Source organism: Micromys minutus, assembly GCF_963924665.1.
Source record: "Micromys minutus genome assembly, chromosome: 23".
NCBI lineage: Eukaryota > Metazoa > Chordata > Mammalia > Rodentia > Muridae > Micromys > Micromys minutus.
In genome coordinates this window covers 9,743,071-9,815,159 of record NC_137958.1, presented here as the reverse complement: position 1 = coordinate 9,815,159, position 72,089 = coordinate 9,743,071, and the positions used below count along the sequence as shown (strand labels likewise).

Below are 72,089 nucleotides of genomic sequence, written 5' to 3'. Positions count from 1 at the left end.
CATCATTTCCAATGACCAAGCTGGGCTGGGAGAAGACAGAACAGGTGGATGTTTGCAGCACAAGCCTGGCAACCCAAGTTTAGATCCCTAGACCCATAGAAATGCTTACTATGATGGTGTGCATTTGTGCTCCCAGGATCCCACTCTAAAATGGGAGGTAGAGTCAGGAGAATTGTGTGGACGCTCTGAGGCCAGCAAGCTTGCACACAGCACAGTGACAAACAAGAGAAACTACTTCAGATAAAGCTGAAAGAGGAATGGCTTCCGAGGCTACCCTCTGACCTCCTGCGTGTCACAGAAAGCTTATGACCTCATATAACACGTACACAGATGCATCATAAACATGCACACAAGTACAAGCCATTCTTTTTAGACTTATCTGTGTGTGTAAGTGGTTTTGTGTGTTTTCAATAGGAAAGAGCAGGACACAGTACCCCACTACCACAAATTATGCAGCTGGGCTTGCTGCATTTGGTGGGGGGAGTCACAGGAACAGCACAGGCAGAGTGCACAGAGTGGTTTGGTTTATGAAAACCTTCGAGATCGTAGTGTTTTCTCACCAGGTTACACGTGTGTGAGTGCCTGCATTTATCTATGTGCACCATGTGCCTGGTGTCATGGAGGCCAGAAGAGGAAGGCAGGTCCCCTGGGTCTGGAGTTACAGACGACTGTGTCACTATATAGTTGCTAAGGGCTGAACCCAGAGTCTGAGCAAGAGCAACTGGTCTTAAATATACATACATACACATTTCAGACACACCAGAAGAGGGCATTGGATCCCATTGCAGATGGTTGCGAGCCACCGTGTGGTTATTGGGAATTGAACTCAGGACCTCTGGAAGAGCAGTCAGTGCTCCTAACCACTGAGCCATCTCTCCAGCCCCTCAACTGGTGCTCTTAATCATAGAAAGTAATCACACATTTAATCCCAGCACTCTGAGGGCAGAGGCAGGCAGAACTCTGTGAATTCAAGGCCAGTTTGGTCTACATAGGGAGTTCCAAGACAGTCAGGCCTATATAGAGAAAACCTGCCTCAGAACAAATACACACCCCCAAATACAAAATGAGAAGTACATTGGAGAAAATGAATACTAGATGGAGATTATGCTGTGGATGTTCAGGGATATGAAATGTCCTGTGTGACGCACACCTGCCTGCATTACTGTTGGTTCTGCTGTACATGTCCTCCAACAGCCTGCTGGAGGCTGCTACCCAACCACCCTATCAGCCACCCCTGAATCTTCCCTAAGCGTTGCAGGTGCCAAGGCTCCTGTCTGGAGAGCCTTCCGTGAGGCAGGCTGGCTCCCGCCCAATGCCACTTCCACTAATGGGGTCTGACACAGGCCATGTCTTCTCGCTCAGTTGTCAGTGCCACCGTTCTGGGGTGATGGGGCCTTTGGTAAATCGGTTCAGGTGATGTGGATCCCTGAGGATCAACGCACCGTTTAAGGAGAGACAGGATGATTTCAGGCTGAGTCAAATGAAAATATAGATAGAAATAGCAGCCTAGGCTTCGAATGTGTGAGACAATATTTTAAAAAGCAAGCACCCCCACATGTGAAAGGTATAGTCCATCAGAAGGGGGAGGTTTGCATTTACCAGAGGGTGGAGTGGGTATTAGTGTTTAAGTATTTACTTTCTGTGCACAAGCATCTGATACTTGAATCTGGAATTATAGGTGCTTACAAGCCTCTGGATGTGGATGCTGGGAACCAAGCTCTGGTCTCTGCAGTCTTCTTAACCACTGAGCCATCTCTCCAGCTCCAACCCCTATCGCACATATACATACCTTTAGACATTTATTTATTTGAGACAAGTTCTCATGTCACCATGGCTGGTCTCCAGCTCACTGGGTGGCTGCCTCCACCTCCGGAGCGTGATAAGGATTTCTAAGTCAGGTGGAACAATGAACACTTGCAGCCCCAGCACTGGAGAAGCAGAGGCAGGGCTTCCATGGTTTACAGTCTTGGCTAGAGTTTAGGCTCTATCTTTAAACAACAACAACAATGTGAATGTCTTAGGACTGGAAACCTCAGTGTGATGTGCTCTTGTAGCCATTAATCAACTAAGCCATGGAGTGTATCTGACATAGAACCTGCTGAAAATATGCTGAGACTTGGGGAATACTGTGAGTCTGTGAATTTGAGGCCTTACAGTCAATCGGGGGACAAGCGTTCAGTTCTGACCACTCCTCATCCAGTGGCTCACAGCTGCCTATAACTCTCTGGCCTCTGCTCTGAGGGCACTGCATTCAAGGGCACAGGCACTGTTTTAGTCACTGTTCTATTGCTGTGAATATACGCTGTGGCCAAGGCAACTCTTATAAAAAGAAAGCTTTTAATTGGTACTGGCTTACAGTTTCAGAGATTCAGTCCATTATCATCATGGCATGGTGTGGGAGAAGGATCTACACCCTGATCTGTAGGCAGAGAGAGAGAGAGAGAGAGAGAGAGAGAGAGAGAGAGAGAGAGAGAGAGAGAGAGAGAGAGAGAGAGAGAGAGATTGGGCCTGGCAGGGACTTTTGAAACCTCAAAGCCCACCCACAGTGACAGTCTTCTACCAACAAGACTACACATCCTCCAACAAGGCCACACCTCCTGATCCTTCTAATCATTTTAAACAATCCCACTTTCTAATGACTACATGTTAATGAGTCTGTGGGGCCCATTCTTATTCAAAGCACCACTGGTATAGACATATACATACATATAGGCATAGACATATACATACATACACATACATGAACTAGTTAGCTTGGAACTCCTGATCTTGCCACATCTCCTATCTGAAACTGTAGCTATGTGTTGGGGAGTTGTATGTATAAGCATGTGTAGAGGCCAACAGTTAACCTAGGCACTGCCTACCTTGTTGTTTTGAGACAGGGACTCTCATTGACCTGTGGCTCAATGATTAGTTAGACTAGCTGAGCAACAAACCCCAGGCTTCTGTCTGCCTCTGCTGTCCTGGGCTAGGGTTACAATACATGCCACCTGCCTGGCTTTTTCACATGGTTCTGGGGTTAATCTCAGGACCTTTAAACTTACACAGTAAGCAGTTTACCAACTGAGCTTCTCCTTGGTAGCTGAGGCCTACTTAATTTTATTCTTACTTGTTTTAGACAGCAGCTCACAGTGTAGCAGGACTGCCTGTGCATTTGAAACTATGTCCCTGACTTAACTTCCCCACTTTTGAGATTAAAATGTTTGGCTTTTGATTTTTTTCAGAGACAATTAATTTTATTTATTATTAGTAGTGTGTGGGCACATGTGTCACCCATATGCTAAGGCACTTGGGTAGAGGTGGATGGGATGACAACGGTTAGTGGTTTCCACTGTGGCCACCAGGCTTTCATGGCAAGCACTTTTACCATTTGCCAGTCCATGCTGGGCTTTTGAGCTTTGGATTTTATTCTTTGTTGGTCTGTGTGGTGGCTTGACTATGCCTTCCCCAGGGAGTAGCATAATTAGGAGGTAAGTGGTCTTGTTGGAATAGGTGTGGCCTTACTGAGGAAGTGCCAATGTAGGGGTGGGCTCTGAGAGCTTCCTCCTAGCTGCCTGAGGAAGTCAGTCTTCTAGCAGTCCTCATATCAAGATGCTGAGCTCTCAGATCCTCCTGCACCAGGCCTGCCTGGTTACTGCCATGCTCTCGCTTTGATGATAATGGACTGAACCTCTGAACCTGGAAGCCAGCCCCAATTCAATGTTGTCCTTATAAGAGTTGCCTTATCATGGTATCTGTTCACAGCAGTAAAACCCTAACAAAGACAGTCTAGAAGACATTGGTCTACATTAAGAGAAACTATGACAAATTTCAGCTTACACTGCATGCCACAGTTTGAATAAAAATGTCCTCCACAGGCTCCTGTACTGAAGCAGGACACCGTCTGCTGGGCTGTTCAGCTGTGGATCTTGCTGGCTCTGATTTCATGAATGGGCTAATACACTACTGATGGACTCGTGGCCTTATTGGTTGGGGGAAGTCGGTCAGTGGAGTGTGCCTTTGGTGGACTTGCCCTGTCCTTGCCCCATGTCACACAGTCCCCTCCACAGTGTCCTTCCTTCACTGTGGACTGACGCCCTCCACCCACAAGCCCAAATCTGTCCTTCCTTTAAGTTGTTTTTGACAAGTACTTTGTCACAGGAATGTGACAGAGGAAATTCTGAAGAAGCAGCTTTAAAAGGAGCTTTGCAAAATAGAGGGCAAAGGCCACAAGGGAGGCCAGACTGAAGCATGAATCCTGCTGAGACCTGGGATGCGAACTCTGGTTACTTCTACCCTTTGACCCAACCCCTCTGGAGAAACTGACAAAGATATTGTGTCCAGAGGCTCAAGACACATGTCACAAGGTCACTGGACTCCTCTGCTTTATGGACATCTGTTTGTCATGTAGTCACGTCTTATAAACCCTGCTCCTCCTCAGCTTCCAGCCCACGTCACTTCCTCTGCCCTGCCTGCCTCAGAGCCATGGAATCCTCTCTCCATACTGCAACTCCCAAGACTCGAGTTAGGTCCTCGTACTTTGGCAGGTTCTGACTTGTGAGGAATGAGGACTCAGGAACCATCGTGACGGCCTTTACAAGGGCTGCGTGGCTGGAGGGAGATGGAGAAAAGCTGATTGACCTGGAATAAACAAGTCTTAAGAATTGTCCTGACAGGATCTGAAGATGGTCTGAAATTAGGGAGGAGTGGAGAATCATGGGTAACTCTGGTAAGAACAGGTTGTCAGGGAGGTGGGAAGTACTGACAAATCTGGAGCATCAGGGAGGGACCAGGCAGAGATGTGGCTGTACAGAGGATGCAGGAGCTATCTGGCGGTAGAAGCAGATTGAGGATGTGACCTCCTGAGGGAGTGGGCTACTGTAGGAGCAAATTATGATGGCTTTCACATCTGAAAAGACGGAAGGAGAGCTGAGGCTTTGGTGTAATCCCAGCACTAGGAGGTGAAGGCTGGAGAATCAGGTTCAAGACCATTCTTAGCATCATAGTACCTTAGGGTCTCTTATAGTGGTGTCTTATGGTGTTCTTGCTGTGAAGAAACACATGACCAAGGCAACTTTTAAAAAATATTTATTTTGTATATGAGCACACTGTCGTTGTCCTCAGACACACCAGAAGAGGGCATCAGATCCCATTACAGATGATTGTGAGCCATCATGTGGTTGCTAGGAATTGAACTCAGGACCTCTAGAAGAGCAGTCAATGCTCTTAACCATTGAACCATCTCTTCAGCCTGACTGAGTCAATTCTTATAAAGGAAAATATTTAGTTGGGGCTGGCTCACAGTTTCAGAGGTTCAGTCCATTATCATCATGGTGGGAAGCATGGCAGTGTGCAGGCAGACACGGTGCTGGAGGAGCCAAGCGTTCTACATCTTGATCCTTAGGCAGCCAGCTAAAGCCACACTGGGTATAGCTTTAGCATAGGAGACCTCAAAGCCCCATCTCTACAGTGACACACTTCCTCCAACAAGACCACACCGTGCTCCTCTCTATAGATCAGCATGCAAACACACGAGCCAGTGGGGGCCAAACCTATTTAAACCATCACACCTGTTAGTATCTCTCATTTGATACAAGCCAGATTTCCTGGAGAAAAGGGAACCCCACCTGAGAAAAATGTCTTTACCAGCTAAGCCTGTAGGCAATCCTATAGGGAATTCAAAAATTCTTAATTAGTGATTGATGTGGGAGAGCCCAGCACATTCTGGGCAGCGCCACCCTTGGGTAGGTGGTCCCGGGTGGTATAAGCAAACCAGTGAGCGGTGTCCCTCCACTACCTCTGCCTCACTTCCTCCAGAACCTGGCCTCCAGGTTCCTGCCTCCAAGTTCCTGCTTGAACTCTTACCCTGACTTCCTGAATGATGGAATAACAGGAGAAGTCAGCAACGTGTGAGATAAAATAAACCCTTTCCTCCCTAGCTACACTTGGTCATGTTGTTTGATCACAGCAACGGAAACTCTGATGATGATGGGCTTGAGCCCAGTCTGGGCTATATGATATTCTATGTCAAAAGAAAGCTGAAGTCGGGGGAGGGGTGCTGGAGAAGGTCAGTGGTCAGACGCACCACTCTAGGTGTGGTTGTGCACACCTTTAATCTCAGCACTTTGGAGGCAGAGGCAGGCAGATCTCTATGAGTTCCTGACCAGCCTGTAAGGCATAGAGAATACCAAGACAGCTAGAGTTACATAGAGACCTCATTGTCAAAACAAACAACAACAACACCCCTCAAACAGCATTGGCTGCACTTTCAGAGAATGTAGGTGTGGGTCCCAGCACCCACATGGGGGCTTACAAACTGTTGCTCTAGTCAGGGGATCTGATGCCCTCTTCTGCTTTCTCAGGTACCAGGAATGTATGTGTTGCATTTACATACATGCAGGAAAACTTATTCATAGGGAGAAAATAAAAATAAGTGAAACAAAAAAGAAAACAAGGAAAGAAAGGAAGGAAGAAAGAGAGAGAGAAAGAAGGGGGGTCCGTGGGGAGATGGCTTAGTCAGCAGAGGGCTTGCTGTGCAGGGAAGAGGCACATGTCTTTTGCTTAAAGGCTGGGTTTGGCACTGAGTAACTATAATTCCAGTGCTGGGGAGGTAGAGACGGGGGAATCTCTGGAGCTTGGTGGACAAATGAGAGAACTCAAGCGTGAGTGAAAGGACCCTGTCTCAGAAAATAAGGTGGGTGGTGGGTGAGACGGCTCAGCAGGCCCAGGCTCCACCACCAAGCCCCCTCTACACATGCCCTGGACTCCTGTGTGGAAAACTGACTTCTGCAGCTTCCTTTGTGGAGGCATCAGGGCACATGCACATTCCTTTGCTATACCACACACAGAATAAGGAAATACATTTAATAAAGTTATAATTGTTATTTAATCCACGAATCATTAATACAATTGTGTGTCAGAATACAGTCTGAGAATGGAGCCATGCTAGGGGGATCCTGAGAGCTTGTGAGAAAATCAAAAAACCAGGAGTCTTGTGACCCCAGTTTCTTCAAGAACACAGGATGGTTCTTAGAATGTGCTCTTGTGGCCCTCCCAGGTGTAGTGGAGGAGGCAGCTCCCTTCGGATTACTATTGTTATTTGTTATATGTTTCTATGGAAACCATGTTTCTGCCACCTGCAGCTTGTCCTTGAGCTGGTACCCTTTACTCTTCTTAACCCTCAGAGTATAAATTGTCTGATGAGTGAAGTTAGCTGTTGTAAGAGACTTTATTTGGGCTCTTCCCGGTTCAGCTAGAGCAGTGAACACTCGTTACCTTAAAACAAAATTTAGAAAACTAAGATGGAGAAGCAATTAAGGGGGGGGGCAGCACTGACTCTTGCTTCCACACGCACGTGGGCAGACATGTTTATGAGTGGATAAATAGAGTAAGATATGTAGAAAATATAGAGTTTTGTATTACTTTTTTGAGTCAGGGTCTCACTTTGTGCCCTGGGCTGGCCTGGAACTTATAGAGATTTAATAAGCTATAGGTTTTGAAGAGCGCACAGGTATAGCTGGCTGAGAAGGGGAAGAGGGGGCACGTGGTCCTCCTTCCCAAGAAGAGACATAACTCTTCTACTCACCTGTGTCTTCCGGATCCATTCCTCTGCCTCTGCCCAAAGCACCCCAGCAGCCTCTCTCGTGGGCGCTGTTGTTCCTGTATATCTCACAGGCCTGTAAACATTTAACTTCTTTTATTGTCTTAGTTTCTTTTATGTGCTGGTAAAATGCTCTGACAAGAGCAACTTAAGGGAAGAAAGTCTTTAGCTTTCAGTTGTGGTGACTGTTCTCCATGGCAGAGGCCTCACAGCGGCAGGAGCCTGAGCTTGGTCCTGCCCTGCCTGCAGTCAGAAGAGAACAAACCTCCTGCTTCGCTCTCTGTTTCCCATGCTCACACAGCCCAGGGTCCCCCCAGGGGGCAGAGCCACCCAGCACGAGGGGCTTCTGGCTCAGTGTAATAGCAATAAAACCTCACAGACTCCAGAGGCCTTTCTCAAGTGATGTCAGGTGGCTTATGGAGCCAACAGGTCACAGCTTAAAGTGATGGGTTTGAATGTGAAGTTGACAAGGGGTAGAGATGCAATGGTTGTTGTTAACTGTCAACTTGAAAAGCACCTCTCTCTCTCTCTCTCTGTGTGTGTGTGTGTGTGTGTGTGTGTGTGTGTTGCAGTCAGACCTCCAGTTCACACAGATCCAGCTACCTCTGCCTCCCATTCACTGGGATTAGAAGTGTGTACCACCATGCCTGGCTTGAAAATATTTCTGACGTGAAGTATTTTTGTCCTCAATCTTCCGTTCGTTGCTGGGAGTAAATGGCAGATATTCTTGGCTCTCCCAAGGCTAAGAGCGTTGTGATTTACAGCTCTCCTCTGCAAGAATGAATTCAGGGCATTCTCTAATGAGAGAAAGAAGCCAATCTTGGAAGATTAATTGTTCCAGAGAATGAATGTGTGCTAAGAAATTAGCAAGAGTGTCCCCTCCTCCCTGCCCAATAACTAATACTTGTGAACTATTTTGAGGCTTTAAAACTGGACCCTGGTTGGGTGTGCTGATTTGTGCCTATAATCCTTGCACTTGGAGACTGAGGCAGGAGGTAACAGAGTTGCCAGCCTGTGTTATACAGCAAGAGAACATACACCACACTGGGGTCAGGGAGATGGTTCAGAGGGTAAAGGTGCTTTGTTGCCAAATCTCATGCCCTAAATTCAAACCCTAATACACCCACATAACAGAGAAAATTAGCTACCATAACTGTCCTCTGACCTGCTACACATACACATGCACACGAAATAATAGTAACGATAATAATAATAAATGTAAAAACATATGTTTAAAAAGTCTCCAGCAGCCACCAATATGGTAACAGCAGCAAACTCCAAAGCCAAAGGTACAACCTGCAAGCCCAGGAGAACCAAAGTACAACAACCATTCCCTTACTCAGGCCCAGCTTTCTGTCCCTTGCTCTGCAGACCTGGTCCCCAAGTGCAGCACAGACCACCAAAACGAGTCCTTCCTAACTGCCTACTGCAGAGTGAACAAATCTGCCAATGCACAGCCTTCCAGAATGCCAGCTTTTCCACAGAGCCACACTTGCCCGCTCTGGGAGGCCATTGGGGCTGTGGTGGCCCTGGCTGGGTTAGGGGCAGCAGGAGGATTCTGTTTCCTGCCAATTCTAGAGGCAAGTTTGGCTTGTGCTTCTTCCCAGGGCTTCTGGGAAGTGAGCCTCTCTGTCTGGCAACTCTGCCCTTTGTCTGAGGCCAAGAACTCTCTGAACAAAGTGTCTGCTGCTCACAGAGTGAGGAGGAGGAGGAGGAGGAGAAGGAGGAGGAGGAGGAGGAGGAGGAGGAGGAAGAAGAGGAGGAGGAGGAAGACAGCCTCCTGTCTGGGGAGCACACTTCCTGTCTGTTTCTTGCCAGGTATGACTTTCTTTATGCTTATTCCAGATCAGGTCCAGAGACTTAACAAAGCAAGCAGCCCAACCCCTTGTTAAGCCTGAAGAGAAGTCACAGATCACAAGGCTCCAGGACAGAATGTCCTCGCTTCGTGGGGATAACACTAGAAGCCTAAACCTTCAGTGAGCACTAAGAAGGTGGCAACTACTTCACCACACCTTGTGTTTCAAAGCACAGGGCAAACAGGAAGCCATCAAAGCAGGAAGCCATGCCTGACTTTCTACTGCTGAGGGTGGAGCAAGGCCAACTGGAGGGCAAGCTCCACCTCCTGTCTCCTTGAAGACAGCCGTGTGTGTGTGTGTGTGTGTGTGTGTGTGTGTGTGTGTGTGTGTGTGTGTGTGTGTGTGTAGAATCTTAAATCTGCCTACTGATTTTTAAGATAACTTGGATTTCCTGAAAAATTCAAAACCAAGCTGCTGGCTGGGCTACACGTTCATGGTTGGTACAAATGGCCAGGACACTTTCCCTTGTAGAAAGGGGTCATTGCAATTCCATCTTTAAGGTTCATCTACTTCTGTTTGTTTTAGATGGGTCTCATGTAGCCCAGGCTGACCCTGAAGTCTAGATCCTCCTGCTTCTACATCCCAGGTGCTGGGCTTACAGGGGTGTGCTACCACGCCTGGTTTATGTGACGCTGGATTTTACCCATGACTCTGGAAGCTGGGCGTGTACTTTAGCTCAGTTACAAGGCTTCTCGTCTTGCTGTGCTTTGGCTGTGGTAAGGTCCCCGTCCCCACTGCCACTCCTGTGTTTAGAGGTGAACACAGTCCACTAACTTGGCTTTCACATGCTGCTGACCCTCTTAGTTTCTAAGGCCACCAGCTGATCAACAGGTATTTCTCCAGGGCCACTGTGTGCCAAACAGTGTTAGGCGATGAACAAAGCAGAGGTGATCACAGTCCGACCCTCGCCCCCAAGGCACTCATACCATGCTGGGGGAGACAGGCAAGAAGCACGTGAACAGTGCAGGAATAGAATAATTCCAGGTGTGGACAAAGCTGGGAGATACCCGAGAGACAAGAACAGCCACCTTGGAGATTCAAGCTAAGAACAATTTATGACCGGAGAAACAGCAAACCCCCCAAGTCCTGAGGCTTGGCAGGACTCGCCATGTCTGAGGAATGCAAAGATTACAATGGCTGGAGCTTGGTACATATTGGGGTAAACCAAGTCAGGAAGGCTGTGAGGGTGGGTCACACAGGTCTTTGGATTTTGTTTTTTAAGTACTTTTATCCAAGCCCAACAGAAGGCATGAATAACCTGTGAGGTACTGCAGGGACAAAGGACATGAGCAAAGTCATGTGTGTGAGCTTCTCAATGACTTAATGTGTTTTACATGGGTCCTCGTTAAGTAGACCAGGCTGGCCTGGAACTCAGAGATCTGCCTGCCTCTCGTCCTGAGTGGTGCGATTAAAGAGGTGCACCACCACTGCTCGGTGTCGGACATTTTAAACATATGTTTTAAGTGTGGGCCTTTAAAAGAAAGAGATAAGCTCAAGGGAGGACTAAAACGTACTGGGCATCAGAGAGGGCTGGGAAGGGGCTGAGACTAAGAGCGTCAGCCTTGTACACTACCCTGCTGGTTCTCAGGGTAAAGCTTGAACCCCCCCCCCCCTTAAAAGCTTTGTTTTCCTTATGTGTCTGTGTTCATGTCACATGTATGCAGACGTACAGAGGCCAGAAGAGGCCATTAGATCCCCTGGAGCTGGAGGCACATGTTCTGAGGTACCACGTGGGTGCTGAGAACGGAATCCTTCCTGTCTCAAGCCCAAGAGCAAGAGCAGCAAGAACTCTTTAACTGCGGAGCCATCTCTCCAGCCCCATATATGAGACTATAAGGCGCTCTGAAGGTAGCTTGCATGGGATCACAATTGTAATGATGAAGAAAAACCAAGTTTTACTAGGGTTACACAAGGTTAGGACAAAACTCTAGATTCTTAACGGTAAAGGGGGTTTCTGGGGAGATTTCTAGCAAATAAAAGTTCTGGAGCAGGAGCAGAAAAAAGGCCTTGAGCAAGTGTTAACTATGTTGAAATACTCTACTTTTAAGAGGATTGACTTAGTTTGACCTTGTGTTTGTGTGTTTGCCTGCAATGTATGTATGTGTACATGCATGCCTGGTACCCAGGGAAGCCAGAAGAGGGCAGCAGATCACCTGGCCCCGGAGTAACAGGTGGTTGTAAACTGCCCTGTAGGTGCTGGGAACAGAGCCCAGGTCCTCTGTAAGAGCAGCAAGTGCTCAACTGCTGAGCCATCTCCCCAGCCCAGTCGGAGTTCTTGGTTCTCAGTGGCAAGAGGCTTTATCCAGACTCCAGGGTCAGGATCTCCTTCCCTCTTCTGTCTGTAATTTCATGTCCTTGTATCTTGCCTCGGTTTTAAGGAGAGTGAGGTGGCCTTAATTATAATGTGTAAAAGGTGCTTTTCCTCTCCATTCAGAAATGGGCTGCAATTACTAAGAAAACATTTGTTTGGAGCTGAGGAAGGAGTTCAGTGTGCCTGCGTGTGTGTGTGTGTGTGTGTGTGTGTGTGTGTGTGTGTGTGTGTGTGTGTGTGTGTGTGTGAGATTCCCCAGTATAAGCTCCTACTAGGGAGAGGCCAGTGGTGATCTGCACTAGAAGGGTTTGCCTTTGGGCCACTGAGAACTTTCAAAGAACCCCCTGGGGTTGTTTTCCAAGTCTGCTGTGTTCTGTAGCCAAAGAATTTAAGATGTACTTCAGTGCCTTCTCCCTTTGCCTTTTTCTTCTCAAGCTACTACAGCTCAGAGGGAGGAAATGGGTGCCTTGTGAGGGCCTTTTAACTTCAGGTTCTTCTCACTTGCTGATGTCCTCCTCCCTGGCCACCTCCCCAGCTCTGCCCTTCCCTCTGTACCAGGTGGGGGAGTGTGGGTAGGGTTTGCTTTCCTTTGCTTCCCTTTAGGAGCCCATGCAAAGCTTCTCCAAGGCCATGCTTGGACCCCTGTGCCCTCCCCCTGTACCTCTCCTTACAGAAATGAAGGTACTCAAAGGTACTTGTACCCCTCCATTTAGCTACTGGGCTCTTGAAACAATGGACTCCAAAGAGCTGGAATTTCCTCAGGAACCTCGTGTTGGGGAAGAAAAGACTTGGAGCCTGGTGTCAGCTAGAGGGCTAGAGTGAGGCCTACTTCACAGAGCAAATAAAGAAGTGGGGGCTGTGAATGAAGACCCTGAAAGATTAAAATCATGTGAGTTCTGTGAATCACAGTCCCCAAGGATGAGTGAGACACAGCCTCCTCACCCCTGACTGTCCCCACACATTTGCCCTGACAGATCTCAGAGCAGGCTTTTTTTTGGCATCAGGGTCTCACCTGCTGAATGCCAGGGTGTCTTGAGACAACTGGGCAAACTTATCTCTCCTCCTTGGGCAAGCCTCCTTTGCAACCTCAAAGAACCCATCAATGTTTAATTCTGCCAGCAGTGATCACAAACAGACTTCCCAGCAGCTCCGGTACCGTTCCCACTCTGACACAGGAGCAGACAAAGTAGAGAAAAAAGACACGGGCTTATGTTCTGCTGGCATTTACTCGGCAGAGTGGTTAATCAATTAATTATTCCATTGCTGTGCCAGTCAAGAGCATTTGAGTGTTTACCATATGACTCCTTTTATTGTTGGATGGCTGAGCAGGCAGGGTAGGAGCCCTGTAAGGAAACAGGATCTGGGGAGCTGACAGAGACACACTACCAAATGGGCCCGGTGCCAGCCTTGGGCCTGAGGACCCAGCTGAGCATCCCACCTTCTGCCCTCCAATAGCCTTAAATCTTTACTCTTCAGGCTGGCTGTCCCTGCCCTTTACATTTTCCTCCCAGGCTGTCTTAGTTACAAGAGTTTTCTACCCAGCCAATGCAATGATTATTTCAAATGTTTCAGAGAGAACTAGACCATGTATGCTGGGTTGGCCTTGGACTTATTACATCCTCATGTTGACCCCTGACCCTCCCCCTTCCACCTCCAAAATGCCACCTTGCCAAGCTTCTTCCTTGTGCTTCTTGCTCTTGGGTTAAGAGTATAGCCAATGGGGGCTTACCTGCTGTGCCCTCTGCAGATGAGGAGGAATGTCTCGGCAGAAATGCTGCTCCTTCTGTTCCTGATGGGATAGCTCTGTTGTATTTTTTCCAGGTTGTTGCTGTGACATCCCAGTTCACAATGCTACAGGGATCCTGGCCTGACCTTGAATATGAAGTCTGTTTGCCATGGGAACTACTGCCTCATTCCTCCAAGCTGTTCCTGGAGGGAGTTGTTGAGAAATGGTAGGCTGTCTGCCTTCATCGGCAGCCTTCTCTCCTGTGAAAAGTCTCGGAGACTCCCATTGTTCTGACATATCCACCAGAGGAGACCACTTGGATGCAGGGTCAAGGCAATAGAAACTCTGTATTAGCAGGCCGGTGACTACATTGGGTGTTTGGGACCCAAGTACAGTCCTGAGTGTTTCCCAAGGTGAGCTTAAAAAAAAAAAGTTAAAGATTTAATATATATGAGTGTTCTATCTGCATGTACACCTGAGTGCCAGGAGAGGACATTACAGATGGTTGTGAGCCACCATGCGGCTGCTGGGATTTGAACTCAGGACCCCTGGAAGAGCAGCCAGTGCTCTCAACCACTGAGTCATCTCTCCAGCCCCCAGGGTGAGTTTTTAAGCACAAAAATCACATCCTGGATTGACACACCTCATTTAACAAGAACAGTTAGCCAGAAGCAGAACTGCTGGAGCCAAAAGCACAAGGCGGGCACATCCAGGCCTTCCCCAGAGCTATGGACTTTGATGGGTGAGGTCTTTGTTCTTGCTTTGGCAGGTGCTGCTGTCTACACACTGGGTCCCAGGGCCTGAATGGCACCTCCACCATGGTGTCAGTCATGATGAGGTCTGGGACCCATCACACCATAGCTCACTTTAGGCGCCTCCTTCACAGCTGAATTCCATTGCCTGGTCCTCAAGTCCCAAGCCCAAGTACAATGTCTTCTCTTCCCGCCTGTACTCCATGTTGGATATTAAGCCTATGTAGCCCAGGCTGGCCTTGAACTCATGGCAGTCCCCCTGCCTCCTGAGAGCTGGCATTACGGGTTCCCTCCATCGGGCTTTGGTATCCTCCCACGTCTGTGAAACCAGCCTGGGCACTGGTGAGATGGGCCAGCGGAGGAGGAACTTGGCACCAAACCTAATGAGCCCAGTTCAATCCCTAGAACCCACAGAGTGGGGAGAAGACTGCACAGTTCTCCCCCAACTCTGAGTAAATAAATAAATATCACAAACATTTAAACTCCAACCTCACCTCTGTATTTCTGTTGTACATCTCTTATGTTCATGAATATTACAAACGGCTGTCCTCTGACTGGGGTCAGGGAGGGCAATAATTCTACTGTGGGGACAGATCTGTGTACACTCACATGATCCTGACCTTTGCATTGGGAGGGAAAGGGTCACAGCAGACAGGGTAGAAAGCAAGTTCTAAAACAATCAATCGGTCTGAGAGGCCTGTGTCAAAGGAAGCAGGAGAATACTAGTACTATGAGCTAATTTTATGTGGAGGAGACTTCAGTCAAAAAGGCAAGATTAGGACTTGTGCTTAGTAGGTAGAGTATTTGCCTAGTATGCATAAGTCCTGGGTTTGATGCCCAGTACTTCTCTAACCATGTGCTTATAACCTCCGTACTTAGGAGGCAAGAAGAAGTTCCAGGATGTTTGAGGGCAGCCTGGGATACTTGAGACCCTGTTTCTTTTCCTTTCTCTTCTCTTCTTTCTTTCTTTTAGATTTATTTATTTATTTTATGTATGTGAGCACTGTACCTGTCTTCAGACACACCAGAAGAGGGCATCAGATCCCATTACAGAAGGTTGTGAGCCACCATGTAGTTGCTGGGAATGGAATGCATGACTCTGGAAGAGCAGTCAGTGCTCTAACCACTGATCCATCTCTCCAGCCCAAGACCCTGTTTTAAAAACAAAGCAAAACAACATGAACAAGACTCAGTCGATCCACTTCTCCCTTGCTAATGCAAACCGTCAACGCCTTCCCAGCGTGGCCCCTGGACCTCATCCTGCATCTCCAGTTAGCCACAAGCCTCTAACAATCTCCTGTGACAGTTCTAACTGTGGCCTCCAAGAACTTGTTCAAACAAAGTTGTACAGACTCTTAACCCACATCCTCTGTTTATAAGGGAGATGGTTCTCTGTGGATTTGTGGGGCTAGAAAGATGGCTCAGTGGTTAAGAGTACTTGTTGCTCTTGCAGAGGGCCAGAGTTTGGTCCTTGGCACCTGAGATGATTTGCATATGCTTGGCCCAGGGAGTGGTGGGATTAGAAGTTGTAGCCCTGTTGGAGTGTGTCAATGTGGGTGCGGATTATAAGTCTCTCTCATTCTAACTGCCTGGAAGTCAGTCTTCCACCAGTAACCTTCAGATGAAGATACAGAACTCTCAGCAACTCCTGCACCATGCCTGCCTGGATGCTGTCATGCTCCTGCTCTGATGATTATGGACTGAACCTCTGAACCTGTAAGCCAGCCTCAATTAAATGATGTCCTTATAAGAGTTGCCTTGGTCATGGTGTCTGTTCACAGCAGTAAAACCCTAACTAAGACAGCACCTATGTCAGGTGGCTCACAGCTCCTTGTAACTCTAGGTCTAGGGGATTCAATGCCCTTTTCGAGTCTCCAGAGGCACCCACACATACCAGCACATACATTTCTCTCACACACATATACAAATTAAAAATTCTTTTCAAAAGAAATTAACTCACTCATTCCCTAAGTTCCTTCATAACTTTTTTCTTGTTTATTTTTTATTTTTAAAATTATATTTACATATTTGTGTGCGGTGACAATTTTGGAGTTTTGGCTTCTTTGAAAAACACAGAAATATTATGGAAATATGTTTTTGTTTTAATCCCAGGTGTGGGGAAATGCCCACAGCAGCTATGATTTGCCTCGTCCTCTAGCAGGGGTGTGATTTTTGCCAACTGCAGATAGCTATTGTGATTGTGTGACATTTGGAATTATGGGGACTTTCAGAAGGTCTATAAATGCTAGGGCCCAAAGAGGTGTGTGGGCTGTCGGTTGGTTGCTGTTGGTCGAAGTTTGTTAAGTAATCATGTGCAAAGAAGAAATTAGATGGAACTTGATGGCCTTAATCAGAAGGAAGCAGTCTAATGATAATGTTGCCTCCTTTGCCCTTTGTCCCTCTTCCTCTCTTGTCTAGGTGCAAAAGGATTGAGAAGGTGGGAGAAAGAAAACCCCCACAAAGTAGCTAATGACAGCTGTGTGTATGTGTGTATACACACACACACACATATATACACACACATGTGCATGTGTGCATGCGCCTATATGTTTATGTGCTATAGTGTCTTAGTTTGGGTTTCATTGCTTTGAAGAGACAACATGACCACAGCAATTCTCATAAGGAAAAATATTTCACTGGGATGGCTTGCAGTTTCAAGGCTTTAGTCCATGATCTTTGTGCCTGGAAGCATGGTGGCACTCGGGCAGGAATGATGCTGGAGGAACTGAGAGTTCTTCATCCTGATCCTCAGTTCCTTCAACTAGGCCACGCCTCCTAATGGTACCGCTTCTTACGGGCCAAGCATTCAAACATGAGTCTAGGGGCCATATTTATTCAAACCACCACACATGGTACATATGAGCAGCTCAGAGGACAACTTGTAAGAGTTGTCTCTACTTCTGCCATGTGGGTTCTGGGGCTGTCGGGAGCATCTCTACCCACTGAGCCACTTCAGCAGCCTGTGGATTTTATTCTACCTGTTTTGATGAGGCAGCTCTGCTTCACTGCACATCTATAACAAAGCTTGAGGTGAGGCTATAGAACTAATCCAGTGTCTCTGAGTTGGGTTCAGCCTCCCTAATTGGCTAATTGGGTTTTCCCTCCTTTGTCTCTACAGAATGTGACATAGTTACAGCCTACATCCTGTGCTGTAGTTAGCACACCTACAGTTGTCTTAATGTCTCGTCTTAATGTTACTTGACTTTTTCAAGTCCCTGATTCCAAATCAATATTTCATACATCCTGGTAACATCCAGTCGCCCTTTCTGCCTTTCCACAGAAGCCACCCTGTTCTATGTGCATGGAGTTTTTCTTTTCCCTGGACCTTTACTTCTTCACCTCTCGCTCAGGCTTTACTGCCCTGGCTGGAACACGGTGTGCCCTGCTGAGTGCTAGCATCAATAGCACGCCCTTGCTTCGATCCTGATCTCAGCAGAAGGAATTTCTCAGTTATGTCTGACGTTAACTTGTGTGCAACACATGTTTGAGATGTTTTGTGTACCCTTGGCTGGCCCTGAGTTCCTGATCCTTCTGCATCTGTGTTTTAGGGCTGTGTGCCCCAACACCTCACTTCCATAGGCTTATTGCCTGTGGCTCACACAAAGCAAAAATAACAAGATACCACACCTCTCTTCTCTCGCTTGGGCTAATAGTCCAGTGTAAATATTGTGTCGTTTTCTGGTAAAACTGAATGGGCTGGTTAGAATGTAAACTCCCCTCCCCCACAGACAAAGAGAGAATCAGCATCTTAAATTAAGATTACAGGCTTTAAGTGAAAACGAGATGCTATGTTCTGTACAGGGTCTGTGAAATAGATCGAGTGCCTTTGGACCGCTGGAGACAGGTGCGTGGACAGCCCCAAGCAAGGACCATGTCATGTTCTCTGTGCTACTTGGAGAGCATTTCAGAGTGCTTCTGAAAGTCACGGGTGAGGAGACCCCTCTGCTGTTGGTAGAGGACAGTAGCACACCTGTGCTCCATCACTCAGGAGATGAGGACGGGATGTGAAGTTGAAGGTCATTTTCGGCTACATAGGGCATTTGGGGTCAGCCTGAGCTAGAGAAGCTGTCCCCACAGTCTGTGGCTCACATTTACCTGCAGTCATTCTGTCCCAGGCCAGGGGACTCTGCACAGTCTTCCATCTACAGGCTTATACTACCTGGGCCCTCACAGATCTCACGCAAGCACACGCACCAGGGTAGCCCTCAGCTTCTAGTGCATTCCATAGTATGGCGAGTTGTTGTTCAGTGGACCAGCGGGAGTGTGTGGTTAGATGTCCATAGACATCCCTTTTTCTACTGAAATCAAAGACTGAATTCATGGTATAGTTTCTGGGTTTTTCTTTTAATTATATTTATCTGTGTGGGGAGGGAGCATGTGCCTCAGAGCATGTGGGGAGGTCAGGGGACAATCTTTGTGTGTGCTCCGGGGACTAAACACAGTCTGTTCAGTCTGAGGTCACATATACATTCTCTTAATCTTCATGAGCTGGTTCTTTAGATTTCAAGTTAAAGTCTTTTAATTCACTGTTTAAAAAATACTGTACTGTGGAAGAAGGTTATTGCTATATGATGCTTTTCACATTGTCTATGAATCAATCAACCAAAGCAGCCATCGGTGTATATGAATTTTCTGTGTGGCATAAGCTAAGCAAATTACTGAAATGATGTCTAAGATGCAGGCATGTCCCTAAGGGTGTTATGGCAGTACTTCTGCTAGGGTAGGGGGGTTGAGGGAAAACACTTTGAATAGTCTTTGTTAGTCACTGCTGGAAGAACTGCTAATCAATCAATTAATTAAATAGCAATGAGCAAATGGCATCCAATGGGGAAGTGTAGCTTAGTTTCCAAATGCTAATTATTGGTCCCTTTATGGAGCCGAGACATGTAGGGTAGACTGTGGCAGGATCCCAGATGAGCTGGCACCCAGACACGGAGAGAAGGCTGTGGTTCTCATTTGTACCAGCACGAATGCCAGCTTTTATCTAGTGAGATTAATTAGAACTTTGAGAAGTACAAGTTCAGGCCATAAAATATTAACATTCAAGTCGCTGGTAATGCGTAAGTGGCCTGAAATAGCTCAGGCCATTCTAGGGTACGGCTGCTTTCACTGGTAGAAAAAGTTTTTTGTTTTTTTTTTTTTTCTGCACTTTCAAGAGAAAGTTCAAGGTCTCCTGAGGCCTGCTCAGTGACTCTGGAGACTCACCAGTTGCTGCTGCCTTTCACTGGCTTGTGCCCTTCTGTGATGGTGGAAGTACAGCCATGACTGTGCAGAGGCCTCTGGCGAGATGCTGATGGTTGATCCTCCCTTCCCATCACCGAAGCTGCAAGCTGAGTGCTTCCTGGGCTGGTTCACTGCCTCGTGATTCTCTGCCTGTGCTTTTCCCAGGCATCCCTATCTAGTAACATCCCTGAACACAAGCTGCAAAAGGGATCCATGGGCTCTTTGGTTAAGAGTGCTTGTTCTGCAGCCATGAGGACCAGGGTTTGGATTCCAACATCAGTGTTGTCTTAGTTAGGGTTTTATTGCTATGAATAGATGCCATGATCAATGCAAGTCTTATAAATAACAACATTTAATTGGGGCCGGCTTACAGGTTCAGAGGTTCAGTCCAGTATCATCAAGGTGAGAGCAGGGCAGCATCCAGGCAGGCATGGTGCAAGAGGAGCTGAGAGTTCTACACCTTCATTCAAAGGAAGCCAGGAACAGACTGAGCATCCTCAGGCAGCTAGGAGGAGTGTCTCCAAGCCCACCCCCAGAGTGACACACTTCCTCCAAGGCCACACCTTCTAATAGTGCCATTCCATAGGCCAATCATATGCAAACCATCACAAGTATCAACCATCTTGCAAATGGTGTTGACCCTAGCTCTATGTGTGGCAGAAAAGGAAGGCTACTGGGGATGTGGCTGTCTAGCTTAGCCGAGAAAACCCATGTCCTCAAAGGGATAGGCCGAGTGCTAGAGGAGGCCACCTCGTGCCTGCTTCTAGCTTCCACACAAGCATGCACACACATACCGAGAAAATGGGGCTGGTGACATGGTTGAGACTCTAAGAGTTCTTATCCAACCTGATGATCTGAGCTCAACATCTGCATTCCACACACACACACACACACACACACACACACACACAGAGAGAGAGAGAGAGAGAGAGAGAGAGAGAGAGAGAGAGAGAGAGAGAGACAGAGACAGAGACAGAGACAGAGAGACAGAGAGAGAGACAGAGAGAGAGAGAGAGTTTGGGGTTTTTTTGGTTTTTTTGTTTGTGGGGGATAGTTGTTTGTTTTTGAGACAGAGTTTCAGGTTGACCACAAACTCAGAGATCTGTCTGCCCCCCCAGTCTCTGTCTCTGTCTCTCTCTCCATAGGATTTTCTGTAACATGAACATTTTATATCATCAAGGCTAGTTTTGGACTCATGATCTTCTTGCCTCCACCTCTAAAGTTCTGGGATCTCAGGCGTGGGTCATTATAGGCTGTACTGTCTAATCTAAGTGTGACTGAGAGTCCAGTTCACAGTGGCAGGTCTCTGAAGCCTTAACTCCTGGCCATCCACTGCCAGAATCTGACATAGAGACAAGAATCTCATGACCTGGAAAGAGGTCACATGGGGAGATCTGAATGGCTTGAGGGTTGCTGAATTCCTCCAACCTTCTGAGCACCCCAGCTCTGCCTGATATACCTTGAAAACCCTGTAACAGATTCACAAGAGTTGGCCACATGCAGAAGGAAGCTAATTGTCCTTAGGTTGAAGGGCATTCCTCTTCTGGCTTCCCTGATGATGTGGCCATAACACAAAGACCTCGCACATCATCCCCTTTCCCATAAGTTTCCTGTTTTGGATTAGTGGTGTAGAACCCACTGTGACAAGAAGTAAATCAGTCAACGGGACAGAAACGGCTGTGAGGCTCATCTATAGTTTGTGCCCAAATATCACCGTGGACATTCATGTCTATTATCCTTTTCATCCTTAGCTAGACATGCGAACTCTGTGTCCCAGGTAGGATTTGTTGGCTGCCTCCCTCCTGTGTCAAGACTGCCCAGAAATACCCCAGAGGGACCTCTTGTGTCCCTGAACTATTTCTGCATTTGTTTGTGGGGACATTGAGGGAGGCAGACACAAATATTTCCTTGTCCATTAGAAGTACTGAGAGTTGTGATAATGAGTATGAGGAACTGTGTAGGTCCTGTGGCTACCAACTGCTCCTGATGCTGTCTCTCAAGGGGTTCCTTGGACTATGCTGTGCAAACCCACATCCTCACAAATTCCTGAGATGTTTAAAAGGAGAACAACCTAGAAACAACCTAACTGTCTCTGGCAGGGGAAGCTGCACTTACGGTATAAACACACCCAGAGAAGGTGATTTAAGTATTGGACAAATGTCAGAACTTGAGATCCATAAAAGGCAAAATGGCCCAAAGGTGTCATTTCAATGACCTGCTTTTTGATTATATGAATGTATAGAAACAAATAATTCTGTAGGATTATTTTGGTATATGTGTGTTATATGCATCTAGGTATGAATATGGGTTTACATGGGTGTGTATGTGCACATATCCAGATGCTAGAAAGTGACACTGGGTGTCTTCCTCACTTGCTCTCCACTGTATTTAGGGGTCTCTGGCTGAGCCCAGAGCTCTCCAACTCCAGCTAGTCTGAAGGCCCACTACCTGTCTCCGCCTTAAAGTGTTTGGATCACAGGCAGCCACCACCTCTACCTGTTTTATTTTTTAATTTGGTGTATTTATGTATGTGTGTGTATGTGTGTGTGTGTGTGTACACGTGAGTTCATGTGTGTGTGTGTGTGGTGTATGTGTATCTATGTGTCTATTTTACTCTGGTTGACCATTTTAAAATGATTTCTTAAGCCATCTGCATACTTCCTGGTAATTTCCCTTTTATATTTTTATTTCTTATTCCTTACTGTGTGTGTATGATGTGAACATAGGAGAAGGCACACATGAGCCAGTCTGTGATTTTCTCTTTCTACCATGGGTTCTGGAGCTCAACCTCGGGTCTTGAGGCTCGTGTGGTTGCACAGTTACCTGCTGAGCCCTTTCACTATTCCTTGGTCTCTGATTTTATTTTTTTCCTGTTGACGCCTGGCTGTCCTGGAACTTGCTATTAGACCAGGCTGGTCTCAAACACACAGAAATCTGCTTCTGCATTCCAAGTCCTGAGACTACAATGCCCACTTTCCTGCTATCCCTCCATCCATCCCTCCCTCCCTCCCTCTTTCATTGTATAGTGCTGGCTGTTCTGGAAACTCACTCTGTAGAACATTCTAGCCTCAAACTCAGAAATCTGCCTGCTTCTGCGTCCTGAGTGCTGGAATAAAAGGTATGCACGGCCACACCTGGCTTTTGTCATGTATGTGAACATGGGTATAGGTGCCCTCGGAAGTCATTTCTCATGTGTGTAATCATGTGTGCAAGTGCCCTTGGAAGTCATTTCTCATGTATGTAATCATGTGTGCAGGTGCCCTTGGAAGTCAAAAGAGGGCATCAGCTGTCCTGAAGTTACAGATATGAATGCTGAGAAGTTAGCTTGGGTTCTCTGCAAGAGCAGCAACTGCTCTTAACTGTTAGGTATTTCTTTAAACTGTGTGTGTGTATGTGTATGTATGCATGTGCGTGTGTTTTGAGATATGTTCTGGCAATCCTCCTGCCTCAGCCTCCTAAGCTGTGATTATAGTTGTGAGCCACTATATACAGTTGTGCTTTCCTTGGGTACTTGCATGACTTCCTTTTCTGTACACTGTGCTTCATATTAGTTTCCCAGAGTTCCCTGCCCCACTGTCCCACCTGCCCCACTGTCCCACCTGCCCCACTGTCCCACCTCCCCCACTGTCCCACCTCCCCCACTGTCCCACCTGCCCACTGTCCCACCTGCCCACTGTCCCACCTGCCCCGCTGTCATGCCTCCCATAGCAGCTCCACCCTCGCCTCTCACCTCCCTATCGGCATTTGCCACTTCTGGCATTATATAACTATCTAATTACATGTTTTACTTGTGTGCACTGCTGAATGCTGCTTTACTGAACACAGCACCTGGCTTATTAACGTGCCCCTGAGGTCAGTGCTAGCTGAGTTTCAGGGCTATTTTTATGCTGTCATTGTTTAAAGTCAGAGTGAGTACACCTGTCCCGTGCTAAGCTGGAGAAGATGCTCTCCTGTGAGCTCCCATTGTGGAATGCTGTGCAGTGAACCGGAAGACCGGTGAGGCGGCAGAGGGATGGGCGAGATCGGGGTGGGAAGCATTAGCATCGTAACTGAGCCTTTGAGTTCTCATCGAGATGATGCTGCAGAAATGCAGGCAGCCTTCAGGAACAGTGGCTCCCACCTTGGTCTCCTATTTAACTGATACAATGTCTTTCTGTGTAACTCCCCAAATCAGGCCCCAATCAATGCAGCTGGTAGACAGAATGAGGGGAACTGTCAAACTGGAGGGTACAGGCATGAAGAAAATGACCGCAGGGCAGTGAAGGACAGATGTAGAGATGAAGATGGTGAAAGCCAGACCAGTTCCTGTTGTAAGGGTCTGTGATTCGAGGAAGGATGACACCCAGACTCACATAGTATGCAAATGCAGTGTTTTATTCTGCAGAAGTCCAGCATGCTGGGGTCTTCCATTGCCAACATAAAGAGACCCCAAAGTGAGCTTGCACATTAGGGGAATCCCAGGGTTGGTAGGCTTTGTCTTACTCTGTCTCTAAGGACATTCCATCACTGGAGTGTGAAGCAGGCTGGAAAGTGCTGACCCATGTTCTTGTTTCAGGCCGTGTGTGGGACAGTTTCTGACTAGCTGCCTGAAGCCTGGGTTTTCAGGTCTAGTCTTCTTAACTGTTAAATTGAAGCCTGTCATGGATTAAGCCTGGTCTTCTCATTGTGTTTTCTGCAGATGCAGGGGGCAGCCCAGTCCAGTTGGGTCAGGTTAGCAGAGGATGGAAAGGCAGACACTCACAACTGCTCATGAGAGCAAATGATCTCATAAGAGTGTGTCAAATGTTTATGCTAAACAGTTTTTATTTGTTTATTTCAGATGGGGTTTCACACAAACCAGGATGGCTTCAAATTTGCTACTTATCCCCAAATTAGCTGGCAGGCTGAACCTTCTCTATCTCCTGAGTTCTGGGCATAGAGGCAGATCAGCATTTTACACAGATTATCTTCCAACGGTTGATTATGAAATGGAGAGCTTGGGATAACTCCACTAGCCCAAAAGGGCTGCTATTAGTTCTGAGCAGTAATTGGGCTGCTTAACACTGGGGTCCCTGGGTCCAGCCCTTCTCATGAGCCAACCCAGCTAACAGGAGTCTGTGTGGGGTCTGAACCTGTGGGGCCTGGACCTTCTTTTAGGACTAAGGATGTCTGAGGATGTGAATATCAAGTTTCCCGTGTGCCGCCCACGCTTCTGAGCATGCACAGAGATCCTATATGTAAATAAAATAAACAAAACCAACCAACCAACCAAACAAACAAAATAAAACAGTGTTATAGTCTCAGAGATAGCACAAGGGAATCGCAGTAAGGAAAAGTGAGCATGCCCAGGGAACCTAAGTGCAAACAAAGACCAACCTGTGCTATGGTCTCAGAGATAAGAGGCTGGAACACTGAGGAAAAGTGCCAAAGCTTTGCTCAGTCCCGGAATGAGGCTCAGCATGGTCAGATCTATCCTGGGATGATCTCTCTCCGCAAATGGGTTCCCTTTCTTCTTGCACAAATCTGGATGGGCTGCCTGACCCTTAACTCTGAGTGTCCTATTGATGGTCAGAGAATGTTCTCACACTAACGAATGAGAGAGGATGGATGCAGTACCACAGATGAAGCCTGGGCCTGGAACTCTGAGGACAGCCAGTCACTCTGCAGTCCCATTGTTAAGACAGCCGGGATACACACTGCCTGCTCATGTGGGCCGCTTCTCAGCTGCCTGAGCTGGACGCTGCCTTCCTTCCTTAGCTCCTTCCAGGAGATCACATACCTGAGAAGGAGCAGCTCAGTGGAGGGAGGACTTATTTTGGCTCCGGGTCAGAGGATATAGGACAAAGGGACAAGTGGCCTCCAGCTGCTGCCCCAGAGTGAGGCAGCTGGTCACATCAGTAGGAGGAGAAGGGGGGCTACTTAAGTTGGAGGTGGGCCTTCTATAGTCACTCTGAATGCACTCTCCCAGAAGCGTGCCTCCTGCATGATTCCAAACCAAGTCAGGTTGACAGCGAAGGTGAGCCATCACCACCATCTTTCTTGTTCTCACCGAAGGAATCCTTCAGGCATTAAAAAAGATGGGAAATAAATGGACCACCCTCCTGGAAATGTGAAGGACTGGGGGAAACATTTTCCTAGTTGCTTGGCTCCCTGCAAGCTCCATGGGTGGGTGTGGGGCCGTTGAGTGTATGTAAGAGGCTCCTTCTCCCTCCCACAGCTGCTGCAGAGCTATATTGAAGTGGCTTGGGTCCTTGAGGCAAAGGCTTCTCCTCGGCATGGCTTCCTTAGAACAGAGTCAATTACTGGCCTTTATTCCATTTTGCCTTTATACATTCGCTGTGGGATGATGCGTTTCTGGGGTGGGAGAAAGAGTCCCCTGTGAGGAGACTGAGAGAGAGCAGGAACCATATGCCAACACCTAGTTATGGCCGACATAGAAACTTGAAGTCTTACTGCAGGTGGGGCAGCCTGGAGGATTCAGGTGCACGCTTCTAACCCCACAATTTGGGCTGTGGAGGCAGGAAGATTAAGGGCATCCTTCACTACACAGTGAACTTGAAGCCAGCCTGAGTTACACGAGACCTTGTCACAAAGATAAACAACCACGAGGCTAAGGCGTGGCTCAGTGGGTAAGAGCACTTGTTGCTCTTGCAGAGACTCAGGCTTTTGACTTCTATAGGTACCACATGAATGTGATACCACACTCATACACTGTACACAAGATAAATAACACAAACTAGGTGTGATGACACACACCTATAATCCCAGCACTCGAGAAGCAGAGGCAGAAGGATCAGAAGCTCAGGGTATGAGGCTGGTGGCATGGCTCCGTGGTTAAGAGCACTGGTTGCTTTTCTAGAGGACTGGAGTTCAATTCCCAGCAGCCACAGAGCAGCTCAAAACTATACCCTCACACACACAGACATAAACATAAGACACTAATGCATATAAAATAAATAAATAAATAAATACATAAATACATAAATACATAAATAAATCATACAAAAGGAAGTTCAAGGTCAACGTTGACTATATAACAACCTGCAGGTTACCCTGGGCTACTGCAGGTTAGCCTGGGCTACTTGAGACCTTGCTTTAAAAACAAACTAACTAACTGAAAGTGTTCTTTCCACTCCCATACAGTTTTCATAGGAGTTTTCGAGGTACGGCCGGGACAGGGAAGCAATTGTGGCCACTGGCAAGGTGAATGAAGAAAGCTCATTTTTGGAGACAAAGACAGCCTTGGGCTCCTGAGACAGGAAGTGAGAAGCTCAAAGGGGGTCTGTGTCTGCAGGTACTAAACCCACAAACCCCAACCTCAGATCATAAATACTCAGAAAACGAGCTCAGGCCTGTAATTCTGGCCACGAGGGAGGCAGAGGCAGGAGGACCTGTGCTGAGGTTGCCTGATCTATACAGTGAGCCCCACAGCAAGACTGTCTCAAAACGAGCAAACACCAAACAAACAAAACAAGTCAACCCAGAAAAAGAAAACTGTGCTTTTACGTATGGACCCCTCTCTTCTTATTTTTTCCTAAACAAGGCAACATAGCAATTACTTATGTATTTTTCATATGAAGTTTAGTACTGTCCTTTCATAATTTGTAAAGAATTGTGTTCTTTGAATCTGTAGATTGCCTTTGATAGGATAGCCATTTTTAGTATGTTAATCCTATCAATATATGAGCATGGGAGATCTTTCCATCTTCTGATATCTTCTTCAATTCCTTTCTTCTGAGACTTGAAGTTTTTATTGTACAAGTTTTCACTTGCTTGGTTAGAGTTAGTTACCCCAAAACATTTGAGGCTACTGTGAGGGGTGGTTTTTCCTGATACCCTTTTTAGCCATTTGTCATTTGTGTATAGGAGGGCTACTGATTTTTTTTTTTTTTTTTTTTTTTTTAGGTAATCTTGTATCCAAACACTTCAGTAAATATGTTTATGGGCTGTAGGAGTTCTCTGGTAGAACTTTTGAGATCACTTATATATACTATCATATCATCTGCAAATAGTGATACACTGACTTCCTTCCAGTTTCCAGCCCCTTGATCGTCGTATGTGGTGCCATTGCTTTGGTTAGGACTTATGCTGAATAGTCATGGAGAGCATGGGCGGTCTTATCTTGTTCCTGGCTTTAGCAAAATCACTTTGAGCTTCTTTCCATTTGATTTGATGTTGGCTACCATTTGCTGTAAATTGCCTCCTACTGGGAATCGCCGTGTCCAGCCTGGCAGCTATGAGGGTCGGTGCCAGTCTTATGGTATCTTGTAATAAGATGGATGGAACACATGGATATCCCTGGGAAGCCTGCTCTTTGCTTGTTTTTGAAGGGAAAAGGAGTTGATCTTAGGGAAGAGGAGAGGAACTGGGAGGAGAGGAGGGAGGGGAAACTGAAGTTAGGATGTAATATCTAAGAGAAGAATAAAAGTTAAAAATTTTACTTAGCTGGGTGATGATGAATGCCTTTAATCCCAGAATTCAGGAGGCAGAAGCAGACAAATCTCTGGCTTCAGGCCAGCCTGTTTTACAGAGTGAGTTCTAGGACAGCCAGAAAAACACAGAGAAGTTCTGTCTCTGTAAGACTCAAAGCGAGCCCTCACTACTTGGAGACTCCCTTGAATGAGACAAGGAATCAATACAAAAGCATGAGGTTTATTAGTCCAGTGCACTGGGGTGACCTACATCCAGAAGAGAGGCAACCCCAAGCTATCTGTTAGTATAGTTTTTTTATACACTTAGTAACGGGTGGGCTACAGCGATGATGACCGGGCGTGCAAACAGTGGTGGGCTTAGCTGACTTTTAAGTTGATTGGCTGCTGCCAACATGGGTTGCATCTCAGGACCTATGCTCTGCATTCCAGGGGTTGCCCAGATAAGACACTTTTCCCCAGGAAGAAGTGCTGCTTGGCTCCTGGGTCGAATATTAAGGTTCTTCTCCTACACTCCAGGCAGCTGCCAGGTAAGGTTGAAGTGCTCCTTCCTGGAGGGTGTGGGACCCTAAAAGCCCCCAGGGGGAGAGGGGAGCTGTAAGGAGAGTGTGGGACTGTAAAAACTTTCATTATCCCTTATCTCAAACAATTATTTATATAGTGTTCATATTCTATTAATTATTTTACGTATTTTAGAGATGATTTAAAGTATACAGGAGCAGGGCTGGTAAAATGGCTCAGTAAGTAAAGGTGCTTGCCACCAAGACGGGCATCCTGAGTTTAATCACCAGGTCCCACATGCACCTGAAAGAGAGAAGTAACTCTGGAAGCCGTCCATGTGTACTATGCATTTTGTACCCTCCCTCCCCCATAAATAAACATAATAGACGTAATTATACAGGAAGACATGCACGAGTGATTTACAGACACTCAGTATCTGTATGAGGGAATTAAGATCCCAGGGTGGGGGTGTGTATGCTTGTGTGTGTGTGTGTGTGTGTGTGTGTGTGTCCTAGAACAACATGAAGCAACTGAGGGCTGATGAACCATGTGGGATGCTGATCCCCACTTGAGTATCACACAGATTCACAGTCTCTTTAAGTCCCCGTGGGGCTGAGCATTATGTTACAGCATCAGAGAACCACTGGCACCCTAGCAGGGCCAAGTGAACAAGGTTCTTTAGAAAACGATCATCCAGGACAGGTCACAAGGGCAACACTGAAGGTGCAGGATCTCTCCAGCCCCAAACCAGTCAGCTTCAGAGAAGCAGCCCAGCTGGAGACACTCGGTCCAGGACAAGCCCACGGGGCTCAGCATGGGGCTGTGGGCACTTGTTTTGTTTGTTTGGCTTGGTTTCTGTTAAACAGGGTCTCGCTATATATGCGGCCCAGGCTGTCCTGAAATTTACTTTGTAGATCAGGCTGGTCTGAAATTCAGAGTTCTGCCTGCTTGTGCCTCCTGAGTGCTGGGATTAAAAGCGTGCAACACCTGCCTTGTTTGTTTTTGAGACGGTTTCCCACTGTAGAGCTGAGGCTGGCCTACAGTGCTTTATGTAGGTACTGCTGGCCTCAAACCTGTGATCCTCCTGTCTCAGTTTCCTGAGTGCTGGAATTTCCTGTACCATGTCTGGTCATCACAGCTGTGTTCAGAGGTTCTTAGGGGCTTGCCCCATTGGTCTGATAGAGGGGGGCATTATTTTTCCTTTTCAAGCACGAAGTGTAGATAATTATTTACAGGAGAATCATAGCCTATCACCAGTATCAGATACCATAGCTCCAAGCAAAGCAACCGCTCAAGCCATGACTATCACTAGCTACTCAAACCATGTGGTGAGATGCCAGAGGGGACCTTACATCAGACACACTAGGGTCAGTGCTGAATACCACTAAGTTGGGCACTGAGACATTTTGTGCCTCTAAAGAGCCCAAAGCAGCCCACAGTACCAGGAACACAGCATTTCCCAGAACAGAGCCTCGGACCAGGTTCTTGAGAGGAGCTTCAGACTTATCCTCTGCTGAGACTGCGTTGTTTACTGCTTAGACTGGTGGTAGAAGCCACTGAAGGCCACTGGCAAGATGGGCTCAAGGGAGGTGGCTGGATTAGTTATCAGAGAGGGACTTCCATGAATGAATCCTAGTGGCTTTATAGAAAACAGAGACCAGACTACACACATATACACAAATACATGTGTACATACAATATACACATATTTGTCATAATACACATTCACACACAACCTCTAATGCCCTAGGTCACTCTGATACTGTCAGCCACAAGGCGATCACCAATTGTGAGCTCTGAACCTTAGATTAGAACCATAAGCCTACGCAAGCCTCTCTCTTTAATGATTTACCCAGCGAGCGGCACTATTTTGTTAGTGACAGCAAATTAAGAGAGAAAGTCCATGCCACGGAGTGGAGGTGCCACCCTGACTGTACTTGCAAACCTGAAGTGGCTGTCCTTCTGCACAACACAGGCTCATTACCCAAACCCATCCTGGACTGGAGTTCCAACCCACAGTGCTGGCAGGGGGTCTCAGTGGCGCCTGCAGGAGGCTGGCCCTGCAGGGGAGCACAGGCACGAGCTTGAGGCTGTGGTGGATCCCACCATGGTTTTAAGAGGACATCTTACTGTGGTGTTGGAGCCTGTGAGGAGCTGAGACAGACAGACAGACAGACAAAGATGAGAACATGAACACAACACAGGTAAGAGCTGTGAGGATCCACAAAGCTGCAGGAGGCAGGCTTCACAGAACATTACACCTACCCACTGCTTCAAAGAATGCTGGGCTGGAGACTTATAAGACTTTCAGTTTGGGGCTGGACAGATGGCTCAGTGGTTAGAGCACTGGCTGCTCTTCCAGAGGTCCCAAGTTCCATTCCCAGCAACCACATGGTGGCTCACAACCATCTATAATGGGATCCTATGCCCTCTTCTGGTGTGTCTGAAGACAGCTACAAGGTACTCATCATATATATGAAACAAATAAATAAAATCTTTTTTAAAAAAGTTTAAAAAAATAGGATTTCCGATCTGTCCTGCTGAGTTTTAGTCTTGTTTAGGACTGATCACTTCTTCCTGCTTTAATCTTCTTTTTGCTCAGGAATACTTGTCTTTGAGGCTGGTCCCACCTCTACACTGGGGAAGAAGGGAATTTGGTTTCAATTTTGCGGGGAGCTCAGCGGGGAAGAATCTATCTTAATGTTCACAGGACACGTTGTACTTGGATTCTGAGTGATGTGGAATGAGTTGGGACTTGGTGACCATTAAATGCTTGCTGCTCAGTGAGTTAAGTATGGGCCTTAGGGGAGGAAAGGGCTGTGATTTCATTTTGTCCCTGAAGAGCTCAAGTTTAGGGACCTTGGTCCTCAGCATGGGGGACTGGGAGAGCATGGGACCTTTTAAGACCTGGGGCCCAGTGGGACACTTTCAGGTTGTTGGGATGTTGTCCCAAGAAAGGATGAAGTAGGTCCCCCTGCAATCTGTAACGTAAGAGTAGATGAATAGTTCTTATGAGGGCTTTCTGTCTGCCCAAAGGATCACTTCCTCTTGTGTGTGCTTTCCTGTAATGTCATCTCCCACGAGGTGACACAGATGGGGGGTCCTTGTAAAAGCTAGTGTTTGGCACTGTTAGCCTCTAGGATCAGAAGCTAAACAAACCTATGTGTTTTACCTCAGGTATTTCAGTGTGGTGACAGTCCATTTTATACAAAATGGGGTGGAAGAACACACAAGGGAAGACTGTGAGGCCAGACTTTAATAGAATGACCATCTCGTCACACAGACTAAAGCCAGCAGGAGCCTGCTTAGACCCTGATTCACACCAACAAAACCAAAAATGAGTACAGTACAGGCACTGTGGTTACACTTTTAAGACCATTCAACCATATGCACCGAAAAGAACTTCTAAGTGCAATAGCATTGCCTGGGATTTGCTTGAACATTTTCAAGGCAGAGGTGTGTAAGATGGCCCCGAGCATAAGGCCATCTGCTGCCTGACAGCTTGGGACTGACCCCCGAACACCACACAGTGGAAAGAGACCTGATCCTCAAGTTGTTCTCTGACTTCCATAAGCATTTACCTCTCACCACACACGCCACACATGTGCTGTGGCACATACAGCCCACACACATGCCAAATAAAACACACAAAAACATACATGCTGGAGATCTGTGAGACTCAGTGGGCAAGGATTTGCCACGTCTGTGTGCCCAATGGTGTTTATCCCCAAAAACCCGCATAAAAGCCAGGTTGGCTGGTAGAGCATGTACGCCACTGAGCTCAGGGCTCAAGCAAGAGATGCTGCCTCTTCTTCCTGAGTTACATGAGGAGTAACTGAGGAAAACGGGCTGTTAGCCTGCGGCCTTCACATATAGCTTAGTGAGTAAGATTGAGGACCTGAGTTCAGATCTCCAGTACTCATATAAAAGCCAGGCATGGGCTGGGTATAGTGGTGAACTCTTTGAATCCAGTGTGGTGGAAGCAGAGGCAGGGGGATTTCTGTGAGTTCAAATACCAGCCTGGTCTACAGAGCATGTTCCAAGACAGCCAGAGTTACACAGAGAAACCCTGTCCCAAAAAACAACAACAACAATGCAAAGTCGAAAAAACTAGGTATAGAAGTGCCTGTAACCCCAGCACACAGGTAGAAACGGGTGTACTAGGGGCTCATTGGCCAACCAGCTTCAGGTTCATTAAGAGACCCTGTTTCAAAAAAGGAAAAAAGGAGATGGAGAGGGGACAAAGAAAAGGAAAAAAGGAGATGGAGAGGGGACAAAGAAAAGACATCTGGCTTGTACCTGTGTATAGCTCCCACATGAACACACATGCCCCCCCCCCACACACAGTGAAGACAAACGGAAGGAATGAGCACAGAGAATGAGATAATAACTCATTGTAACTACTGTCTTTGAAGATACTCTTGGTCAAGTAACTTTCTCTAATCCTGCTTTGGTTGCTGTGAAGTGTTCCCTACCTCAGGGGGGCAGGGAGGTGCACACCTTTCTTCATCATGGAGAGTCACTTGGAGGAATTGTTAGGTCAAGTCTAGGTGGAGCCCGGGAAGCTGGGGGTTAACGTCTTGTCCCTGGTAGCGAGCTTTCCCACAGCTGCCAGCAATTAGGCTAGCTGGCAGCCCCCTAGGAAAATCCCGCTGCCTGATTAGGACTAATTGCTAGCCAGCATCTAAGTCCCCAATCGATAGAAATGGAAATCCATTAGGGAAAGCCTGGGCAGCCAGTGAGGCTGCCTCCTGAGAGTGTGTGGAGGATTCACACACCAGTTAACTAGGCTCCTACACAGGGCACGATTCCAACCGCACCCACCCTGCCAGCTTTGCTGGAAACCAAACTGGGAAACACTCAGGTTCCCCTTTCATAGCCCCGATTACTTGAATAAAGAGGCCTGTTTCTGCCCCCAAATGACCGACTGTCCTTCTCTTAGTCCCTCCATTTAACATTTTAGGTGTATATTTTTGGTATTTTGTCTACACATATGTCTGTGCAGAGGCAAGAAGAGGGCATCGGATCCCCTGGGACTGGAGTTACAGTTGTGAGCCATCATGTGGGTGCTGGAAACGACTCAGGTCCTCTGGAAGAGTAGCCAGTGCTCTTAACTTCTGAGCCATCTCTCCAGCTCCTGTTCTTTATAGAGTATTTTTGCTGTAATCCTTCTGCCTCAGCCCCTGAGTGCTGGAATGTGGCAGGGAGAAAGATGGCCTCACAGTATCATACCCTCCTGAAACAGGGGCTTATGGAGCCCAGGCTGGTCTTGAATTCTTGATCTTCCTGTCCCAGCCTATTTGCTAGAATTACAGGTGTGCACCACCACACCCAACCTCATTAAAGGTCATTTTTGTTTAAATGTTTTAATGTGTATTTTCCCCAAGTTAGTACTGTCCAATTTGGACATAAAATGCCCTGAAGGTGTTGCAGGGACCTCCTTGGACTCCCTGGATGGCTACCTCCTGGCTGTGTCTGGAAGGTGTTTGGGAGCGAGTTCCTACTGTTCTTCCTTGTGGCTGAACTTGGCTGAGGATGTGCCAAAAAGTGGAAGCAACAAGACCCAAGAATTAGTGACTGATCTCAGGAAGCCTTCAGGAGAAACACTCACCAGCGACTCAGTCTGCTCTCTCCCTTCCTTCTAGCTACGGTTTGAAATGAAAGGTCCCCCATGGACCAGTGTGTTTAAAATGCCTGCTTCCAGCCTGTGGCACTGTTTTAGAACTTTTAGAAGGTAGAGCCTCACAGAGTAGATACTAAGCGCTGGCCAGGAGGTTTGCAGGCTGCCTGACCAGCGCTGGTTCTCAGCGGTCCGTGTGCTGCTCCTTGGTGGAGCACAGCTCCCTGGCTATCTTTTGCTCAGCACTGATTCCAGTATCCCTGTCTCAAGTCTTGTATCTAATGAACAAAGAATCTTCTTTAAAAGCCATGGTCTCAGGCTGCAGTGATAGCTTGGTGGTTAAGAGCACTTGTTGCTGGGGTAGAGGGCAAAATTCCATTGTGAGCATCCACACTGTAGCCCACAACCATCCTCAACTCCACTTCCAGGGGATCTAAGCACCTCTTCCCTCACCAGACACAGACATGACACATATATGCATACACAGGCATGCAGGTAAAACACTCATGCATATACAAAAAGAAATTAAGACAACAACCAAAAGCCATGCTTTCTTTTTCAGTGAATAGGATTCTAGATTTGAAAATGTTCAACCCACCCTATGAGGACAGATGACACCAGACTGAAGAACTGACGAGAAACAGTAATATAAGAGGGACCAGCAGGGGACAGCTCTGTGAATGAAAGCCACCTGAAAACAACCTGTCTCAACAAGATGGGAGGTTGTCCTTGGATCTGCACACAAGTGCCATGGCATGTATGTTGCCACATTCACTCGAGCACACATATACACACACAGAGCATGTACACATGTTCCTCTCTCTCCCGTGTATACACACATATGCACACCATTCACATACATGTACTCACATATATACCATGTACACACATGCTCTTGAGAGGCTGAGGTAGGATGATCACCACAAATTTGAGGCAAGACTGGGCCACGTAGTAAGTTTCAGGCCAGTTTGCACCACAGGAACACACATACCTTGTAGAAAAAGCTGGTTGGAGCCAAAGATGCAGAGCACCTGAATTCAGATCCCAGAACTCATATTAAAAGCTGGGTGATTTTAATTCTGGCTTTGGAGGCAGAGAAAGGAGGATGGATCTCTAGCTAGGCAGCCCAGCCTAAACAGAGCCCAAGTGAGAGACCCTGTTTTTCTCTTAGGGAAACACACACACACACACACACACACACACACACACACACACACACACACACAGAGAGAGAGAGAGAGAGAGAGAGAGAGAGAGAGAGAGAGAGATACAGACAGACAGACAGACAGACACACACACACACACACACACACACACACACACACACACCCCAAAAGTAGACAAATAAGGTGAACAACTCCTGAGGAAGACTGATCTGAGCTCTTGTCTCTACCACACACAAGTGCACCTCACCACAGGAATACACACACACACACACACACACAGATAGAGAGAGAGAGAGAGAGAGAGAGAGAGAGAGAGAGAGAGAGAGAGAGAGAGAAAGTAGTTCAGGTCATGCCTAGGACTTCATTCTTCCTGGCGGCAACCTCAAAACTCAATCTTTGAAATCCTAGCACAAGTCTCCTCTACATTTAGCTGAAGCCAAGTGTTACAATCCCCCTCGCCCAAATTCACTCTGGGTAACCAACGAGTTCACTGGTTCCTAATGCAGCCTAGGTGAAGGGTTACTTCCGGGTGCCTGTGTGTGACAGGTCACACTGCAGTCTACCCAGCAGGCATGAGGGCTTCCCCACAGGCACACAGACAGAGGCCTGTGTGCTGGTCTTCCCAGCTCTTTCCTGGGGCCAATTTGTGTTTTCTTGATTGAGAAAGGGTCTTACTGTGTAGTGCGCACTGGCTTGGAACTATGTAGACCAGGCTTGCCTCAGGCTCAGAGATCTGCCTTCTGCCTCCAGAATTCAGTGACTAAAGATGTGCACCACCCTACCTAGTCTTCTGATGTAGGTTTTCAACATCTGAGAGAACACTGTGTACTTCATGTGGCCATGTCTCCATAACATCATGCACTTTGGTTTAGCTCTCACATGTAGGATCTGAATTACCCTCACACTTGCAAACTTAAGGAAGGGGAAGTGCTTCCTGCTGCAGAAATGCAGTGAAGTATCCTGTAGGTAGTGAGAATCCTGGCCTGTGAAGTGATGGTTAGGAACGGATGCTTACTGGTTTGACTAGGTTCTTTTTTATTTTTAATTATGGATGTGCATGTATGGTGTGTATGATGTGTGCAGGTGCTGGCAGAGGCCAGAGGAGGGCGTTGGAGCTCCTAGAACTGGAGTTACAGGTGATCATGGGTCTTCCAACATGAATACTAGGAACTAAGCTTGGGTCCCTTTCAAGAGCAATATTGCTCTAGACTCTTTGGCTGAGTCTCCAGCCCCTACTTTGACTCATTTCAAATGAGGTGAATTTGTTTCTGCAGAGAACCTAAGAATCCCTTTTCTAATGGTGATCTGCTTCTCTGTCACAAATACCTTATTATTCTAAAGGAAAGTGGCTGAGTCCTATTTTGTGTGGGAAAATAGCAGGGCCCCATTGGCAGGAGAAGGCACAGCAGCCCTGTGGACTAGCACAGAAAGAAATGAAGAGGCATCACTAGACTAGATCATAGGGCAGCCTCCCAGCCAAGGCACCACATTCCCTGTGGAACCTTTAGGAGCCATCAGACTAATTCTAGAGCACCGTTCAGGAGCCTGGTAGAAAGGTAGAGCCCCAGGTCCTGGGTGTGGCTGGAACCCCTGTTTATCTGTGTGGCCACTGAGCTTGGTAGCACTGCTGTAAAACATCAAGACCTGTAACCCAAGTGCCCAAGTGGCCATTTACTTTGTTCTAGGGAGTACTTGGATCAGGATTCATGGTTACGGAGGACAAAGCGATCCCTTGTGGTCTGTGTTCATTCACAGCTGATTCTAACAACTCAGTCAAGGGCCAGGTTCCAAGACACGTGTTACATATATAAAGATGTATATTTTACCCTTAGTTTCTATGACTGGGAAACAGGCTACCCTGCAGAGAGGAAATGGTCCCAGATACCTTGTTGGGTTTGTCCTTCAGTGTTGAGGTTACGTGGTGTGCGGCCATGCACCACCGTGCCAGCTTCCCCTGAACGCTGAGGATGGAACCCAGGGCCCCAGCACACCGAGCAAGTGCTCCAGCATTGAGTCACAGCCCTGGCCCCTAATGCTTTAATTTAATAGACCTTATTAGATTTTAGCATGAAGAATAGGACATGCTGCTTTAATAAGCCTCTCACTCACCCAAATGTAAAATGCATGTCTCATACGAAACCAGGTTTGTTCCTTCTCTCCGCACACCCTGCTCTTCATTAGGGGAGTCCAATTTAAATAGCACATTGAGCATTTAGGAATAGTTCCAGAAGTGCTCTGCTAAACAAATGCAGCTACAAAGTTGAGCACAATGTTGAGCATCGGGAAAACAATAATAATGGGTGTGGACGGCTGAAAACCGCTGCTCGGAGGACCCACTCGTGACCTCAGGAGAAGCAAACAGCATCACTGGCCCAGAAATTCAACCACCCCCACTCACACTACAGTCGTTCTCTACCTGCACTGGCCAGGAACCATCTGCTCCCTAACTCTCCAACCATCAGCCCTTGATTACTGAGCACCTCCTATGCAATAAAGCAACAGAGTCGGTGGAAGCCATAAAAGTATAGGATTGAAAACTAGTCCTCCGGGAACTAACTGGGAGGTTAGCCAAGATAGTACACGGGTCTCAATGGAGGATACGGTAAGTCTGCAGAAGTTAGCTCTGGCCACGGAGGACCAGAGAGGCCTCAAAGGATGTGATGGGCTTGAGCCAGGGTTTTGGGTCTGAGGTGTAGATCTGTCACTGTCCTACTCAGACATTACCCACCATTTTAAGGGAGCCATCACGTTTGGATGCTAAGCTAGTCAAGGCATGGGAGCTTTCTCTGCTTACCTGGTGAGATGCTAGTGAATTAGCTTCATTCCTCACCCATGGCATCTTCCCTCCTGCTATGGCCAGGAGGTATACCCACCACTGCCCATACTGGCCTGGTCTCGCTGTACCCTCTGGCGGAAGGCCTCATAAGCGATGCTGGCACATGGATTATCTAAAACTACCAAGCAAAGCTCTTTGGCCCATCCTTTTTCCAGATTGCCAACGGAATACTCAACAGTGAAAGAGGACAAATGAAGAGGTGGGGCTCTGGGAACAGCTAACTTAGGTGTGGTTGTGACGGTAGCACGTTTGCTCCCATTTAGCAGCAACCTGACTTGGAAGCAAAAGTCTAAGTAAGGATAAAAGAATAATTTGGTGGGATTTTTCTATTTGTTTCAGACAGGGCCTCACTATGAAGTCTTGGCTGTCCTGGAACTCCCTATACGGACCATGGCTTCCCTCAAACTAATAGGGATCTGGCTTCTTCAGCCTCCTGAGTGCTGGGATTAAAAGCATGTGTTACCATGCCCTGCTAATTATTTATTTTCAATTTTATGTGTATGGTGTTTTGCCTGCATGCATGTCTGTCATCATATGAATGCAGGGCCCAGAGGCCAGAGAGAATTTTGGATCCCTAGAGCTGGAGTTACAAACCATCTGTGGTTTGGGAAACTGAATCCAGTTCTTCTGCAAGAGTAAGTCTATTAACCACGAAGCCAACTCTCCAACCTGTGAACATATTTTAAGATTTTTTTATATTGCACATTTAGTGTGTGTGTGTGTGTGTGTGTGTGTGTAGGTGTGTGACCCACCATCCATGAATAGTGGTCAGAGCAACTGAGTTGGGCCCTGAGAATAAGACATTGGGAATCAGGCTTGGCTGTTAAACCATCTTGCAGGCCCAACATTTAATACAAGAAAATCTTCATGCAAAGCCAAGTGCTCACAGGGGACACAGAAAAGATGACTGGGTCAGGCTTGAGTTAGGGGAAGCCAGCAACAGCTCGTTGGAGAAAGGGACATGCCAGTGGGGTCTAAGGACTGTATTAGGCTTGACTGGAAACACCTTTAAGAGAATGACTACAAATAGATAAAGGACTGATGTCAGACATTTTTCTCAACATGAATCCATTTAGGTAGAAAGATGCATGCTAAATTATGTGACAGATTGAGGTGTTTTGTTTGTTTGTTTGTTTTTAAGACAGGGATTCACATACCCCAGGTTGGCCTGACTTTTACTCTTCTTGCTTCTACCTCCAGAGTGTGAGGCTGCAGGTGTGTGCTACTGAACTTGCTTTATGCTGTGTTGGAGATTGAACTCAAGGCCTGGAGCAAGTTAGGTATGAATTCTACCAACTCAGCCACACCAACAGCCTTGTCTTAGTCAGGGCTTTATTTCTGTGAACAGACACCATGACCAAGGCAACTCTTTTTTACTTTTTCTTTCTTATTAATACAGTATTTATTTGTCTTCTCTTCATCAAACTCTGAGCCAAGCACTTTCCCCAGACTTCGTGGGGGAAGAACAGGAAAAGGAACACACAGGGCAGATGAGACACGAAAGAACTATGGGAGGTGGAAATAGAGGCAGCTGCTTCACATGAGGGTGAGAAAGGCCACCATTAGGCAAAAGAGCCTCATGGCCTCTGAGAGGGCAAAGCCCAGAACTGTGTAGGAGAAGAGTTGCTGCTCCAGAGAAGGGTTCCCGGCATAGCCAATGATGAGACTCCTGAAAACAGCCCCCACCCCTGCCCCAGAGCCAGCCACCCCAACTGTAGCAGCCCCAGCTCCAGTGAACTTGGCAGCTGTGTCGATGTCCCTTGAAATGATGCTGGTTTGAAGCTGCAGCTAGGGATAAATGAAGTCAGAGGTCATCAGACCACCAAGCTGCCAAGGTCCTCATCTGTTGGCATTTGTGGTCGCTTCAACTCCACTTCAGACAGCGGACGGCTCAGCAGCGGAGAGGTCATGATCAGGGAGCAGGTAGAGACAAACTTGGAGCAGGCATATTTTCAGGGGTGAGGGGCCAAGGCAAGTCTTATATAGAACAATATTTAACTGTGGCTGGCTAACTGTTTCAGAGGTTCAGTCCAGTACCATCACAGTGGGAAGCAGGGAAGCATCCACACAGACATGGTGCTGAGAAGGAGCTGAGAGTTCTACATCCTGAACTGCAGGCCGCAGGAAAGGAGGAACTAGACACTAGGACCAACTGGAGCATCTGAAACCTCAAAGCCCACCCCAAGTGACACACTTCCTCCATAAGACCACACCCACTCCAACAAGGTTATACCTATTAATAGTGCCACTCTCTGTCAGTTTATGGGGGCCATTTTCTTTCAAGCTACCATAAACCTGAGATATCTTGAAAATTACTTATTGTATGATGTGTGTGTGTGTGTGTGTGTGTGTGTGTGAGTACCTTCAGTCTGTCTCCATTTTTAACACTGATATAATTCCAGGCTAGCACAGAGCTCCCTGCAACATTAAGGAAATTAGCACAGAGAAGTGAGCATTCCTACACCAAACAGTTAATGTCCTCTCAGAATGACAAAACTGGACTTGACCCATTGTTTTGTCCTCTTATGAGAATTTCTGGAAACAGCCAGTGAAATAATTGTTTTTAATGAATCTGAAAGAATTACTTTTAATTATGTGGCTGTGTGTGGGTTGGTGTGCATACGTGGGGTGCCTGTGGAGGGCCGAAGCGTTAAAACCCCTAGGGCTCGAGTACCAGACAGTAGTGAACTGAACTCCTGTGGGTGCCGAGGACAGCGTGGGTGTCTGTGAGAACATGTGCACTCTCCAACACTCTCTAAACGGTTTAAACCTTTATAATGCTTATGAAAATCTCAAAGAAGATGTAACAACAGAGTTGTTATCATTTAAATTTTTCCTTGCTCTTTAAAATGGCTGCAGTTAACATGCATTAGCAGAATATAATATATGTTTGTTTAAAAGTTGGAGGGGAAAAGGTCTTTGTTTATTTAAGACAGGGTCTCACCTGCCATTGTAGCTCAGTCTTGAGTGGGATTTGTGTCACCTCCTTATCTCTCCTCCCAAGTGTTGAGATTACAGGTGACACTGTGCCTGGCTAAAATGAGCTTAAGCAGCAGTAATTATTCTGGGAATTTAAGGAGTTAAAGATAGTTGTATGAAAAAAATGTTTACATATGAGTTGTCCTGACCCACATGAGTCATCCAGAAAAATAACACAAAACACCTTCATGTGCGCAGTGTGTGAAGTGAGAAGTAATAGTGCAAGAGAGAAGGGAGACAATTCCCATGAGCCTCATCTGGGCGCAACCCCTGCAGCAGGAGAAGGCAGCCCTGTGAATCTGGCCCAGCCTCAAAGGCTTCGTGACTCCATTGATTTGCAGAATTAGCATGGTGGGGATGAGGCTGCCACATCTTGTCACCAGCTTCAGATGTGCTCTAACTCCCACCTACCATGGCTGGAAAGGCCTTTGTGTGCTTTGGTGGCTGAGCCTGGGGACACATCTAGAAGCAGCTGCTTTCAAGCAGGGAACACCTTCAGTGGTTCAACATGTAGGAGTTACCTTCTCACCTCTGTGACCAGATACCAACAAAAGTCAGTACAAGGGAAGAGTCACAGTCAGGGGCTGGTAGGAAATGGCTGCTCCTGTAGCCGGCCCCCTTCCTCTTTCCCTTTTAAAAATCTGACATAAAAATCCCTTTTAAAGTCTGACATATCAGTCCGTGTGCTGCCCACATCTGAGAGTGGGAGGAGTTTATCCTTCCCAGTTAAAACTCTCTGGAAACATCCTGATAGATACATCCAAGGTATAGCCCTGAGGTGATTCTAAATTCTTCCAAATTCTAGGAGTCCAAATCTTACCAAGTTAGCAATCATAACCAACCACCACAACGTAAATATTTAGGTTGCTTTAAACAGTTGTGATATGATCATATTGTTTCTTTACTTGAGACAGGGTCTCATGGATCCTAAGCTGGACCTAAACTTGTTATGAAGCCAAGGATGACACTGGATCCTGATGTCCCTATGTCCTACCTCCAGTGTGCTGGGCTTACAGGACTGTAACACATGCTTACGTAAGACTAGAACCCAGGGTTTCATGCATGCTAGGCAGACGCTCTACTAACTGAGCTACATTCCCCCACTGAACCTCAGAGTCTTTTACATTAGTCATTAAATACTTGGTGCTGAGTTCAAAGGGAAAACTCTCTCAAATTTAAACTTATATGCACACATTTGTTACAAATATGTGATTTAGCAAGAGCCAATAAAATATGATCAAAGAAGTAGTATAATAGATTAGTTTAAAATTTCTTGGGGAGGAATAGAAATAAAACTAGAACTAATATATAATTCTGACTGTTAAACACAAGCTTTACTTTTAAATTTTATTTTGAATTTTTAATGTGTCAATATACATGTGTGTTTACTGCGTTAATCATATTAAATGTGGTAAGTACACTTACATCACTGTGCAGACAACTTAAGAATCTTTTCATCTTGCAAAGCTGGAAATACACACCCATTAAACAGTTCATTTGCCCCTCCTCCAGACTGTGGCAATCACCCTTCTTTTCCACTTCTGAAAGGTAGGTCTTGCAGGGTATAGTTCATAAATACTTTATTTTTAAATGTTATTATGGGGGCTAGAGGGATGGCTTTGTGGTTAACAGTGCTTCTTCTTAACCATTAGACCTGGAGTGTGGGTCTAAGCACTGCATCATGAGCCTGGTCTCCCTCCACATCTATATCTGCAGCTCCAAAGAGGAGAGTGACAGGAGGGTCGCTGGGCCACACTGGCTCCCAGGCTGGCACAGAAGATACAAGCCCCAGATTCAGGGTGAGACCTTGCTTAAAGCACAGGTGGGGAGTGGTAGAGGACATGGTGCCTGCTGGCTTCCAGATACACAGAGATAATTCACAGGATAAACAAATATGCTAATATGCAAGGAATTAAATAACCTGGCCTAGTTTAAACTAATAATGAAAAATGTGAAAAAGTCAAAAGGTTTGAGTGGATGTATAATTTTCCAAATTTCTTGTAGGGAGAATGGGAGTGTGGTAGTTGGAATACGCTTGGCCCAGGAGGTGGCACTATTAGGTATGACCTTGTTGGAGAAAGTGTGTCATCGTTGGGGTGGGCTTTGAGAGAGCTTCCTCCTGGAAGCCTGGAAGACAATCTTCTCCTGTTTGCCTTTGGAACAAGATGTAGAACTCTCAGCTCCTCCATCGTCATGCTGGTCTGAACAGGGCTGTGCTTCCCACCATGATGCTACTGGATTGCTCTAAACCTATAAGCCAGTCCCAATTAAATGTGCTTTGTAAGAGTTACCTTAGTCATGGTGTCTCTTCATAACACGGAAACCATAACTAAGACAGGGAGTAATAAGAAATCTCATGATCTTAGCTCGATTTGTTTTACACATGGGATTAAATGATACTCATTGTATCAGCAAGAATCAAAGGGTCTTGGTATCAGGCCTGATTGGCTGGTACTCTGTAATTCAGGCTGGCCTCCAACTGAAGGCAATCCTCCTGCCTTAACCTCCCACATGCTGGGATCACAGGTGCCCATCAGAGTGTCCAACTCAAGAGTGGCAGAAAACAGATACCCAGGTGTTCATCCCAACCATACTCTCCATTGCCTATACATTTTATACATACGCTCTATTACTGTCAACAGACACCATGACTATAGCAACTCTTCTGAAGGAAAACATTTAACTGAGGTTTGCTTACAGTTTTAGAAGTTTAGTTTATCACGACGGGGAGCAGGCAGGCAGACATGGTGCTAGAGAAGTAGCTGAGAATTCTACATCTGGATCTGCAGACAGCAGGAAGAGTTTTATTGGGCATGGCTTAGGCTATTGAAACTTCAAAGTCTACCCTCCAGCGACACACTTCCTGTGACAATAAGACCACACCTCCTAATTGTTTTCAATAAGTACCACTCTCTGATGACTAAGCGTGCAAATATATGAGCCTATGGGGCCACTGTTATTCACACTATCACAACCTATATTTAGATTTTGTTTTCAAAAAATTTACTCAACATTTTATTTTTTACTTATTTTTAGACTTATTATATATGTGGGCATATATGCAAGTGTGTGTTTGTGTATGTGTATGCCACAGGTAAAACTGGGTATCTTCTTACATTACTTCCCTAACCTTTTAAATCAATAACCAATCAGTCAATAAATTAAATTTATGTGTATGAATGTTTTGTCTGCATATTTGAATGCATGTCCATGGAGGGAAGAAGAGGGCATTGGATCCCTGGAACTGGGGTTGTAAATGGTTGTGAGCTGCCATATGTATGTTAGGAGTTGAACCCTGGTCCTCTGTAAGGATAACTATTGAGCCATCTCTCTAGCCCCTCCACTTTATTTTTCAGACAAAGTCTCTCACTAACCCTGAAACACCATTTTGCCAGCAAGTCCGCAGGATCCACCTGTCTCCCTTTCTTTCCATAGCTGGGGACAGAGGTAGGCCAGCTCTTAAGTGGGTGCTGGGCACCAAACTCAGGTCCTTCACTTGCAGGGCAAGTACTTTACCCACTGAGCCTCCTCTCCTGGCCTTACTTATTTAGATTTTCAATACTGCTTTATCATGCATACTGTGTATACTACAATGTATCTGTGGTATGTTGGATTTCTGCACAATGGATTCAAATAGATAAGCTTTACTTGATAATACAACCACTGTCTGAGTAAGATAAACTGTGTCACCCATACATGTCACCGTAAGGACAGGACTTCAGAGGTTATCTAGTCAGAAGAATGGAGAATAAATCAGGGCACAGTGAATGACCTTCCGAGGAGGCTCTAGGAATTAGGAATTATATTGTAGATGTTAAAGACACAGACTACATAGTCATCCACAAACATTCCTTCATCTTTCACAGGGATCCTTCAAGAATTTCTGAAATAAATGACTGGAACCCAGTCATTTAAAACTCAAGTACTGTTATTTCTACATCATCCTGGATTGTGTTCATTTGTTCCTCGCATTTTTATTTCTTATATTTTATTTATATTAGAGTGGGCACTGATATTAATTCAAATATCTACTCACTAAATGTGAAAATGTTAATGCAATATTAAAATCGAGATTCAAATGAAAGCAAGGGAATATTACATTAAGGTTTCCATGGAAACACTTACTATACTTGCCAGCTTCTGAGCTGCAATAAGGTAGTTTAGTATCAAGCTCATATCCAATATAATTTTGAAGAGGTTTGAAGATGTATAGGTTAATATGTGTCAATTTGAGACTTCAGATGAAACGTGACATAAAGCATCAGACTGAAGACTCGAGAAACATTAGCCTGTGTTCTTAATTTAGACAAACCTACCCAGGTCAGAGGCACACTGCCCAAATTCTAAATAATTTGTTGCCTCCACAAAACCGACAGCCATTTCCGTCCTAAAACCCAGTACTCTCAACTTCAAACAGTCACAGAGGTGTGGGCAAGGGACCCGATCAGGGAGATTTTCAAATCATAAATACAAATTTGGTTACACAAGAAATGTCCACAAATTGAACCCTTCAGATTCATAGATGCTCCCCAAACTCTACCTTTATGATGGGCCTGTTTTTCTTACAACCTTTAATTGTAGAGATTACTGTATTAAAAACACAAAGCTGCCAACATCCTTTAACTAAGTAAGAGCCCCATTTTTAAATTTAAAAGACATAATTGGATTATCACTAAACCATAAGTAGGGACTTGGGGAAAATATAAACAAATTAAGAGTCCATTAGTAGGAGTCGAGTAGGAGTGGGCAAAACAACGATCATTGTAAATGATTAGGTTGATACTGAAAAAAGGGGGTGTGGCAGTGCACATGTGTGATCCCAGCACACAGGAAGTGAGGCAGGAGAATCACAAGTTCCAGGTCATCCTAGTGACTCAAGGATAACCTGGACTACAAAACAAAACAAAGCATGAAACCCGGGGCTTGGGAGACGGCTCAGGTAGCACCGGGCAGACAGAAAGCAGGAGTAGTGCGTGAGTACCTGGGGCTAGGGAAAGAAGGGCCTGGGGTGATAACTAACAGGCATGGGGTTACTTTAGGAGCATGGCTCAGTGGTTAAGAGCACCTGCTGCTCTTGCAGAGTATCTAAGTTTGTTTCTCAGCAGCCACATGTTGATTCAAATACTGTAGCTGCAGTTCTAGAGTACCTGACCCCCTCTTCTGGCCTCAGTGAGCACTGCATGCATACTAACACACACACACACACACACACACACACACACACACACACACACACTTTCTAAAAGAAAATACTCTAAAATGAAATGTGTAACATAGAACACTGAAGCCATCCCAGAATATACTTACTTGGTGTGCACTACCACTGAGCTACACCGTTGATTAGTATACTTCAAATGCATGAACTTTCTGTAGGGGAACTATGTCTCTACAAGCTGTCAAAGTATTATTTTAGCCAGGCATGGCAGCAGTCCTACCCCCTTTGTTCTTTTATGGATTGTTATCATTGGATTTAGGTGTCAAAGAAAGATTACTTTCATGTTTGAAAACACCTTTCTGCGGGTAAAACTTTATGGAAAACTTGCTAAGTTTTGTTCAAATATCAATTTATATTTACAAACTCAAAGTTACATTTTTTTCTAGTATTTTTTAAAATTTAAGCTTGTTGTTGTTTTTCGAGACAAGGTTTCTCTATGTAGCCCTGGCTATCCTAGAACTTGCTCTGTAGACCATACTGGCCTTTGGTTCAGAAATCAATTAGCCCCTGCATTCTGAGTGTGGAGATTAAAGGCATGTGCCACCACTGCCCAACTGTATCTTCTTCTTTAAAAAGGAAACTCTATTTTTTTAGATTATAATCACATCATTTCCCCATTCGCTTTCGCCTCTTCACGTCATCCCATATACCCCGGCCTACTCTCTTTCAAATCTATGACTTCTTCTTCCATACACTTATGTACATAACTTGGTATTGGGTAAACCAATGGTGGGGTTATTTCTGTCATCAGTGTATGTGATCACATCTTACCAAGACCTTGATATATTTTTTATTTTGTATGGAGAGGGGGCAGTGAGTGTATGGAGGTCACTTGCTGAAACTGGCTTTCTCCTCCAACCATGTGGGTCCTGGAGATGGAACAGGTTGGTGGTTAGTGCTTTTAACTGCTGAGCTGTCTTCATTTGTAATTTTAATTACTGATGACATTGAACTGTATTTTCATATTTTTTCAAAATTATTTTTGTTTTATGTATGAGTATTTGCATGCATGTATGTATGTGTACATACATGCATGTTTGGTGCTCACAGGGGCCAGAGGATCCCTTGAAACTGAAGTTACGGATGGTTGTAAGCTGCCATGCAGGAGCTAGGAATCAAACTTGGGTCATCTGTAAGAGTTGCTGATGGTCTTAATCACTAAGCTAGGTTTCTAGCCTCACTCATTAGAAACATTTAATGTCACTCTTTTAGCTAGCAAGTTTGATAATTCCCAATTCTAATCACCTCTGTACAGATAATTTTGGATTTCCATGTACAGACCACACAATCTTTAAGTAACAACTTATTTCTTCAGAGATGAGGTTGAACACACCTCACACACACTAGACAACCTGTTTTATCTTTGAATGAAACCTCTCAGCCCAATAATGACCATTTGTCCCTTCCTCCTGCCTTGTAAAATATATATTTAGAATATATTAATTATACTTAATTATTTTATAATTTTTAATGATATTTTTTATTTTAAGTGCTTTGTTTTGCTTGCACGTGTGTTTGTGTGAGGGAGTTGGAGCCCCTGGAACTGAAGTTATAGACAGCTGTGAGCTGCCATGTGGGTGTTGGGAATTGAATCTGGGCCCTCTGGAAGAGCAGCCAGTGCTTTTAACCACTGAGCCATCTCTCCAGTCCAATTATACATAATTAGTGACATTTCCTGTGGGGAGTGAGGAAGCTGGGGGAATAAAATCCTTAGTGAATGTGCATTGTTGATATGAAAACAGCCATGTTGAGGACTCCAAGGCCTTCATCTCGTCAAAACTGGCAAAGCCGTTACCAAGATGGACCAGCTCAGCAAAAATGTCAAAGCCTTCCTCAGGAATGGTTATGAATGATTTGCCCACCAGGAGACTGATACAGGGAGGCTGCAAATTCTAAGCAAGCCTGGGCCAGTCTCAGCCACATAATAAGACTCTGTTTTAAAACAACAAAATGAGGACTAGAGAGAAGGCTCAGGGTATATACATACACTCTTGTCAAGGACCTGAGTTCAGTCCTTAGCAACCACATCAGGCCGATCACAGCTACCTGCAACTTCAGTTCCAGGGAATTCTACAACTTTTTCTGGAGCCTGCAGGTACCCACACTCACATGGGCATATATCTGCACACTGATATATACACACAATTTAAAAATAAAAAGAATGTTTTTAAAAAGCAACAAAACTTATGTTTCCAATCTGGAAATTTAATTTAGTGTTTAGGGACAGTATTAAGTTGGGCCAATTTTGTTTGTTTGTTTGTTTTTGAGACAGGGCCTCTCTACATAGCCCTTGCTGTCCAGGAACGTACTGTGTAGACCAGGCTTGCCTAAAAATCAGAGCTCCACCTGCTCCTGCCTCTCAAGTGCTGGATTTAAGAAGTGCACCAATATGCCTGGCAAATTGAGGCAATTTTAAAAGGAACATGTCCAACAACATTTCACTCTTAAATAATGCTTTTACTGTACAATTTTTTTGTATATATGTTTGATCAGTTCTGGAAAATTATCTTCAATTTGATAGCAAGCTATCATTTCCTGTCAGTGAGCTAAACACTGTAACTAAAAGCCACCTGAGACAATTTTAAATTGTATGTAGGTGAGGTCAGAGGACAACTTTCCTTGTCTCCAGTGGTTCAACTCTGGCCTCAGCAGCCCAACAGTCCCCGCGTAGGCGGAAGGTTGTTCTGCTCACTCTCACAGTCTTCCGTCTGCGGCCTGTCGGCACCCTCACTCTTTACTTCTCTATTTCTCTCGCGTGTAGTGTTTGCGTGGATGTGTGGCGTGTGCTGAGGGAACTGTTTCTTCAGTTTTTGTGTCATGTGACTATAGATCTGTGGTTCTCAACCTGTGAGTTGTGACCCCTTTGAGGGTGGAACAGCTCTTTCACAGGGGTCATATATCAGATAACCTGAATATCAGATGTTTACATTTATGTTTCATAAAGGTAGCAAATATTAGTTTATGAAGTAGCAACAAAATAATGTTCTGGTTGGAGGTCGCCACACCATGAGAACTGTGTTAAAGGGTCAGAGCATTAGGAAGGTTGAGAACCACTGGTCTAGATCATTTTCACAGTGTTTACACCTTTTCCTTATTTACTTGAGCAAGGGTCTCAAGAAGTTATCCCAAACTGGCCTCTGGCCCTTGATTTTTCTGAGTGCAGGGAACACAGATATGCACCAGGACAACGGATCTTCTCTTGTGTGAGGGGAAAGCTAAGAATCTGAGGTCACCTTTGTATTGCCCAGACTTAAGTTAACTGCATTTCTGTTTTTACATAACTGTCATTCCTTTCATCTATCTGTCCCAAAGTTTAATTCAAAAGAAAAAAGTATAATAATAATGATAATAATAATTTTCAAGGTTTGTGACTCTTCCAGCCAGCAGATGCCAGCTAGAACAGTCTAGGTTTATCCTTGACCCCTAGGGCACCACAGTTCAGGGCTCACAGACAGTAGGTTCTATCACTTTCCCTCCAGAGTGACCAATCATTTTTGTCAAGGGACACCAGACACTGCCCTCTCCCAGAACAGTGATCCACTAACTTCACAGCTCTCTGACACTTTACATGTCCCTACTTTACCCCCTCCCCATTTTAGTGAGGTTACAAAAGATTATGTAGTCAAAGCTGAACATGGTGGCACATGCCTGTCACCCAGTATTTGCACAGCATGTACAAGGCCCTTTGTTCCATTAAAAACCAAAACCAAAACCCAAACCAAAACCAAAAAAAGCATGGAAAAACAAAGCAACCCCCCCAATAAAACCCCAAATGGCAAACCAAATTGAACAACCGCACCCCCCCCCCCAAACTACCTATTCTCTGGGCATGGGCATGATGGCTCGCACCTTTAATCCTAACGATTGAAGGTAGAGGCAGGTAGGTCTCTCCGAGTTCGAAGCCAGCCTGGTCTACGAGGTTCCAGGCCAGCTAAGGCTACATAGTGAGACCCTGCCTCAAAAAGACAAACAAAACCAAGCAAGCAAACAAACCCACAGTACATACTCAGCTATTACTGGAAACACACTTCTCCCTAAACACACAAGGGGAGAGTTCACAGAAGTAACACGAGCCTTATAATGATAGTGTTAATGGCTGCCAGTGGCTATTCTGGGCTAATAGTGGCTGTTTTATCATTAATTTCTTAGTAATAATGTGCTTTCCATTGGCTTTACTCGTTATTCAATACCTCAGGGTTTCTCCTGTATTTACGTACACACCTGCGCAGGCAGGGGCTTGAGCACATGATTAAAGGGCAAAGGTCAACCTCAGATCATCCCTCAAGTGCTGTCACTTGTGTTTTAGACAGGATCTTTCTCATGGGCTCAGCCTGTCTCCATCTTCCCAGCACTGGGGTTACAAGTGTGCACCACCATAGCTGGCTTTTTATGTGGGTTCTAGGGATGACACTCAGGCCCTTAAGGGCTTTACAGCATGCACTATACCAAGGCACCAACCCAGCCTTGCCTTCTGGAATAATTTTTCTCCCTCTAACAAAGCTTGCCTAGCAATGGGTGTGTGTGAATGTGGGCTTTACAGCTAAGAGCTGAAACCAAGATATACAGAAGGAAGCGAAAGGGTAAAGTAGCTACTTTGAGTGGGAGGCTAGCCTGGGCTACATGTCACCTGCCTCCACAAACAGGCTACGTGCTGTCTCAGTTCTGTAAGTATCTTCCAAAAGGAATGTCTGGGCTAAGAGTGTATTTCTATAACTAGGTTCTTACTGTGGCCCTTAGGTCAGATAAGGACTCTCCTATCCCCTAATAAATAGAATCCATATTTTAAGACCTGTAACCATTCACTTATACATTCTTTTGGTCCTATCTAGCACTCTGTACCTGCTACATATATAACTTATAACACACTTCCTCCTTCTCTTTAAGGCCCTTCCCCCCACACGCATTGGAATTTCTATGGTGCTCATGAAGTCCCGTTAGCACAACTTTTAGTTTAAAAGAATTTTTTTTTAATCAACCAGTATTGTTAGTCTCAGCCATCAGGCCTGACAACAATCTTCTAAAGTTAGCTAAGTCTTTGGTCTGGCACACTAATATACGACTGATAATTTAGGTTACAACAGAAGCTTGTTACTTTTCAGTCATGTTCCTGAATAATCCAGTCCATTAAATAAAAGGAAAACCCAATCACGTCAAGGGTAGAACTCTGTTAAGCCTTGCGGGGTTGCTTGTCACACACTTTACCAGATTATAGGGCTGAGAGGGAAGGGTCTGAGTTTGCACGTCTTCTAGAGCTAACAGCACTGTAGAAAAATAGATCCCATAGATCATTTGACCCGACAAGGGAAATTACCCATGTTAATAAATTGTTCCTGTGTAACATGTAGAGGTTCACATGTGTAGTGCTGACAGGCTGAGTTTGATCCCTGGACCCCACAAGATGGCAGGAGAGAACAAATCCCGAGAGCAGTCCTCTGAACTCACCCTCACTGGCACATGCAAGAATATTTTTATTAAAAAATAAAAATATGAAATACAGAAATGTTTAAAATTATATTAATAAGCCACTTTATTAAAACAGCATAATTCCTCTGTGCACTGAAAATATACAAAGAAAAGTACAGCTCTCATCCCTCAATGAAGAAACCTCTCTTTGCAACAGAAACCATTACAGCAAACCACAGGGCTCAAGATGGAGAGAACAAGCGGGCGTGTGATGCCCTGCCCGTCATCCATCTTCAACACATCCTGCACCAAGGCTCAGGGAGCATCTCAGAGGAAGGAGCAGATGTCTGCTGTAGGACCATGTCTCCTAGAAATGTCAGGACAAAGTTCAACAGCATGGCTGCCTAGACAGGACCTGAACAATGACAGCACCAAGAGACATGCTAACACGGAAGGGGAGATCTCATGGGGCCCCATCCTACACAAAAATATGGGCAACTAAGGAGTGCTGAGAGCCAGAGAAACCATCTTCCCAGGAAAGAGCACTCCCTAAGAACACAGACACAACATTATAAGGACTGAGAAGGCCGCATATTTAGGAATATATCTGTGAATGTATATATAGTTAAATTATCTGCACATGTATATACAATTAGAAAAAAGAAGGCCAGGAACATGAGCGAATTTGAGAGAGCAAGGTGGGTGGTGCACAGGGCAGGGACTAGGGGTAGGAAAGAGAATATGGAAATTATATAATTGCATTTTAGTTTCAAACTATTTTTAAATCATATTAATAAGGCATACCAGTACACATCTTTAACACCTGCAATTAGGAGGGTAGCTAGAGCTACACAGTGAGACCCGGGTTTAAAAACAAGCCTTCGCCCTGATGAGGACAACAGCTCTAGTCTCTGAGAAGAGCGAGCTGAGGAACATGATCCACTGAGGGAGCACTACTGAAGTAACTGGCTGTCCGCCCTGCAGTGGCCAGGAAAGTCAGCTCCTACCTTCTCTGCTTAAGTATGGTCCAGCCCAGCTCTAGACACAGAAGACAGCCTCAGAAGCCCAGGGACACAGGCAGTGCCATCCTATAAAGACACTTAGTCTTAGCTTCTCTACAGGATGCTTTTTAACTCATAACCCTCTAGAAATATGAATGAACAAAGCCAGAAGAACAAAAGGAAGCAAGATATTTTGTGACATAGGTGTGAACAGTCTCAACATCACATGTGGGCCTTTCCCTGGGTCAGAACATGTAAAGGGGTTTTCTAAAGCCTTTTTCCTGCACATACTCTAGGAGGCTAGTTTTTTGTCAAATTGACACAAGCTAGAGTCACCAGAAAGGAGGGAGCCTCAGTTGAGAAAATGCCTCCATAGATCAGGCTATAGGCAAGCCTGCAGGACATCTTCTTAATTAATGATTAATTGGGGAGGGCCCAGCCCATTGTGTGTAGGGCCACCCCAGGCTGACTGTCCCAGGTTCTATAACAAAGCATATTGAGCAAACTAGGAAGCAGCACCCCTCCATAGACTTTACATTAACTCCTGCCTCAAAGTCCCCTGCCCTTCATAAGTTCCCATCCTGACCTCCTTCAAATATGGACTACAATATAGAAGTATAAACCAATAAACCCTTTCCTCTCCAACATTCCTTCGGTCAGTGTCTCATCACAGCAACAGTGATCTTAACTAGGACACCTTCTGAGCAGTGCAAACTCTGAGTTTCATGAACACACGGCACCCAGTTTCCCTCAGCTCACAGCTGGCAAGGACAGCCTATTCCAAGATATCTCTGGCTATTCTAGATAAGGAGGAAAACACTAGTATTCTATAGTTCTAACAGTTTCAGAATCTATCACTTATTGAGATGAACATTCCAAAATAAACTTCGGAGTTCTAAAATGAGTACATCATTTCCGTGTTTGAGAAATTACATGGAACCTCCAAATAATGCAAACTCATCTTGAATTCAAGTGTAATGCATCAAAATTTGGTGGCTACAAGGAGTAACACTGTTTACCCAAGCAAGCTCCGAGGCAGAGATGTGATGAAGTCTAGCCTGAACTGTATGACATCCTTGAGGGGGAGGGGAGCAGGTAGATGAGAGGAACAGGGGAAAGGAAGGAGGAAGACTCAAACATTCCAGTCTCACCAATTTATCTGTTTATTGATTGGCTTTTTGAGACAGAATCTCGTTGCGTAGCTCTGGCTATCCTGGAATTCAGGATATAGACCAGCTTTGAACTCAGAGATCCACCTGCCTCCAGACCCAGCTCATTCCAGTTTCTTGAGGGGGGCAGATGTGCATCTTCCTTTGATTGGATAAGCTCTGTACTCCCTCTCCAGCCACAGCCTCAAGGAGGCCAAGGGACCACCAGTGAACCCTTCCTAAAGTACTCAGAAAGTGATTTAGTCTGAAGTGTGTATTATGTATTGAACTTCAAAACAAGCTCCGTGGAGTTCAGTATGTTCTGATTGACCATCCACACCCTGGAGGGGACAGAACAGTTTCAAGGTTTTCTGTACTGTTTATATTAATTTCCCCTGAATTAAAAACTTTAGAACCAAACCACTTTAGCCTATAAAAGATTTTTAAAGACTTGCCTTAGTGTACCTAAAAGCCTTTTTGATGATAGAGATCAACAAAACTCCACCCCACTTTCTCTGATCATAAAAATGTGTTTTTTTAAACTGTTACTTCTTAAATGACGTGAAACTAATGAGAACCGGCTGCTCTTGGCCTCGTCCTCTCTGGAGAAGATGACTCTGTGCTTCACGACCCTCTGCCAGGCCTTGCAGAGATAGGCTCTGTAGTCCGTGTCTCCATCGCACGGGTGCTTGGAGGAAGAAGGCCCTTCTGCCGAGTCTGAGCCTTTCTGCATCAGACTCTGTGTTGTTGCGAACAGCAGCAAGCGGTACTCGGTGACGAGCCTCTCCAGGAGCTGAGAGCACTTCTTCAGCGTTGACTCCTGCAGGGTCACACTCTCTCCTCCGCTGACTCGGTCTATCCAGTAAAAAGAGGACAAGCTATCCACAATGAGAAGGCAGAGAGAGGGGTGACTGCACAGCAGGGCTTCCAGGGAGTGCAGTGTGAGCAGTAACTGCATGCTGCTGGTGCAGTACGCCAGGAACAGCCTGCCAAGGCAGAGCTTTATGCTTTCCTCCGAGCTTTGTGAGAGTCTATGCTCAAGAACTGTCACAAGCCGCAGCATGTCAAAGTGGTAATCTGTATCAATAAATAAGACTTCTATTTGCAGTCCACCCTCTGATTTTGGAAGTATACATCGGGCTGTTAAATGATAAAGCATTTCTGTTTTCCCCGTTCCTTCTGGACCATGAAATTCAAGAATATCACCTGTGTAAAATTCAAAAATGTAAGTCAAGATCCAGCAAAGCAACAGTGGGCCACAGAACAAGCCTCAGAGAGCTTTACAGAGAGGCTTATTGAAATACGAACTAAAAATCAAAATCTACTTGTTAAAGTGGATCTATATAGGCAATTGCAAATAAATAAGGAATTCATACGGCATCTTTGGGAAAGGACCAGGTTTTTTGTTGTTGTTTTGGTTGGTGTTGGGAATGAAATCCAGGTCCTCAGCTGTGGTAGGAAACAGCTCTATTGACTACACCTCCGCCCAGTAGTAAGAGAGCTGAAGTGGTGCAAGGGAACCTCCCTGAGATGGGCCACATGACTCAGGGGCATCAGAACATGTGTTGTTAGTGGCTGAACCCGAGTTCAGGCCCCACAGCCCACATAATGCTGATGCAGTAGCATTGTGGTGAAATAGGGGTGCAGACAGGAGAACCCCACTAGCCTGTTGCACATCCACGATTGTCCTGACTGTGTGTGCTGTGGTGTAAGTGCTCACATACACAGATTAATATGAAACTGTCTTGAAGGACATAGTTAACCACATAAAAGCCCGAGATAGAACCAACCTGTCAGCAGGCTTCTTTAGTCTTTCAAGAATCTAACACTGGGAGGAAAAGCCTGTTTAGCAGCTATGTAGCTCATGGCCAATCTTGAGCATCAGTGACTGGATTAGAAAGTGGCCAGTGAGTTACACCTCAGTGCATGTCTGGGAGATCTGCTGTTGCGACAGGTAAATCCCCTGATGACCTCATATGATGGAATTCTTGGGAAGTGGGAATGTAGAAGGTAGAAGCTACTGGAAGAAATAAGTCACTGGAATTAGGGCTCTGGAGAGTATCTTGCTCTGGCCCCTTCCTGACCTCAAAAGTGAAGAACAGTCTTTCTGAATGTTCTTACCATAATGGTAGTGCTGAGGCCAAGTGACCACAGATGGAACCCTCTGAAACCACAAACCGAAGTGAATACTTTCTCTTTAGGTTGTTGTGTCCTAGTGATGTGACAGTAACTAATACAATCTCATTCCATTTCCTACTGCCTTCCTCAATGGTACGGAGCACTCTAATCCCAGGACAAGCCTTCTTAACGCACTTCGGCAGATTGCTTTCCTAAGCCTGTGTCTCCCTTAAGAAGACAGATCACACCATCCTTCAGCATGGCTCATAGAATCAGCACTGGAAAGTACTTCTAAAAGTGGGTTCATAAGGTTCTCTAAGACCATACATTATGAAAGGCCCAGTGCTGGGGATGGAGTGAAGGCTCCGTAGTTAAGAGGACTTGCTGTACTGGAAGAGGACCAGGTTTGATTCCCAGTACCCAACATGGCCACTCATAACTAACTCCAGTCCTAGGGACTCCAACACATGCTTCTGACCTCCATGACTACTGCACAACATAAAGCAGATATTCACACAGGCAAAATATCCATACACATAAAACAGGGGGAAAGATACTAGAAAAGAGAAATGCAGCTGGGCATAGCAGTGCTGTTCCTAACAAACATCACATCGGAATGCAGTCACTAAGGTCTTCTAACTAAAGTCCCTGCTGATATGTTTCAGGATGAATTCAGATCAGTTTTACTGATCTTATAAACATGTACCATTTGTTCCTTAATATAAAAAATTGTTCAAATTTTAAGTGGGATAGTTATTGTAAGTTTATATGAAGTTATGATCTCATATGTTTGTGAGCTGTTACCAAAAAAGTTGGCACCTTTGTCCAGCCAAAGTGCTGAACATGGCAATTTGAAGTTTAAAAAAAAAAAAGAAGAAGAAGAAAAAAGAAAAAAAAAAGAGAAGAGGAGGGAGGAGAGGGAGAGGGGGAAGGAGGAGAGAGAGGGGGAAAGAGGAGAGGAAGAGAAAGACAGAGGAGAAGGAGAGGTAGAGGGAGAGGGAGGAAAGGGAAGGGAGGGGAGGAGAAAGGAAAGAGGGAAGGAAGGGGAGAAAGGGAGGGGGGAGAGAGGGGAAAGGAGAGGAGACGAAGGAGAGAGGAGGAGAGGGGAGGGGAGAAGAGAAGTGAAGAGAAGAGAAGAGAAGAGAAGAGAAGAGAAGAGAAGAGAAGAGAAGAGAAGAGAAAACAAAAACTCCAGAGTTTGGCACTTGAAAAGCTTAACCTGACTTGGCGGGAAACCTGGATGTTCTGGCCCTGACAGCTCCTTCTGGATGCTGGGAGGAGCTGGAGCTAACAGATACGGCAAGGGCCTTTAGAGTAAGAAAAAGAGCCAAAGCCTCCACCTCAGTACCAGCCTAAACGTGTAGCCAACACTGAATTTTCAGATTACAATTCCTAGTTCTAAGGACCAAGAAACTGGGCACTGCAGTAAGCAGCTTCCATCTGCAAATACATTAAAAATGTTTCCACAGCCCAGAGCCCCAGGATCATCCTGCAACTTAAGAAACTTCCTATAACAGATGCTGGAAGTGTTACTAACAGAAACTCCAGTCTTGGGTCTGCCCACCAAGTTCTGATTTAGTTTTACAGTAAACGTAAATAAATGTAAGCACATGGTTTTGGTAGTGACTAAACATGACGGTGTTCTTGAAGTTTCTATAATATTTGAACGCAAAAAAAACAGCTATAAATTTCCCTAATACAGTTTCCTAAGGCCCAGCTTATCAACATAAGCACATGTGAAACAAGCCCAGAGTCCTTCAGGCTGCAGGAGTTGACAGGAGTGGATGACAAAGGGCCGACAACTGAAGCAGCACAGGAAATGTCAGTGCAGGCGCAGAGAGGGCAGCAGCAAAGTTCCTGTCCGTCATCTGGTGCCTGAGGAGCAGAGGAGCCCACTGGAGCAGCTGAGCGTTAGGTGGATGTAACACTTACATGGTGACACCAGGGGTCACTGAGACCATCACACAGCAAATCATTTGTTTCCTTGCCTCAGCCATCAAACTATTTTCTTTTCAGGAAGCTTAATATCCCTCATTTTCATTTCCATTCACCAGCAATGTTGGGCTCTGAGACTCCTAATACAAAGTTCCTTTGCAGAACGGGCAGAGGTGGTGCACGCCTTTAACCCCAGCACTCGGGAGGTAGAGGCAGGCCAGTCTCTGAGTTTGAGACCAGCCTATACAGAGTGAGTTCGGGGACAGCCAGGACTACACAGAGAAACACCCCCTCCTAAAAAAATAAATATAGTCATTTCCCCTTTAGAAATATCCACAGTCAAAAGTGAAAGCAACGACCACCCTCAGGCTGGGTGTGGTGATAGATACTGGTCATCCCAGCACTCTTGAGGGTTAACCTCGGCTACACAGTGAATGTGAGGCCATCTTGGGTTATAAGAGGCCCACACTCAAACAGACAAATGCACACAACCCTAAAGCCTGTATTGTTATTTCTAATTACTGTTATTCAGTATCATGAAGTTTTAGCAAACACACAATGTATAGCTGTAATGGGAGCGAGTACCAGGGGTGAAGAGTAACTAGATCAACAGTAGTGAGGGCACAACAAACTATTCAAAGCAAAGTGATGTCAATCCAAACTAGACAGCTATAAATCAGGATATTAATTAGATAGAATAGTCTAAAAATATAAGAGATGGCTCACCAGTTAAGAGCACTTCCTAATCTTGCAAAGGACTCAGGACTCAGAGGGTGGCTCACAACCATCTATAACTCCAACTCCAGGGGAGTCAACACTCTTTTCTGGCTTTCATGGGCACAGACAAAACATATTCATACATATGATATAAAACAAACAAATCTTAGGGGAAAAGGTATGCTGGAGCACAATTTATTTAAAACAAAACAACCAGAAAAGGAGAACCAGAGAAATAGAAGGTATAAAACACAAAACAGGGTGAAAAGCAGATAGGAGAAATGTAAGGAAAAAGCCAGGATCCTACCATGGACACACTTTATAAACCAAGTGAAAATAGTATGTACAAAGAACCTAAGCAGTTTTTGTGTTTTTTCCTTTATCATTATATTATTGTCATCACCATTATTATTGGTTTCCTGGGACAGCATCAGATAGCCAGGGTGGTTTTGAACACTCTATAAAGCTAAGGCTAGCCTTGAACTCCTGATCTTCTAGCTTCAGTCTACCAAGAGTTGAGATTAGGGATGTGTATCACAAGAAGGTTGTAATGGTATCACATACAATGAACTTTTAAAAAATTATTTTGGATAGTATGTGTATATATGTAGGCTAAAATATATATTAAATAAATTAGATGTATTGGCTACTTATAATCTCAGCATGCTGAATGCTGAGGCAGGAGGACTGCCACAAGCTCAAGGTCTGCCTGGGCCACATAGTGAATCCCAGGCCTTGCACAGCTTCTGCTCTTACCCACCTAAGTGCCCTATAGAACCAGGTAAAGAGAACCACATGCTCTGTCTTAGTCCACTTAACCTAGCATTCTCAATGATTTTTCAAAAATATTTTATGGGTTGGAGAAATGGCTCAGCAGTTAAGCACACTGACTACTCTTCCACAGGACCTAGGTTCAGATCCCAGCCAGGGCATTTGATACCCTCACACAGACATACATGCAGGCAAAATTTACATAAAATAAAAATAAATAAGAATTGTTTATAAAAACCGTATTTCTAATTATGTATGAGTACATTATCCACATCTGACGGCAAGTGCCTGAATGAACCAGATGTGTAAAGCCCGCTCTCCTAGAGCTGAGGCGGATAGGAAATGCCTGCCAAACTCTGGCCCCCTGGAGCAGCCCAAACTCTTGACTGCTGAGCTCTCTCCAGTCCTGGTTCTCAAGTTTTATCCACATTGACAGGATTCCTTTATACAGAAGAAAAGCATTTCATTGTGTGTGTGTCAGAGTGTCACTTTGAAGCCAGGCTACCCTCACTCTGGTGACCTCCTCAGCTGTCAATGCTGAGATTACAGGCGACAGCCACTGCACCACTGTCCTGTTTCATCAGAGACGTGACAGTTCTGATTCTTCGCGCTCTCAACACTTCGGACTTTGCTTTTGTTTTAAACAGTGTCATCCTGATGAGTATGAGGGAAAAGAACACTTTATAATGTGAACAGGTCAGCCAGCAAGAAGACATAACGATAATAAACTTTTATATGCATAAGGCTCAAAGCCCTAAACATAAGAAGCTAGACAGACAGAACTGAAGGGAGAAACAGCAACAGTCAGAAACATCAGTAGCTTACTCACTCCAGTAAATGGCTAACAGCTAGAACAGGCACACTCGGGTGAAGCAAGAAGGCAGCAATTACACCAAAAGTCAGCCAGGGACAAGAGTCATCAAGAGAGCACATGGCCTATGGATAGGATAATACAGAACCCAAACCCCATTTATCCACAGACAGACTTGTACTAAAACCACAGCAGCACTGCTCACAGCTCCTGAGTCATGGTGACCTCACAGTGAGAATTCCCCACTACAGAATCAGTTACTGGGCCGGAGACATGACTCATTAGTTAAGAGTGCTTGCTGCTCTTGCAAAGGATCTGAGTTCTATACCTAGCACCCACATCATAGCCACCCATAACTCCAGTTCCAAGGGTTCCAGTGCCTTTTTCTGGCCACGGCAGGCACCAGGCACCCAAATGGTTCATAGACATATACATTAGCAAAACAATCACATGCATAAAATAGATAAATCTTAAGGGGGGAGAGGTGTGCTACTGATACATGCTACAAAGACTGATATAAAAGTCTACCTTAATTACATTAAGGCGTCCAGAAAGGGCAAGTTCACAGAGAAAGCTGAGGCAAGTCTACAGAGAAAGCTGGCTATGGTTTCCTAGGGCTGACTACTAATACAGATGGGTTTCTTCCTGGGGTGACAGTCACACATCTGTATGACTATACTAAAACTCAATTACAGACCTTAAATTCTATATATTACACTGAAATAAGCTTAAATAGTCCATCTTCCCTGTAAGGTTTCCTAGTATCATACAAGTTACTACCTATTTTTCTTGCTGGAGAAATAGTAATGGAACAATTGGGAGCCTGAGGACTTCCCTGCACCTCTGCTAACTTCTAAGGAAAAAGAATCAAAACTAAGCCAAGCAGAATTCCCATAAACCCTGTGTGCTGAAGATGATGTCACCTGACAGACTAGGAGGGATTGGAGCTCCCTATAGTGTGCCTCACGCTTAGCCTACACCGCCTCCTCTGTGGGCTATGTGTGGAGCACAAGCTCGGGTACCCGGTCTCACAGAACTCCGCCACAGGCTCTTCCGATAAGCACTGTGTTTTACCGTGCACTGGCGAATCTTCATCAGCAAACAGGTTGGGTTCTAGTTCTTTCAAGGAGCTTCTGCCTTCAAGTCGGGCAAGGAGCTTACAAAAGAGAGAGAGGGAAAAATATTATTTAAATTAAACATTCTAGAAATTATGTAATTTCAAAAATCTTTAAGACTACAATTCTGAAGACTTAGAGAAAAATATTAAAAAGGAAATATAACTTAGGAGACATATTATATTTAAAATGTTATTATTTATGAGTATATGTCATGTGTACAGAGGTGCCTGAGGCCAGCAGAGGTTAGATATCCTGGATCTAGAGTTAACAGTGGTGTGAGCACCAGTGTGGGTGCTAGAAACCTAGTGGGTTTCCTTTCTGTGGCTGTGATATAACACTCTGACCAAAAGCAACTAAGAGGAAAAGAGGGTTTAACTGGATTACGCTTCCAGGCTACAGTTCACCACTGACAAAAATCAAGCTAGAAAAGCAGAAGCCATGGAGGAACACTGCTTGTTAGCCTGCTCTCTGCCTCATATTTAGCTAGCTTTTTAAAACAGCCCAGGACCAGAACCAATGGATGCCACCATACTGGGCAGGACCCTACAGGATCAATTACTAAACAAGATAGTCCTCCACAGATATGCCTCTGGGTCAGTCTGATTTAGGCAATTCCTCAACTAAAGCTTTCCTCTCAGATGGTTCCAGGCTGTGTCACATGACAATTAAGGCCCACTATGGCAAATTCCTTGAGTCCTTATTTCCTGTCTGAGGATGCAGTGATCAACCATCTCAAACTCTTGCTGACACAAGTACCCTGCTCGATGGACTTCCGTTAGGTATCTGGTCACAGCAGTGAGAAACATAATACAGAGAACACGGAGCGGGGCTGCAGCTGTGATAAGTCTGACCCTGCTTCTCAGGCCTTCGGAAGTGGCTGCAGGAGGAATGTGGAGGATTTAGAATTATGGGCAGAAAAGCTCTAGAAAGCTGTATGCAGAGCTAATGGGTCATCCTGGTGGGAGTTGCAAGACAAGAAGGCAGAGAGAAATGGAGACAGTGAAGACCCGGTTCCTAGTGACAGTTCAGGCTACAGTCTAGCAAAGAATCTGGCTGCGTTCTGAACTTGGGTAAGGTTAAATTAAAAAGTAATGAATTTATCCAACTAGTGGCAGAAATCTCAAGACAGGACTACATCAGGCTATCCCCTGGTTACAGGTATACAAACTGTAGGAGTGGGAGGGTCGCGGAGTTTTATGCCATAGTTCCAGAAGGCCGCCGGGACCAGTACTGTGTGGCAGGTTTGGAGGTCAGTATGTGAAGCTATGACAATGCAGCCCAAGCATCAACAGAGAGCTCAGAAGATGGCGGGACCATCAGACATCCTTGTGGGGAAATCTGTAGCAGGGAACAGCTCAAGAGAGAAGCTATGTGTGCTGCAGGCCAGAGCTAAAATGGAGGGAATTCCCCACAACCTTTAGTTAGTTTAGTTCAGTTAGGATGCCCTGACCTAACGGCACTGTTTCTGCCTGTCCAGAAATCATTTCTCATTTGAGTGCTCAGACCTGAGTAATAACCTACACATCCTGTGATGACTAAAGAAGCTCTCGATGGAGCCAGGCATCCCTTAAGGACTGCTGAGCTTTTGCTCTGGAATGTCTGGGTAGCCTGCAGGTGAATTAAGAATAGGATAAATGGCGTGCATCTTTAATCCCAGCACTTGGGAGGCAGAGGCAGGCGGATCTCTGAGTTGGAGGCCAGCCTGGCCTACAGATCCAGGACAGCCAGGGCTACACAGACAAATCCTGTCTCAAGAGAGGAAAAAAGATTAAGATAACGGGCTGTGAGGTATTAAGAGCTGCCTTTGCTCCTGTAAAACTTGCTTTTTCCTATATTTTTATTATATAGAGCAAGAAGAATGAAATAACTAAGAGAAGTAAAACAGCTGCCCAGCTGTGGATTCCATGAACAGCTGTAATGCACATCTTTCTGATGTCTGCTTTAAAACCAACTTCAACCCTCTTCTACACAGCATGCTGCTTGGTTCTAAGACTGCTGTCTTGCTAGCAGTAAGAATAAATTCATTTGGGGCTGGAGAGATGGCGCAGTGGTTAAGAGCACTGACTGCTCTTCCGGAGGTCCTGAGTTCAAATCCCAGCAACCACATGGTGGCTCACAACCATCTGTAGTGAGATCGAATGGTGCCCACTACTGATGTCTGAAGACCCTACAGTGCACTTATATATAATAAATATATTTTTTAAAAAGAATAAATTTATTTAATGTAAATTTGAATTGAGCCTGTCTTTGTTTTCTCCCAGAGGATTTGAAGCCACACCAGAGCCCCATTCCACCAAGAATGTCAAGTGCTAGATATGGAGCTACAGGGTTAAACATCTGTGCTACTGGGTTTTAGTCTTGCTTTGGTTTGATCTTTCCCTGTACTATGTTTACAGACCACAAGAGAATGGATTTTGGGCTTCCACATGGTTTCTAGCATTATCACAAACAGGGCTCCCCATTGCAATAGGGTCATAGACCCGGATGCAGCTGGGCTCTTGGGCATAAACTAAGGACATATGCCTAGGATTTGGTGGCAACATAGGCCATGGACATAAACACAGACCCTCCTGCAGTAAAGCCATAACCCAGTCATGGCCCTCTGCAGGAGCATGGACCCAACATCACCGTGGCCTTGGAATGAAGTGCAGACCACTCAGCTCGGTACTGCCCATGGTGGCAACATGAACCACAAACATCAACATGGCCTCAGGCTGCAGCACAGACCATAGACATCTGAGTGGCCGTCAGTGGTAGCACGGGCCTGGACATCACCTGGTAGTGTAGGCCACTCACAGTGGTGTGGCCCCTGGCAGGCAACCAGCATATCTTAATTGGCAAGCTCCAGGTCCCAGTGATAGACCATGTCTCAAAAAAACAACGTGGAACAAGACCTGACACGCACATAATTGTGAAAAGAAAGGGAGGGAAGGAAGGCTTTGAAAGTAACTTTTATTCACCTGAAGTAATTGTCTTCTCTGAGGTTTACTATCTCAGTCTACTAACCTAGGCCTGGAAGCTTCTAGTCTCCATACATATAGACCTAGAATATTTTCAGTTTCCGAGACTCACTACACAATAAGCTCACTCTCTTTCTTTCTGGTCTCGGGGTAGCGGGTTCAACTCAGCTGTTCTGGCTCAAACTCCTCTCCAAGCTGACTGATTCAATCTGGCTTCTCTTTCTGTTGCTACAGTATTGCTCTGCTTGACCTCAAACTAACTCTAACTCTAGCAATCTGTAATAATCTTCTGACTCCTTCTCATTTTCTGGCTCATTCTGTCTTCATCTATGTCTAGCTTGTTTTCTCTCCATAACCTATCTCTGTATAACAGTCCTGGTAAAACTGCCTCCTTTCTCCTTTTTCCTCTCTCTGCACTGTCCCTTAAGTAGCTTCCCTTTCCTGTTTCTTCTCATGAGAGTTGGGTGTATCCTATTCTGTCAAATCTTTCTCTGATTCATCACTTTGTCTGCCCCTCAGTTAGACTTTCAAACATGGGTGTGTCTTTCTACAAACTAACTTTTACCATCAATGTTGGGGATTAGATGTGTATGCTAAGGCTGAGCCACACCACAATGAGAAACAGCTTTTTATCAGTAAATAGCACAATCTTGGGGTTCATGGTATGACCAAATATCCTGCAACAGAGGGCAGGCAGCTGGAATGGACAGTGGGTAGGAATAAGAAGCAACTACCCTGATGTGAAAATGATCAATGTGGAAGTTTGGTTTTATCACAGATATTCCCTAAAATTAGAGGATATGCTGGCTAGATTTTATGTCACCTTGACACAAGCTAGAATCATCTCAGAAAAGGGAATCTCAATTAAGAAAATGTTACTACCAGATTGGCCTGAAAGCAAGCCTATGGGGATATTTTAATTAGTAATTGATATGGGAGGGCTCAGGCCTTTGTAGAAGGGCTGGTAGTCCTGGGTGTTATAAGAAAGAAAGCTGAACAAGCCATGGGAAGCTAGCAAGCCAGTAAGCAGTACCTGTCATAACCTCTGCTTTTCCTGCCTTGACTTCCCTGGATGATGGGTTATATGGTGAAATATGAGCTATATGAGGAATAAGAGGAGATAAACCTTCCTCCCCAAGTTGCTTTTGGTAAGAGTGTTTTATCATAGGACAGGTGACTAGAGCTAGGCATGGTGGCCCATGTCTATAGTTTCTGATGCTTGGGAGGTTTAGGCTGGGGATCTTAGGTTTCCAGTATTGCCTGGACAATAAAGTGAAATCCCATCTCAAAAAATTAAAATATAATGTAATAAAATCAGAAGACTAATTCTTTCCACATGTGAAATTAGACTCCTCAACCACTTCCAAAATTCAACTGCTCTAGACCCAGACTTGGATCTTGAACAAAGCATTTATCTGTATTACACAGAAAGACAACTGTTACTCCAATATGATATGATTAAATCCCAAAGTTCTAAATTTATTCCCAGAAGGACTGCTGCTTTATAATTACCTTTTCAAAGCAACCATTTCATCAGGCTAAAAGGAAAGATAAATGCTTAAAAGTCAAGTGAAACTGTAAGGTTATCAATTTAAATATTACATTCAAAAGCAATTTGTAGAGACTAAACTTTGAACTTATGTTAGTATTTTTTCATTGGGTATATGGTTAAGCTGTAATTGGGAAGGGCAGTCAGCGATGGCACAGTAGGTAGAGTGCTAGCTGGGCAAGCATGAGGACTTCAGTTCAGATGCCCGGACCTATGCAAAGCCAGGCAGGTACAATGTTAGCAATCAAGCATCTCCACCACCTGCCCCACCACCCAGCAACAGCAGACACTCATCACTAGCTACCAAGTTGTGACACAATCCCACTGTCACTATGAGCTGCATATCCCCCTCCCCCTGAACTTGGGCTATACCCCTTATAAAAGGCCAGGCCCTCCTCTTCCCACTGTCTTTTTTCTTCCATCCTCACCCAGAGGCAGCCTCTATATATTCCTCCCTAATAAACCTCCTATATGAGATCTGTTGTACAATGTGACTTTTATGGTGTACATAACTTAGATGGTGACATATAGTATACATATGTAACACTTGGGCGTGGGAGGGTGAATAGAAACAGAATCCCTGCTTGTTGGCCCATCAGCCTAACTAATTGGCTTCTGTATGTGGCACAGCATATGAACATGCACACACAAATACACATTTTTACTGGGGGATTACACCAGACTATTTCAAATTTTCAGTTAGAAAGAAATGTCTATAAGATCTTAGAAAGAGCTACGAAAGTTTAGACTCAATTTTTTTAACCTCACTGCTCATTACTGAACCCAAGGCCTTGGGCATGCTAGGTGTGCTGGTTAGTTCTCAATGCCACACAATTTAGGGTCACTCCGGAAGCTTCAACTAAGACTGACCTGTAGACAAGTCTGTCAGGCATTTTTTTGATTACTGATTAATGAGGGAGAGCCTAGCCCACTGTGGGCAGTACCTATCCTCACTTCCCTCGGTAGGTGGTTTTAAGTGGTATTCCTTACAGCCTCTGCTTTGGTTCCAGCCTTGGTTTTCCTCAATGATGAGCTGTGATTTTGAAGTGTAAGCCAAACAAACCCTTTCTTTCAAAGTTACTTTGTCATGGTGTTCTATCACTGCAAACAGAAAAGTAAGACACGAGGCAGTGCTGTCTGAGGCACACTGAGTCATTACAGGGCTAGACAGTACAGAGGTTCCTCCATCTTGTATTCTTGCTGAGGTCATCCGAGGTTTTTAACTAGAATCTAATCTCTTTGGTGGTGAATCCCATAAAAACAACCCAACTCTGTTCTAGGAACCCAAGGTCTGGGTGCCTAGCTAACTTATCTTAGCTTTCCTTAAAATTGCCTGTTTGTGCAGGAACCCTTCCCAGCTAACTGTTCATCTGAGCTGCTGGTTTGCACAGGACCTGCCCTTAAGCTTCTCCTCAAACTTTACTTTTTGGACCCCTCCTGCAGCTGCTAAGGGAGATGCCTTGATGAGGTCTCTGCTCTTCAAAACTCTGTGTTCTATACACTCCTGGGTCCCTGAACACTTTGGTATAGTCCCAGCCAGCTGGAATAAAAACTTTCAGGCAGCTATAAACTGTCTCTGTGTTCATCTCTGGTAGGCTGGCTACCAGTAACAAAAGGAACTTGGACGTTTTTTAAAGTTACATTTATTGTATGTCTATGTGTGCACATGCAGGTATGTCATGGCACATGTGTTAAGGTCAGAAGGCAGCTGCAGAAAGCACTCTGCTCTTCTACCATGTGGGTCCTGGGGTTCAAAGTTGGTTGTAAGGCTTCATGGCCTTTACCCACCAAGGGTCTTGCCAGTCTTTACCCTCCTTTTTTGAAACAGGGTCTCAAGGAACCCCATGCTGACCTCAAGCTCACTCTGGAACAGGACAGCCTTGAAAGCTTGCCACCATGCCTGGCTTTATGTGGTGCTGGAGATCAAACCCAGTCCTGAGCATACCAGGCTAGCGCTCTGCCAACTGAGGGAGTTACAGCGCCAGCTCTGCTACTTTTGATGGAGATAAAGTTTGGACAAAACCTCCCATCCTATCCTCTCTGTATGACTACTTCACTGCTGAGACAAAAACATGTTCAAAGCAGGTGTCAGAAAGGGAGGGAGGAGGAATTATTTTGTCTCAGTTCTATGAGACACAGACCACTGTGTCAGAGAAAGGAGGTTGATCACATGGCATCCAGGCAGCAGAGAGGACACTGAACCCTTGTGCTCAACTCACTTTCCTTTTATTCAGTATGGGATCCCAGCCCATGGGATGGGCAGAACCTGTATTTAGTCTTTCCACCTCAAGTAACCCAACCTAGAAAATCCTTTATACACATGACCAGAAATTAGTTTTCATGGTCATTGAGCTAACAATTGAGAGGAACCATTATGATCTTCCAACTTTCCCTAGGGAAGAAAAGTTCATTTGCACATGCTCCATACATCATATGGTTTGTTCTAAGCCACGGTTGCTATAAACCTAAAGTGTCCTGGAGCTCATTATGTAGTACAGGTTGGCCTCCCATGCTGGGATTTCAGACACGCAGCACTGGCCTGGAGAGAGGTCTTCTAGTGGGCATTTTAAGAGCAGGGAATACTCGACTGCGCTCAGCAGTATAAAGGTCGCTGGGGATGCTGATGGCAGATTCTATGACTAGAGGGAGCTAAGGAAGCAGAGGCAAAAGGCACAGATTACTCTGTAACAAGCAAAGAAATGGAGAGAGAGGTTGGGGCACCACAGAGTAACATCTTGGTTTTGCTTTTTATCTTGTTTTGTGATTCTGGTGGGAAAGACCAGTAGATACAAATGCAGAATCCAACCATAGTGCTTCTCCCTGTAACCTTAGTACTGAGGAGGCAGAGGCATTATGAGTTTAAGGCCAACCTAGACTATGTGAGACTCTGCCTCAATAAACAAAAATAACAAAAAGGAGTGCAAAAGGAAATGACCATAGGAGTAGCAGAGCAAAATCCTTTCTTCGTTTAAAACAAAAGTGTTTTTTAGCCAGGCAGTGGGAATGCACACCTTTAATCCCAGTCCTGAGGCAGAGGCAGGTGGATCTCCATGAGTTCCAGGTCAGCCTGGTCTTCACAGTAAGTTCCAAGATAGCCAGGGGTATATAGAAAAACCCTATCTTGAAAAACAAAACAACAAAAACAAAAATATGTATTTTAGGGGCTGGAGCAATGGCTCTTGTAAAAGGTCAAGGTTCAACTCTAATTACTGACAGGGCATCTGAGAACTATAACCTCTCCAGTGAATCTGATGGTCATCAGATATGCATAAGGCAAAAATGTATATAGATAAAAAAGTTTATTAGTCTGTGATTACACAAAACCATTTTTAAGTAAATGCTATTTTGTCTTACTTAATATTTGTATCTGACAAAGGGGCAACTCTGTAGCTTTTTTTTCCCCTATGAAAACTAGACATCCTTATCAATATTTATAGTGTATTACGAAGTTGCCATGTTCAGTGCATTTAGAGACAAGCCTGGTGGGGGATCTGGGAGGAAAGTGAGAAACAGTGTTGTGTGTGTTTCCATTGTCCCTCACTTTTACACTGAGAGAGGCATACTCCACCTACTTCTTAAAGCTCACTTCCCAACATCCTTTGTTCCGACTCTACAGAACCACCGGCTGCTCCCCTAAGTCACTGGCTCTCACCCTTCCCAATGCTTCAGCCCTTCAGTTTTAGTACAGTCCATCATGTTGCAGTGTCTCCTGACCATAAAATTATTTCTGTTGCTACTCCATAACTGTTATTTTGCTTCTGTTATGAATCCTAATGTAAACAGTTTTTTGAGATAGAGGTTTGAAAAGGGGTGGTGCCTCACATGTTGAAAACTGCTGCCCTACATGTTGCCCTTGCTAAATGCAGACCATACCTGAGCTGCTCCCTCCTCCTCAACAAACCACTGCAGATAGTCCGTAAAATGGCAGCTTAAGGGGCTGGGAATTGTAGCTCTGGTGACAGATCCCGTGCCTAGTAACCATGAAATCCTGGATTCCATGCTTGGCAGTGGATAACTGGGCACCGTAGCACACACTTGTAAGCCTAGCATTCGGGAGGCGGGACGATCAGAAGTTGAAGGGAGGAGCCGGAGCCATATCTCAGTTAAGAATGGGTATTGCTCTTACAGAGAAGTAACTCCAGCTCCTGATCATCTGATACCTTTTCCTCTGGCCTCCAAATTCATCTGCACACACGGGTATATATCAACCCACAAACACATTCATTCACATAATTTACATAAATAATTGGTCAAGGTTATCCTAAATTGCACAGCAAGTTCAAGGCCAGCACGAGCTACCTAGATCCCCTCTGAACACATGAAAGTCAACTCCTCCTACAATTTGCCTTACAGACCCTCTTTTAGAGAGGCATGCTTTTATCATATACTGTACACTTTACAGCAGCTTCAATTATTACATTTTGTTTGTTTGAGAGAGGGTCTCACTATGCAGTCCTGACTGGCCCGGAACTACCTACATAAACCAGGCTAACTTCAAACTCATGGAGATTTCTTTAGTGCTAGGATTAAAGGCATACATGGTGATGTCTGTTGATTTGTTGTTGCTGTTGTTTCTTACTCCCAACTCTTGGCTGGAACAGTACTCGAACCAGTAACACACGTTAACGGCTAACGGTTCCTAAATGAAATGGCTTGTGTGGCTCCGAAGACACAGACCACAGGGGTATTCTGGGATACAGAGGGCCGGATGCCACAAGCCGGCAAGTTAGAGGTGAAGCAAGCTACCTGAAATTAGAAAACGTCTACTGATGCCTCAAATGGTGGGCCTCCCTACCTCAGCTCCTGCCACACAGCTCGCCACAGCGGATAGGTTCACTGGCGGCTGTCGCGCCGCCTCACGGTGGCCATGGGCGCCGCACGGCGACCTCTCCCTATGGTGCGCGCCCTCCCGCCGCCCCGTGGCTCTCACCTCCGTCCCGGATTCTGCCCTGCGAAAGTCGCTGCACATCGCCCCGCCAGCTTCTCGGGCTTAACCTACCCGCCAGCAACCCCATTTAGCAAAAGCGTGAGACACACAGCCAGTCAGAGCAATGGCCCCGTGTGCGCGTGCGCGCTGTGCGGGCTCGGAGCCCGAGAAGCGGGAGCATGCGCAGTAAGGCTGCGGCGCTCTTTCGGTGACGCCAGTCTCCTGCGCCTCCTTTAGTCCGTTCGTTCTCTTCTGTTATTCGTCTCGGCATGTTTTTATCAGGCAAAATTAACATGTACTTGATTTCAAGTTTCATTTAATTTTTTTAGAGACAGACTCCCTATGTAGCCCTGGCTGTCCTGGAACTCGCTATGTAGACTAGGCTGGGCTCGATCTCAGAGATCCTCGGCCTCCTGGGTGCTGAGATTAAAGGCGATCACCACCTCTCCGGTGCTTAGTTGTTCTAAAGAAACAAAGTAAATCTTCCAGCCACGGTTGTGTATACTTGTGATCCTAGTGCTCAGGAGACCGAGGCAGGGGAATCACCAAGAGTGATCAGGCTGAAGCCTGGGCTACAGCATGAGACCGTGTCTCAAAAATGTTGGACAAAAGTTTACTTATTTGGGCTTTGGTGTGCCAGTGGTCCCAACAACTCCCGAGGCTGAAGGAGACTACCCTAGGCAGAGCAGCGGAACCGGGTTAAAAGGAAAATTAATACTGTAATTGAGCAAGCATGCTCTTTTGTCCTCTCTTGGGGCAAAAGGCTCTGGTAGGCTGTGTTATTTATAATTGGGGTGGGAAAAGAGAAATGTATATTGAACTGAAAACTGGAAATAGCACTGAGCCTGTGAATTTTTCAAACGCTTGGTTAAGTTAGGTTGTATGTTTGCTTTTAGGTTTTTTTGTTTGTTTGTTTTATTTTGTTTTGTTTTTCATTAAGTTCTAGAAATACTGGCCTGCAGCATTCCTCTGTGATTCTAGGCATCAGCACTTCAGTGCATGCTAGTTAAGCGCGCTTGGGGATGAACTATATTTCCTGGCCCAGTAGAGAGTAGAATAATTTTATTACTATCGCCTGTCAAATGCCCACTGACTAAATACCAGAACACATCAGATTTGAACTTTTCTAAAAATATGTCACAGGAGACATGCCTGAATGGCGTTTACAACTTAATAGGTCAGTTTCTAGAACTCTTCTGAAAATTCACTTTCCAACAGATTTGTAGTTTGTTTCCTGTGAAAATGTGTGAGGTTGGCTCTCTCATTTTTCTGTCTCTTGTCATATTCTTGAAGCTGTGTAGTTAATTATGTGTGGTAGCTAGTTTATGTCATCTTGACACTGTTGTAAGACCCGGAGGAGTCTTAGCTCAGGAGCGTGACCCACAGAACACAATTAGACAATAGACTACTGTAATAACAAGAAGTTTTTATTCCATGTATATAGGGTTGTTTATCCTTG

At 45.5% G+C, this 72,089-nt stretch overlaps 1 protein-coding gene and 1 pseudogene across 2 annotated transcripts; both read right to left on the bottom strand.

The window, feature by feature from the left end:
- Positions 1-39,514: 39,514 nt before the first annotated feature.
- LOC308435630 (ATP synthase F(0) complex subunit C2, mitochondrial-like) lies at positions 39,515-39,927 on the bottom strand (annotated as a pseudogene). Its single transcript has one exon. The product of its transcript is annotated as an ATP synthase F(0) complex subunit C2, mitochondrial-like (transcript).
- A 13,922-nt stretch (positions 39,928-53,849) lies between these two features.
- Positions 53,850-70,771, bottom strand: XRCC2 (X-ray repair cross complementing 2). The gene is made up of 3 exons (XM_080936265.1): positions 70,634-70,771; positions 61,151-61,232; positions 53,850-54,930 (listed from the first exon to the last, which is right to left on the bottom strand). The coding sequence occupies exons 1-3, from the start codon at positions 70,670-70,672 to the stop codon at positions 54,215-54,217; spliced, it is 837 nt and encodes a 278-aa protein (XP_080792391.1). The 5' UTR covers positions 70,673-70,771; the 3' UTR covers positions 53,850-54,214.
- Positions 70,772-72,089: the final 1,318 nt, after the last annotated feature.

Coding starts and splice junctions, on each gene's coding strand:
- XRCC2 (XM_080936265.1), bottom strand. CDS start 70,672: ATGTGCAGCGACTTTCGCAGGGCAGAATCCGGGACGGAG. Junction 61,233..70,633: donor GGGCAGAATCCGGGACGGAG/GTGAGAGCCACG, acceptor CTCTTTTGTAAG/CTCCTTGCCCGACTTGAAGG. Junction 54,931..61,150: donor TGAAGATTCGCCAGTGCACG/GTAAAACACAGT, acceptor AATTTTACACAG/GTGATATTCTTGAATTTCAT.